Below are 69,496 nucleotides of genomic sequence, written 5' to 3'. Positions count from 1 at the left end.
TAAGGCAGACGAGTGAAGATCCATTTCCACTTTTACAAACGCCAAAGAATCTAAAGAGGAAATGTATAGCAGACTGTGGTCTGACCTCACAGAGGAACATGAACATGCCCATGTGGAGCTGCAGAAGTCTGGTGACACTCAGTGCCCGCCTCTCTGTGCTGCCCAGAGGATCAAACAGCAGCTCTCGACTCAGAGCGCCTTTCCTCTCCTGAGTCCACACATCGATCTCCTCCTGGCAGTACGCAAACGTGCAGTTCTCCCCATACTGGCACTCCTGACGCTCCTGTACCTCTGTGGGACCAGGCAGAGAGAGAATACTCAACAGAATATAAATGTAATGGTGATCAAATGTGTATCTGATAGATTACATATTCCAGCGTTAACTCCCCACGGGAAACATACCCTTACAGAGTACAAAAGCCCCCAGGAAATTGTTCCGTGCAGGCCGGGGCCGAATCCTCTTCCAGGTGGGGTCGTCTGAATTTTTGAGACGACACAGCAGCACATCTCTTTTACAGCGATGTGCTGCCTCTGGCTGATACTTATAGTCCATCACTCGTGGACCTGAGTAGGAGGAAGAAATAGTTAGATACTGATTATTTCAAAAAGAGCAATAAGTGGTCTTCTGTTAACATCTTGTCAGCAACTAAGTTAAAAATTCCCCAAGAAATGTACGGCAATTCATACATTAGACACAGTGATGCTGCAACACCCTACTGTGAACATTCAGAAAATTCAGGACAAAGGACAGCATGTCAAAGGCTGGTAATACAAACCTATTCTGCTGTAACAGGCATGACAGGCCTGCCGAAACTCGTGTGTGGCAGCCAGAGGATTCCTGGAGAGCAGAGACAGGTTGGTCCCTGCTGGACCATTCTGAAAAAGAAGAGTAGAAAGAGATGTGATATAAAAGAAAGACAATGTAAATAAACAACTAAAAAATAAAATGGATTTCTTGTAACAGATATGTGTGTTTTGCTTACTGCATGTGCACTGTGGTTGCGCATTCCAGGAATGAAGCTGTGACACACTCGTCCCCCTGAAGAACACAGACAAGGACACTGATGTCAGACTTCACATTGTATTGTTGCTGACTCACACCGTCTGCTGATGATGCATATCTCAGGTTAAAGCCAGCTCCCTAGAAACTGTGCTCTGGCAGATAAGCAACTTAAAATTAGAGATGGCACGATACCACTTTTTTATGTCCGATACCGATACCGATATCATAAATTTGGATATCTGCCGATACCGATATGAATCCGATATAGTGCTTTTTAATCAACAAAACTGTTTTTTAAAATATCTTGCTGCATTTTGCAAGTCTGCAAGTTCATACTCAAGTTTAAAACAACAACTACACTAAAGCTATTCTGTTATACCTGTATACAAAAAAAATATTTCATAGTTCAGCAATACTGATCAATCTAATAAACTTAGACCTACACCATCCTCCCTATTCTGGTATTTTAAAGAGTACTTAGCGTAAATATTAAGCAACCTAACTAATAGGGTTCCAACTCCCAGCAACAACAAAAATAAATAAATAAAAAATAGGGAACCACCCCTCACACTCCACCTCATGATGCTTAATCGACGTAATCAACCTTAATTTGATGCAGTGTGAAAGAAAATGCACAGAAATCAATTATTTTTCAAGAAATATTAAATAGATTCAACATCTTTCTTCAACAAAATTGCAGACTGCACAGATGGTACCTTCCCAAAGTAAAAAGTACTATAGCTTACTAGGGTATATATATTAGACTTAATAGTCACTATATACAGTAATTGACTTCTATTCATTTTGCATCAAATTAAAACTTTGGGTGTCAGATAATTATTTATTAAAAGCTAGACATTTTAAATGAGAATAAGAAAGAAAAGTATGTCTTTGTGCCCCCTTTTCCCTGTTCATGCCCTATCGGCCCCCCTGGCTAAACTTTGCTAGATCCGCCCCTGCACAGTTACCAGCCGTCAGCTACGTAGAAAAAGATCCTGGTGTAGAAAGTAATATTAAATAAATTCTAACAACAGCTTATCAAACTTAAACGTGCTGCTGTTGTTCAGCCGCTGGTTTCCTCTTTATGGCGCAAAGTGGGCCAAAAACAAACAAGAGAGACGGACTCACGACAGAAAAGCCGATCAGCTGATCATTTAAGCAGTTTCACGATTGAAGTAGCAGCCGGAGAGAGGCAGTCGCTCGTTAAGATTAACGCAGGAATGCTTTACAAACATTCAGAGATGGACTTACACACTTGCTTTACTTCTCTCGGGGATAACTTTGTCGGAGATGAAATGCCAGGTTGCTAGCGAAGCTCCACATGCTATCCAGACCACCGACAGGTCCCGCATGCCACTGCCGCTCTATCACGTGATGCATACTGCTCCGACGTGCTAACGTTCTGAGGTGAGTTACGGCGTGTTGCAAGTTTTGTGAGGTGCTTTCGTGATATTTAATGGATCGGATTACATTTTTTATTTTTCTCCGATATCCGATCCAGTAATTTAGGTCAGTATCGGACCGATACCGATACGTGATATCGGATCGGTCCATCTCTACTTAAAATCATTGTACTGGGTCAAATTTAATTAATGTGCATCCTATTGGTATGGGGTAATATCGTCTATACTGTACTTAAATCACAGTTGGCATGCTTATCGACACACTTTCATTCCTGCAGCTGCACTAAGTCATTTTAAGTGCAAACCATCAGATCCTAAACTGCATAAGCATCCTTATGCACATAAGCATTCCATGTGCAATTTATTTTAAACCCTTAAATGCTTTTTCTTCACAAAAGTTTTTTACTTAGATCAACATGTGTTGTCAAGCAGCAAACCATTCATGAAAACTTTCCCTTTCCGCTCACCAGGGAGAGTGTACTCTGACAATGAGTCGAGTCCCCCAGCGGCGACTCCTGCCTTCCCTTCTCCTTCCATAGACGTCGTGGAAAAGCCTCCCAGTGCGTCCTGCGCCTGGGTGGAGCCCTGGTCCCGCAGCGACGAGTAAGCTTCCAGAGGAGGAATGTCGCTGATTGAAGAGCTAAAAAAGGCTTGGGAAAGCTGGGATGAAGGGGCTGGAAGGCTGGGTGAGTAAGGAGGCCGGAGACCAACTGCTGTGTTGGGCAGGTTTGTGGGAATAGCACCCACTGGAGTCTGGAGGAGACACAGGAATATGCTGAGTTTAGATCATTCCTGGTGAAATAAAAGGGTTAGAAATACTGTCCAGTTTAGTGACAGTGCCAAGTCATATCGTTTTTTCCTGCACTCACCTCACTGACTTTCTTGGGGATGGATTCTAACAAGCTGTCTAGCTCATCCTTAATAACACTACTGCTGCATTCATCCATGTGCTCTGACACCGGGACCGAGTACTGCATGGGAGGCACCTGGCTGCTGGGGCTCTCTGAGAGGTCAGTGCACGAGGTTACCACAGTGGTCGTTGGGTCATCGCTGACTGGAATAGGAGTAGCCAAAGGAGCGGGGATGCACTGTGCGCTGGAGATGTCTGCTGGGGAGGAGAAATAAGAACATAACTGTCAGAAACAAGTGGGGCTGGGGATGAGCAGGTAAGTTCAACATGTGGCAGCCTGACATACCTGGTGCAATGTCACCCAGAGATTCAATTCCATTGGAGGACATCTAAAGAAAAGAGGAACCCATCAGGCTCTCACTCAGCCACTTCATTATATTACAAACTTTACACAGTGACAGCAGCACGTACCTCTCCAGTGGGTGTGGAAGTCTCTCCATGACTGTCACCTTCAGTGGCCGTAGACTCCGTTTGTGGGCTGACGTAGGCCTTACGACCCTTTAGTCCCAGTTTGTTGGCTAGATCCTGAGCCAGATCACTCACCTGTCTGTCCTGGAAGATTAATTATTAAAACAAAAAAAAAGATGCTCAGAATAGGTAAAAGCCATGAAGTTATCATATCAGTAGCACAATATTCACACAGTATTCCATTCCGCTTCAAAATTAAATGATAAGTCTTTGTTTTAAGTGGTGGCATACATTTGGTGCTGTGAGGAGACATTTGGTTCCACATGTGTAAGCCTCTCTGAGTTGTCCCATCTCCCTCAGACAGAGCGCTTTGCGGTACAGAGCCCTGCGACTTCCTTCTGACACACACAGTGCGCTGTCACAGTCCTGAACGCCGCGATCGTACTCCCTCTGAGTCAGAAAAACACAGGAAAAGTTATAACCTATACCTCCACCAAAGGTGATTTAATAAGGTACAATTACATGTAATGATAATTCTACACCAATCTTGAAACTTGTATCTACAGGTTTACTTGAGACTTCACTCTCTACAGATTTCGAGTCTTCCACATGAACACATCTTTAAGTACTTTGGGAGGTAACACATCCATCCCACTCCCATTCTTTCTCACCATCTGGTAGTAGGCAGCAGCCCTGTTGACGTAGAGGCTCTCGAGCAGCTCATGGGGGATGACGAGAGCCTCAGCCTGGGCGTAGCGAGCAACACTGATCCCCTCTCCATACTGCTGGGTCGCTTGATGCCAGTCTCCATCCCGAAAACAAGAATTCCCTTCATCCAGCAAGTTACACACCAACTGAGTGAGAAATGCCTGAAAGGGATGTGTAAGAAGTGGGTAAAATGATTGAATGAGCATTGAAATGAGGAGACATAAACAAAACAAAAAAGACAGGCAATATTAGACAGAAAGAAAAGTAAACGAATGTGGAATAAGAAGAGGAATGCGTAACAGACTGAGGACAAAATTAAAAAATGTCTGAACTCAAGTTTACACCTTGGCCTGGGTAAAATTAGAACAAAATGTGGGTACTGTCATGTGGCAGTCTGCGTGTAAATATTACATAAACAAAATGGTGATAATGAAGCTCCAAAAAAAAGCATAAACCAGATCAACACATACCTCATAACTCTCCGGCTCCGGGAAAGGCAATGAAGACCTATGGATAGGAAAGGAGAGGTGTCAAACATCTACACGTGCAAAATTTATATACTTTAGTATGAAATCACTGGTGGTCTCCAGATATTTCTCTCTTACTGGATAAAGCTCATGGCCTTCTGAATCTCCTCTCTTCGTTTCTGCCGTTCAGGATCCATATCCTAAATGTGAAGACAAGATTGACTTGCACCTATTTTTGTTTTGTTTTTTTCTGAACAACAATGTTTACAGCTTTGACAGCGGCAGCCTAAGCATCGCTCTTTGCTACACATCTGTGTCCCGTCCTACGCCAAGGCCTGGCACTACAACATGCTAGACAAACAGCGGGGTCAGCTCACGGTGAAGCCTGCCATAATTGATGTTAGTGGGGTGAACATTTAGCGTAACCGGGGAATGAGACTCTACGCAAGAAATAACATTAATCGACGTAAAAACTGCGGACATTCTTTAAAGGGGGGCATTTAAACGCCCCGTAGATGTTTTCAACGACAACCAAAACAATGTTGGGACTATGATGAGGATAGCTAACGTTAGCGTGTCATGTGAACGTGTTTCTCAGCTCGTACTGAATGTTGCACCATCAGATAAGAATATATATAAGACATGCAGCTTTAGTCGGGTCAGCTACTAATGCAGTTAACGCTGAAAACCACTACATGAGTGTTTCTACCGATATTTGGGATTAGCCAGTGGACGAAACTAGCTAATTCGGCTACATGCTAATCACTGTAACTTAGCCGTAGTAAAGAGGAGAAAAGCAAAGGGAGCTTTGAAAACTGTTTAATTCCTATAGAAGTCACTCGCATCGTACAGTCTCGTTTACCTAGTTAAGGTGACACACATAAAGGGGCATTGGACGAAAGCAGAGTTACCTAGCTACCGGGTAAGTAAGCTGACTTCATTTACTAGTGGAGCTAAAGCTAACAGCTAAACCCTGTCCAGACAGAGCACGGCAACTCACCGAGTTCAGTTGCTGCGCTTTTCAAAATCACAGATACCTTCATGCAGCGTTGGCGATAACGATGAGAAAAACCAGCCAATTATCAATACATAACCTTGCGCATATTTTTACGTTTAGTGTTCCTGTCATTGGTGTGTGGACGGAGCGACTTTTCCAGCTATTGCTACGGCTGCTGGTAGATACAACTCAACTACTGGCTACCGCTGCTAGCTGTTATGGCCAGTGCAGTATGGCAACAAGTATCCAGACACAAGAGACCTATGACCGCAGGAGGGCAGCAAAAACTGTGTCAAACTGTGTGTGTTGGTAAATTACTACCGTTCCCCTACGATGTTATGTGCAGAAGTCTTGAGCCACCCCTTATATCTTTGCATTTCCTTCCAGGAACTAGATCTTCTTGTAACGAGTAATCAGTGATCCTTCATTCACTGCTTTATCACTCATTTCCAGTTCAGTACTTGCAGCTGACCATTTTCAGAGGAACACTATATTTGTTTGTTAACCCATTTAACACTGACCTGTGAATCATTCAAGCGTACTAAAGGCAACAAACTCAAGAGAAGAGTTAGATTTGTCAACACATAACAGACAATGTAGCAAAGAACCTATTTTAAATTGTACCTTTAGTTACTTTGTTGCTAGCTGAATACGACATATAACTTGTTCTCATTTCTTTAGAGAATTTCTTCTTATTTACTCTTTAAAGAGATAAGAGTAGGTCAGGACTTTTGCATACTACCGTATATAGTTCATGTACCCGGACTTCTTCATCATTAATATTTTAATTTATTAATTACGTGAAGAAGAAAAAAACTTTAGTCTTTATGCACAATTCATTAATAATCAGAATCAGAATCAGAATCAGAATACTTTATTGATCCCTGGGGGAAATTATTTTTTGTTACAGTGCTCCATTTTAAACCAACATTAAGACAAGACAGACAATACACTAACTAAGAATAGTACAATATATACATATATATACATACATACATACATAAGTCACTCATAAATAAATAGTTGGAAAAGAAACATGTGTAGCTGTAGCAGCAAACAGTGTGTTAAGTGGATGCGTTGTACAGGGAGATGGCCACAGGCAGGAATGATTTCCTGTGTCGTTCAGTGGTGCTTTTCGGTAATCTCAGTCTCTCACTGAACGTGCTCCTGTGACTGACCAGCATGTCATGGAGTGGGTGGGAGGTGTTATCCAACATTGTCTTTATCTTGGACAGCATCCGCCTCTCCGACACCACCTTGAGGGAGTCCAGCTCCATCCCCACAACATTGCTGGCCTTACGGATCAGTTTATTAAGTCTGTTGGCATCTGCGACCCTCAGCCTGCTCCCCCAGCATGCAACAGCATAGAGGATCGCACTGGCCACCACAGACTCATAGAAAATCCTCAGCATTTTCTGGCAGATGTTGAAGGACCTCAGTCGCCTCAAAAAATAGAGACGACTCTGGCCCTTCCTGTAAAGTGCTGTGGTGTTTTTAGCCCAGTCCAGTTTATTGTCAATGTGTACTCCAAGGTATTTATAGTCCTCCACAATGTCAACACTGACCCCCTGAATTGAAACAGGGGTCAAGTGTTTCCTGGTCTTCCTGAAGTCCACGATCAGTTCCTTGGTCTTTGCCACGTTGAGCTGCAGATGATTCTGCTCACACCACGTGACAAAGGAGTCGACCACAGCCCGGTACTCTGTCTCATCATCCCTGCTGATGCATCCAACCACCGCAGAGTCATCAGAAAACTTCTGAAGATGGCAGGTCTCTGTGCAGTGGCTGAAGTCTGTGGTGTAGAGGGTGAAGAGGAAGGGGGAGAGGACAGCCCCCTGTGGTGCCCCTGTGTTGCTGATCACCTTGTCAGACACACACTGTGGGAGACGTACATATTGTGGTCTTCCTGTCAGGTAATCAACAATCCAGGACACCAGAGAAGCATCCACCTGCATCGCTGCTAACTTATCACCCAGGAGGGTCGGCCTGATGGTGTTGAAAGCACTGGAAAAGTCAAAAAACATGACCCTCACAGTGCTCGCCGGCTGGTCCAGATGGGTGTAGACACGATTGAGCAGGTAGATGATGGCGTCCTCTGTTCCGAGACGAGGCTGATAAGCGAACTGAAGGGGATCCAGGTGTGGTCTTACTATGGGTCGCAGCTGGTCCAGGATGAGCCTTTCCAGGGTCTTCATGATGTGGGAGGTCAATGCCACGGGCCTGTAATCCTGGGGGCCACTGGGACGTGGCGTCTTTGGTACAGGGACGAGGCATGATGTCTTCCACATCACCGGGACCCTCTGCAGACTCAGACTCAGCATAAACAGTTTATGAAAGACTCCACACAGCTGGGGGGCACAGGTCTTGAGGACAAGGGGACTCACTCCGTCTGGTCCAGCAGACTTGCCTGAGTGAAGTCTCCTCATTTGCATCTCAACCTGGTATTGAGTGAAGGTGATGGGTGGGGGAGGGGTGTCAGGAATCTCACAGGAGGCAACAGCGCCATGTGAAGAGAGAGGCTGGCACAGTGGTGTGGCTCTGGATTCCAGGCTGACTACAGGTGAGGTTGTGGGGGTGGGAGCAGACACTGTGGTGTCGAATCTATTGAAAAACAGAAAAACAAAAAAATAATAATAAGTTGTGCATCTTACAAATTAAGTAAAATGCTACAAATCAAGAAACACAGAAGGAATACACGGGTTTTCCTCTGATATGGGTGACCTGATTGGGTTGGACCAAATATAAAGAACTATATGCGTCAAATTAATAAACACATATCGTCATACATAAAATACATATATATATATTTTTTTTTAATTTCAATACATTTTGGTCTCATGGACTATTTTGTCCAGCATGAGGTCATGCTCGTGATGTCATCACAGCTCATTAAAGGGTTCACCTAGACATTTGGAGTCATTATTTTTGTTCTTAGCTGTCTCTGTCTGTGCGGGCCTTTACATTTTGGCATGAAGGGGACAGAGGTCTGCCTACGTGGGTCACCTTCTTTATCCTGTGAGGAGCTCCCGGGCCTACCGAAAGCTTCTCCACATTGACTCACAAAGCAACCCTATTAGTTATAACGTGAATGAGTCAGGACACCAGCCAATTCCAAAGCCTGTCCTGTGAGTTTTTGAACTTCTTTGTAGAAACAAAGAACATTTTCAGCTATTGTTTACTCTTTCAAATATTGAATTACATTTAATCTTTAACAAGCGTGTTTCCACCACTTGGAAAATAAAAATTGCCTCACCAACTCAATTTTTGTGCCAATATTGGAATTTTGATATAATAACCTGAACGTTTGACTCGTGGAAGGCTTTTTTTCATTGGTAAAAACAATCTTCATTTACTGGTTTAAGCATAGAGAAGAAAAGACAACGCTCAAACTCAAACCGAGGCCTCAAACGGCAGAGACAAGAGGAAAACAGCAGATGGCGATAATACTCAGACGCTGACAAAATCCACGAAGAAAAAAAAATCCAGGCAGCGTGACGTCACGGCATTTAGCAACCGGCGCGCGGAAGAAGCGGCGTGTTGTCGCTTTATTTACCATTTGGTAAGCTTCTCTAGTTTGAAAAGTCGTCTGCGTTTTGAAGACAGTCGTGTGTCTCATAGACAAGATGATTTTCCTCAAACAGACAGAAAAAACACTCAGTTTAGTGTAGTTTAGTTTAGTTTAGTCAGCGTTTATCTTGTTGCGCACTACTACTAGTTAGCACAGAACAGCTAAATAGCTAACTTGGTTGTTGACAGTACTTTTTTGACGTTTCTGTAACGCTGAATGTTCTTAACTCTTACTGAACAGCATTTGGCTTTTTTGTGTCTGCGCTTGCATTTATTCTTATTTATGTTGCTGGATAAGCTTATAAAATGTGTCGCTTTCCCCTTCTCCGTAATTTGTGGATGTTTCTAGAGTCACTATGGCTTCAGATGACATTGCTCAGCTGGCTGATGCTCTCTCTAAGACCCATGTTGGTGATGGAGAGTTGAGCTACAAAGGCCTTGGACTGAAGCTTGACAATGCAGAATCAGGTGAGAATATGTAGCTCTATTTTTTATTTATTTTTGCTGTTATTCCCTTGTGTGTGCTGTAGACATGAAGGTGATCCTTGTTGACTGCTTAAATCTGACAAATTGATCCCTGTGCTTTCAGCGGAGCAGCTGGCCCGAGACATCAAGCAGTACCAGGGTTTGAGAGCTCTACGCCTAGAAGGAAACACTCTGGGAGTTGAAGCTGCCCAAGCCATTGCAAAGGCTCTGGAGAACAAAGACATGCTTCAGGTGCTTTCATAGTTCACCATTTCCCATCATAGTAAAGGATCATTTATCATTAGGATTTGATTGTCAGTAAAAAACCTTTTCAGATTATTTGTCTTAGTAATCTAATATTTCAAGTGCGTTTCAAACTACAACCAGTTTTGTTTAGTTGAAATATTTCATCAAAATTCTTCCATCTTGAATATACAATACTGTTACATTCCAACAGCATTTATACTTTACACTCTCCTGCAGTGTGATACATTCTGTTAACTGTTCCCATTTTTGGTGTCTTTCAGAGATGCTACTGGAGTGACATGTTCACTGGAAGACTACGCTCTGAAATCCCACCAGCCCTGGTGAGAAGCCACTGAGTTACACCCCCAATAAAAGGAAGAATCCATCCTCTTTCATACTCTTGAACTGTTAAATATTCCTTTCATGCATGAATTATGAAAACCTCAATCAGGGTTTTTTAGTATTTTTATTCATCTTTAGGCATGAAAAAAAGGTTTTTGAACTTAATTTTTTTAAACATGTACTTTTCAAAGAGTTTTTTTTTTTTTTTGCATGTCACTGCAATGTGTCACTGGTGGAAGGGTATGAAGTGACACATCAGTGTCCAACGTAGTGGTGGTTTATGTGCAATCAGCACTGACACAAATACAAGAAAACAGCCTTTGAATAGCTGTCCACTGTAGTGACCACTATGCGTGAAAGGGATATCACATCAGTTTTCTGTGTATAAATGTTGATGTTCTTTTACGCTTCCTGAAATTTTCTTGTGTTCATACATGCACAATCTAATGTGCTTTATACTGTTCTGTATTTTTGTCTATTCTTGTGCTTCAGAGGTCCATGGGGAGTGCAATATTGAGTGCAGGGGCCAGGCTGACTGAGCTGGACCTGAGTGATAATGCTTTTGGGCCAGATGGTGTCAAAGGAATCGAGCAGCTGCTTAAGAGCCCCTCCTGCCACACCATGAGGGAGCTAAAGCTCAACAATTGTGGTATGGGGATTGGTGGAGGAAAGGTGAGCTCTCAAACAGCTTTGTCAAATAATATATAGACAAAGACACACATTTATTTATGTTAGTTGCCCATCAATCACACCCTGATTGTCTTGTTTTAAATTTGCTATGGTTGTGTACAGAGGCACAGGCTCAAATTATGTACGTAAATGTTGGCTTTTTAATGTAGTTAACAGATTTTTAAAAATGTAACACTTTATTGTGTATTTGCATTATAGTTCTAACAGCATCCATGTTTGTATGTTTAATATAGATCTTGGCTGAAGCCCTGATTGAGTGCCACAGACAGTCATCGTCTCTTGGAGCTCCACTTAGACTAAGAGTGTTTATAGCAGGGAGGAACCGCCTGGAAAATGAAGGAGCTAGCGCCTTGGCTAAGGCCTTTCAGGTACAAAATACTCCCACCTTGTTCAGTTTTACATTACCGTAAATGTGACGTGTAGTAAATGTAATGATATTATGGACTTTTGATTTGGGAGGAACAAAGACCATTTCTGTTTTATGATGCAGTTTCTTCCTCGCTTTCACAACAGCTGATGGGCAGCCTTGAAGAGATTCACATGCCCCAGAATGGAATAAACTACTCAGGTGTGATGGCGTTAGCTTCAGCCATTCGACATAACCCAGAGCTTCGAGTCCTCAACCTCAATGACAACACTTTCACCAAGAAGGGCTCGCTGCCCATGGCACAGGTGAGATCCTTTTTTTTTTTTTTTTTTCAGCAACTTTCTGTAAGCAGAGAGGACCTTTATCCGGTGTTTGACTGTGTCCCCGAATTCACTTGGCCTTATAGGCTCTGAGGCATCTCAGGAACATCCAAGTGATCAATTTTGGTGACTGTCTGGTCCGTTCTGAGGGAGCTGTCGCCCTCGCTGCAGTCCTGAGAGAAGGACTGCCAATCCTCAAGGTCAGTGTACGATCGCAGCTCAGGACTTGGTTTCCCTTTGTGTCTCTTCCATCTCACAGTGCTCTCTCATGCAACTTTTTTTCCAGGAGCTTAATCTGTCATTTGGTGAGATCACTGAAGCAGCAGCACTAGTGGTGGCTCAGGCTGTTGCAGACAAAGCTGATATGGAGAAATTGGATCTGAACGGTATGCACATTGACCATGAAATGGGTCTTTATGTGTTTGGAGAAAGAAGGTCCAGGTTGATTGAACAATGCTGCAGAAATGTAAAATAAAAAGACATTTTTAGTTTGAAACTGGTTTTGTTTGTGGCTGATAGGTAACTGTCTTGGAGAGGAGGGCTGTGAGGCTTTGAGAGAGGCTATGGAGAACATGAACAAAGGAGACGTGCTCGAGTCACTCAGGTAACGCAGGCTTTAAAAATCCATAATCATTTTTAGTGTTTAACTGCACAAACATGCAAACAATAGATTTAAAACTTTCACTGCTACAGTGATGATGAGGGAGATGAGGGTGATGAAGATGACAGTGGAAACGATGATGATGACGACAATGATGATGATGATGTCAGTGATGACTGCAATGAAGAAAATGAAGAGGGCAGTGAAAACGGCATAACAACAAATGGAAATAGTCCTGTTTCGCCTAACAGTCCTGTAAGTTGAAGCTTTATTAGACGAACAGTTGCTTTCATGTGATTGTTGATCAGTTAGTTACTTCACATAAACTGGGAAATGAAAAGAGTTCTCAGTGATGTCTCGATGTTCGTCCACAGGCGGAGATCACGTCGTTCCTCAGCTGCCCCTCTGCAGAACAGCTTCTCCAGCTGGGACAGTTGAGGACACACCTTCAGCAAGAGGTTACATGTTTTTAAGTAGTCAGTAGTAAGTGTTTGTAGCATGTTGGTGTTGGCGTGTTTTACTTTGCTGGAATGGGTTTAACCTGTTGCTGTCTTCTCACCAGGTCGATGCATCTGAGCCACAGAAAGCTGCTGATGTCATTCTGAAAATCGGTTCCCTATATAGTGAAGATCCGGAGACCAAGGCCGCTGTTCTGGATACTATCGGTGAATAAAGTCACACTTACATTAGACTGATTCTGCTCCTCATTAGTCCCACATTTGCAGGATTCAAAGTTCAAAATAATCCTTATTTGTCTTATATTGGACCTTGGTGCCACCTCTCAGTTCATCAAAAACAAGCTCCTCTTAATTTAAGCCAACTTTCTTCTGATTGGCTGCCCCTCACAAACAAAAGGATTAAACAGCAGGTGGAGCTTTTCTGCTCACAGCTACAGCTGTGTGTCTGAGATGACCATGATTGATTGAGATGACTGCATAAAGAGCCAAAAGTAGGAAAACTGAAGTCTGAGCTTTTAACATACAAGGATCATCAGCACAGACACTGCTGTCATTGTTTGAAACTTTTAATATGAGCAGGCATCATTGGAACAGTTTATATATGACTAATTAATGAGAACAACCAAATTAGGTCCTCTGTCACTTTATAGTCAAACATTGAAATGCAACACAGCACACCCTTTTCAAAGCTTTGGCATGCAGAGATTACTCAAATATAATTGCACTGAGTGGGCTGCTTATTAGTGAGGACGTCAAGGTGCAGTTTCTCTCTTGTGCTGTCCTCTTTTTCATGTGGATAGCTTCTATTCTCTGAGATTCTGACATGCAGTGTGTCACTGCGCTCCACAGATGCAATGTTGAAGAAGCTCCTCTCTGGCTCCACCCTCCAGTCATACTGCTTCCTCTCCACACTGCTGGTCATGATGGGACTACTCAAGGTAAAGCTTCGCTGCAGTGCTTCCTATTATGTAACACTTCACGAGAAACTATAAACACAATATCAGTCATTTATATGCACAGAATAGGTTCAGCAGGGCTCCAAATCTGCTGGCAGAGATTAGACATCCAAATATTTAAGGAACTTCAGCGATCCATAATTCTGTTATATCTCAGAATTTATCTTAAGAGAGCCATAATACTTGATATTTACTAGTACTGTGTGATTGATCCAATACCGAGTAAATACAAGGTAAGTATTGATGATGCTGATACTTTTAACTTGTAAAGGCAGCTTGTGTGGGGAGAGCAGTGTCTCATGAGTTCTGAGATCAATAATCATCAATTTGCAAATTCTGAACACATTTAATGACCACTAAATCACTGAGTTTTACTTTTCAAAATAATTAGTTAATACAACAAAACACACCTTTCAGCTGTTTATGTATTTTAAAACTGGGATTTTTGGAGACCTGGACTTTAAATGTGTCTGTCTCTAAAGCAGTTTTTGGTCGTCTTGTGTTGTTTAAATGTTATATAGGTTATAAATCAAACAGATGTGACAGTCAACACAAAAAGGTTCAGACATTTTTCATTGTGCATGTTTGAGGAATATTTTTTTATATTTTATTATTACTCGAAAAAAGTAATAATAACATGAAGAGGGTTTTATACTGAACCTGGTGGTTAAAAACAAAGTATTGATCCTGTCATGCTAGTATTGATCCAATACCAGCATTGGTATTGCTACTATCTGTATATGGGTCAGTAGGGCTGCTCGATTATGGCAAAAACGATAATCACGATTATTTTCACTGAAATTGAGATCTCGATTATTTGACGATATTTATTTAACAATAACAATGTATTGAATAATGACTTTAAAGATTGTCAAAAAATAATATAAAATAGTGTGCAAATACTGATAACAGTGCAAATGTTTGCAATATAAAAAATAAATGAAAAATGTAAACATCTATGTATAGTGAACTTTGCAGTGTTGCTCTGTGGTGCAGCTACGGCACTGTAGCAAAGTTTACACACTATGTCTACTTGATCCACGTCTGACTCCGCGAACCCATAATGTTTCCACACCACTGAAGGTTTTTTTTTACCTCTCTTTTCAACCAACGGCAGTCACTCTCCTCTCCAAATAACTTCTGCTTAGTAGTGATGTTGGATTCGTGAACGAATCGTTCAATACTCGAGAATCACTTTACTGACTCGTGAATCATGATTCACAAGCCCAACTGACTCACTGACTCATCCCTGTTTCTGTTAGCAAACTAATTCGCTTAGTAGAAATATATCTAGCTTATAATTAAAATTGGGGGGGGGGGGGAAACAGCCAGTTTCCTAACAAAAGCATTTCTGCTCTGAACCCCCTCCTGTGCTGAATCATAGAGCGAGCAAACAAATCACCCCCTCCCTCCTGGCTCACAGCTTCTTCTTGTTCTTTAAGGCGCATTACCGCCCCCTGGCTCACAGCTCAGTGGACATTTAGATGAGAAAATATATATTTAACACATTTAAGGAAAATACTAATAAAATAAAAATAAACAAAATAAATGTTTATTAAGCAATTTTGATTGGAAATTGCTTCATTTTAGAAATGTTTTTGCTGTTTTTTGCTCTATAAAATAGTTGGGGTTTTTTTAGTTTGTTTTTTTAGAATCATTCATCTTAGCAGTGGGCTTTACATGAAAAGAGAAACAAATTAAGTTTGAGTGAAAATGTAAATTTTTTGCACTCTCTGATCAACTGACTCAGTGAATCAAATGACTCAAAAAATCCGATTCACTTTGGTGAGTGACTCATTAAAACTCGATTCAGTAAAAAGAATCAAATTTAACATCACTACTGCTTAGCTTTCCGAGCTTCCCTCGGGTCCTCTTAATCAGCGGTCCCGGGCCGCGAGAGTTGAGGCTCAGGTGTGAAATGTATAGTTTTCAGGGTTTTTATCAGTTTTCAGCATTATTTTGTCATCATTTTTATCGTTTACTCAGTTTTCCTGGGTCTTTTCACGTGTGTTATGAATAAATCTTCTTTTTTTCAGTACCGGTACTAGTTTTATTTTGTTGTATTTATCCGCGACACCTTAAAGGCCGGTCCACGAAAATATTGTCGGGCATAAACCGGTCCGTGGCGCAAAAAAGGTTGGGGACCGCTGCTCTTAATTGTTGTGACACGTGTTTGAAATGCAGAGAGGTGCGCTCAATTTGCCACACGGAGCAGCGCGAGAGTAAAGCACGAGGGAGGGGCTAATAATCGGCTCAGTCATTTTTCATGATCGTTGAAAGCCCAGATCGTAATCGTGATTAAAATTCGATTAATTGAGCAGCCCTATGGGTCAGTCCATCCACCGTTCATTCCCAAAAGATTTGTATTTATTATTTTAACATATTCACATAATTCCTATTAAAAAGCTGATCTTTGCCCTGGAAAATTTTCAGGCAAATCTGTAATGGCCAGGTTGTAAGTTGTTTTTAAATGTGGTGAGCCCTTTCTTTATTGTTTTTACTTCCAGGGAGAGGGGAAGACAAAAAAGGCTTTGCTGGTCCCGGGTCAGCTGCTATGTTTGGAACATGCTGTTCAGCAGGAATACTTCCCTAAGCACGATGCCTCACTGCTTCACATCTTCCTGTCCAGGTAGAACAGTCTTTCATCACCTCGACTTAGTTGAACTTCGTATATCTATTTAAATGTGTGTTAGCCTGTTGCACAAGTGAGACCGCAGCCTCACACGTTCACTTTTTTGTTTGACTCTTTAGGAACGGTGGGGTTCTCAAGTCATGTGGCAGTGCCAGAGAGAGGCTGAGCTCTGCTTTGGAGAGGAGGTGCCAGGATTAACACTGAGCTAACCAACACAGGGGCACACTCTGCACTCACATTCAGTTTTTCACCTTTGAAAAACAAGCAGGGATGGGGTGTTTTTTTTGGTTTTTTTTTGGGGGGGGGGGGTTTCTAGTCAAAGGCCAAGTCCAACCACTGATTTCTGCTCCTGACATTCATATTTTATGAAGGCTTCACAGAGACTGTCCAAGAATGTCTTAATTTTTATTTTTCTACTTGTGCTTGTGACTTATATTTTTATAGAAAATAGATACAAATGCTTTAAAAAAAAGTTCACATCAATCAGACTTGAGCTTAATGTGTTTAAAATGATTAATGACTGTAACCTGAAGTGAAGCGAACATCCTACATTTAGTAATTAATCGAGTTAAAATTTACAAATTAAAAAAAAAAAGACACAAAAAGGAATTTATTTCAGAAACATGCTTTTATATCTGTGGAAATCTCTGGGTTAACATATCATCAGTGTTTCTGAAATCAATTGAGAAATTTGTAGATGAGATCCCACCAGTGTGGCAGGCGCTGATACAACTACTGATTTTTGTGGAAACCTGGTTCAGGAGTACTAAGACAGAAATTGTGATGCCAACATTATTATGATCCATAAGTAAAATAAATAAAAAGGTGTTGTCTTTTTTAATGTATTTGAATAAATTCTTTAAAGGGAAATAAGAGCAACGTTAGGGAGAGTTTGTTTACTCACAGCTGTGATTGTGCTGCTCATAGGGACCAACCCATACTGCAGGATCATCATGATCAGGGACCAGAATCACTTTTATTTGCAGTTTCTTATATGACTTTATGTTGCACAACGTCCTGTGTATTACCTCATATAGCTCTGTGTGTTGGTGGTATGAGAATGGAATATAGCATTTAGATCACCTGTTTGATTGTGCATCTATTCCTTGAGGATAACTTTGGTTTACCTGATTAGTAATTTGTACCAAATGTTCTGTCTTAAATATAGTTCATCTAACAAACCTGACACCCTCTGTGTTTGTCTGAGTGTTTTCACAGTCGTGTCTGCAACAGCCGCCTTTGAACTCATTCTAAGAAAAGTTAATGTTTTGGGGTTTTTTTGAGTGGTGACGTTTATTAGTATCGGTCCTCAGAAAGCATCCATGTTGAATAAAACAGGTGAGATGAATAATGGAGCATCACATCAAAACACGATGAGTTAAACTTAAGGAATATAATCTGTCCAGTTAGGAAGCAGAAACTGTGATGAGTGTAGTTCACCTGCTTTGGTGTAAATAAAAGTGACAACAGGTGCATGAGAGGCAACAGAATAAACCCCCCTCTCACAGATCATTGATCTTATCCCTCCTGACTGATTCTTGCCACTACTGCATGAGACTGTCCCTGCATCGCACTGAGGCTTCACAGAAAGTCCAACTCCAGGATGACATATCCATAGGTGCTATCACAAGAAGGTACAGACTAAAGTGTGGAGGAGATGTGAGGAGCCGTGGATAGGGCTGTAGAATAGCATCAACCTAGCAGCAGGACCAGTGGCTGCTCAAGTGTATGAGGAGTGACAAAATGGTGGCTGCAGATGACAAAATGGTGGCTGCAGTGCTGGATGCCTTATTACTCCTCTGACCTTGTTGTTTGTAAATGTGAAGTCTATATTAACTCAAAGATTCTGTTTTTCTAGGCAATTACAGAGCAGATGTGGTGGCGAAACCTGAATCAGAATGACTTTATCCCCAAGGGGCAGTTAACATACAACAGAGCAGCATGACGTTGAAGAGAAGGACATAAACAGGCAATAAGAGATAATAAATACACAGAATATACAGTATATACACAAATTACACAGTTTTGAAATTAAAGTGACTGAAAGGTGAATAAATAACTGAGTAAAGAGTCGGCAGTATAAAAAGAGTCAGTCCTGCAGGAAATGCAGTGGAGGCGTGGCCCAGAGGGGAGCCTTTGAAATGTGGAGTGAAGAATGTGAGGGGGGTCGTTGATGATTTTGGCTGCCTATCTAAGGCAGTCTTTGGCTGAAAACCTGTGCAAGAGATCTGACGGGCAGTCCAGTGACTTTAGAGCACACTGATGCAGTGACTGGAGTGTTTCCACAGCTGGGGGGGACAGCGTGACTGTCAATTGAGTGTTGAAATAGAGTCCAGAACACACATCCTACAGTGGGGCAAAAAAGTATTTAGTCAGCCACCGATTGTGCAAGTTCCCCCACCTAAAATGATGACAGAGGTCAGTAATTTGCACCAGAGGTACACTTCAACTGTGAGAGACAGAATGTGAAAAAAAAATCCATGAATTCACATGGTAGGATTTGTAAAGAATTTATTCAACAACAAACAACGATGACAAACGCCATCTCCTAATTTACTATATCAACGACTAAATTTATTGTCTGATCACTGGTTGGTCAAACCAGAATCTTTTTTTTTTTTCCCACAAAAATTAAACTGTTGTCCTGCAACCTAGAGAGTCAATTGTCAGCATTGGATAAATTCAGTATTTGATAACAAGTGTCTGTTAAATTCACACTATTTTAACACTAATGAGAGATAACAAGCTGATCTTCATTGCATGAGTGTTTGTGTTATTAGGCAGGTTTAATGCATGTCTGTGGAGCTGCATCTCCAGCAGGGCATGTTCTTAAAGTTGCCTTTCCTACACACTTCTCTGCTATTATTTGATCATTTCTTAACTAATGTGCTATGAGTCCACTGGTCTTTGCATCACACGAGGTGACTTGGACAAGATGATAAACAGACTCACATGCTTAAGATGTTGTCTAATCTTCATGAGCTCTCTTGTGTTTGTGTTAGTAGGGTTAATGCATGTTCTGCTTGTGTGTGTGATTTTGTATAAGTTTCTTTTTTGCAGTGTTTCAGACTCCTTAATTTTCCAACTTAAGCAGTCAGTTTTCTTTTCCCCTGATTTGCTAACCCAAATTTTGATTTCCCACATTAAATAACAGCACTCCTCTGTGTTCTACTTACTCTCACTCTGTTGTCCTCTCTCACTTCAACAGTAAAATGGGTAAAACCGCAAAGAATTCTGGGAACTCGTGGCAAGAGGTACTAGCACACGCAGGCTTTCAATTGAAATCAGTTACACAGCGATAAAAAGAAACACAAAAAATGGCAAGAAGCTGTTGTATTATTAACTGCAATAGCCGGTCACATGACAGCCACGGAAAGCCGACAGGTAAAGAGATCGGTTGTTATCGGATTACGTCGTTGAAGAGAAATTGTTCAGCCATGTTTCCGAAGTAACAAAGAGGCGACTGGATTGCAGCCATTCAAAGATCAAATATAACGTCCCAGAACACTCCAGCTCACAGGTTAGTCTGCTCCAAGCATTTCCACAAAGGTCAGAGTTTTGTAGTAGTTAATGCGTCATTTTTCTTAACATAATTGGTGATATAGGTTACAAGCAAGTCTGGCGCTGAACAGAAATTGTCGCGCTATGCTCCTTTATTTATTGTGCATAAATAGTGAATTGTCCTGACACAATATTGTGTTTCGCTTCTGTTATTATGGTACATTGACAAAAACATACTTTTATTCACAGGATAAAACAGTTGTTTTGTATCACTAATTGCCCAGTGCGATTACAGCATATAATATTATTGTCACTGCTACATTTCTGTACCAGAAATTATTTCCACTACTAATTAATTACCGTTGAGCTCAAAGGTCCTATTAATAAACGGTTAATGAATGTGTGTGTTTATGACGACGATTTGTGAGACTGGTAAACTTATGATACGTACGATGGTCTTTACTTTCTACACGGTGCATTTCAAGGTCCTGCACCCATCCGTCGGTAAACTGTACCTGGGCTTGTTGCAGTGACCTGAAGTTACTAGACTTCAGGAGTGTATGCACTCACTCCAAGAAGTGTATAATTATAAATATGAGCGTGGTGAAAGTTGGACAGCACGCTAAAGGATTTTGTCCCTCTGTGTGCTCGTAAGGGTCTGACCCTTTCACTGGTTTGATTTTTTTCCTCGTATCTTTTCTTTGATTTTTCATCAAGTCTGTCTTTGTACGGACCGGCATTGTTCTCCTTCGTTTTGTACATACCTTTTTGGGGGGCAAAGAAAAAGCAAGAATTTATTGGAACCGAAGAATGAACGTTTTGCGGTGCTGCAAATGCTTGCATTTGATGCAGGTACTTGGATTGTTTTGCCACGAGTTCCCGGCATGCAATGCGCAAAAGTCACGTGGTCTGTCAATCTCTATAGCAGGCAGTTCTCCTTGAGCTTTGTCCTGTGTTCCACTGTCTCTTCTTGCCATTTTCTCCAAAGGTGGCAAATGTCAAACTCCAACAGTCTCCTCAGTTCTCCTCAAACGTTCTTTTCACATGCACAGTGAATTTGCAGCTTGTTGGAAACACAGTGCCATTCATCCGATCAGGCAGGATGATGCTTGATGTTTTTGGTGACCTTGTTAGTCCTCTTGATGACAGGGGCCAGCAGGATGGTGTGGTGGTCTGCTGAGCCGAGAGAGGAGAGGGGTAGGGCTTTAAATGCATCTGGTACAGAGCCATAGCATTTATCCAGAGTCTTCCCCTGACGTGTGCTGCATGAAACATACTGTTGGTATCCTTTAAGCAACTTGTCAGGGGAACAGAGGTTGAAATCACCCAGGATGAATTTGGCAGAGTCTGGTGATAATTGCTCCAGGTTGAACAGAGTTTTGGTGATGTACTCTGTGGCTTTAGTTGCATCAGCTCTGGGGTGGACGTAAACCAAGTTGATGAAAAGCTGTGGGAATTCTCTGGGGAGGTAGTAGGGACGCAGGGAAACAGCCTAGGAGCTCGATGTCTGTAGTGCACAGCTTCTCCCTTACCGGGACTGTAGAGCAACTGCTGCTGTTTACATACAGACACACGCTGCTGCCATGTTGCTTCCCAGTGCGTTCACGGTCTCTGTCCATATGAAGAGGTGGTGAAAAGCCATTCATGTGCAGCGTGCTGTCGTCGTCGCTGTTGTTTAACCACGATTCCGTGAATGCCAGAACAGAGGCAGTTCTGTACTCATGCAGGTGGTTGACACAGGCTTGCAGCTCGTCCAGCGTCCAGACCGCACATTAGCCAGGATAATGGACGGGAGCGCTCGTTGTTTGTGTGTCTCCCTCTTGAGTCTGGCTCTCACCCCACTCTTCTTTAATCTCCTCCTGGTTACCTTGTTATTGTGAGTTTTTCGATTTCCGTGTCCACGGAGTATTTCTTCGGGAAAGTAGTCTGTGGAAGCGGAAAAGCCGGAGGCCTGGGCTGCAGCTGCGGCCACAGCTGGATGAGGGAGTCCCTGTTGTAGGTGAGCGTTGGGGTCATGTCGAGTGTCGAAAACAAGTCTGGGAGGGGAAAGAAAAAACAATTTAGGAAAAGGAACCGGAAGTTAAACAGACTTAACATGAAAACTACACTAATTTGATTTCCTTACAAAGGTTTACAGGCCCAGAGCAAAGCTCCTCCAGTGGAGAAGCACTGATATTGACTAAGAAGTCATGTACCTAACCTTTCTCTTTTCCTCATTCTCCTAATTATGGTGAATTGACACATGGGAAGGACCATACCTCTTAAGGAGGGATTCCAGGTTTACTCTAAAACTATTTGGCGATTTTTCAATATTTTTTTTATGATTTGTGTGATTAACAATTCATGTACAGGTATCAAAACTCTACAGGTGGTACATAATAGATAAGCTTTTGATAAGCCACAAGTAAAGTTCACTGAACAGAATGTAAAATGCTGCTTGATATGGTACACATGGCTTCTGGCCAGTTTTTTCCCCTCTACATAGTCATGTCTTGTGGGCCTGTTGGCAGAGAATGTAATTTGTGCATAATTTGATAAAAAACGTTAACAAACATGTTTCTCTTTCTATTAATTTTTATTTATTTATACTTGTATGTTTTGTCAGTGCCCTTAGGACTATTGGGATGCTGATTCAAAGGTCAGTAAGTCTAAGGCAGATTAAAGCTCCACGTAGGCATTCATTAAGTGATTCCACAACTAACTGTTACTGTAATACTGTACACTTTAATAAAGTGGATGAAACGGGTATACACGAACACAGCACTGCAGGATACTCGATCAGTGGAACCAATTGTGTGCAAAAAGTCAAAAGCCTGCCAGTTAGATTTGTGTTCTCATGAGTAAATATATTAATTTATCTTATGTTGTGAAAGACGTTTTGTGATTGTCATTTTATTTTGGAAAGGATTTTATTTTGGTGATTATGATTACTTCACTTCCTGTTCCTTATGTTCCGAAGCGCGAACTGCTGAAGTAATGTATGCTTTTCCCTCCTGTGTTGCTAACAATCAAAGAAACGGAAAAGTAACCAACCAACCAAGTGTGTGCATTATTAAGAGAACATGGCCGAAGAAGAAGAAAACTCTTCGAGCTCAACACTGCCAAGTATCCTGGAATCATACACGTTACCATCAACAATTTCATTGTGAATGTTACACACTTAAAAAAAAAAAAAAGTTTACGAGCACGAATGATTGCTTTTGGTACCCAGTCATACTTAAGCTTTCCTATGTCTGCACTTCTGTGTGCTATGTGCTTCAAATATTGTGTGTAGTTTTCGTTTTTATAGAGTTGTCAGCCAGGCATCTAACTATGAAACAAATTACAGCACAGGTGTCCTGCAGGCTTTAGATGTGTCCTTGATCCAAGACAGCTGATTCAAATGGCTAAATTACCTCCTCAACATGTCTTGAAGTTCTCCAGAGGCCTGGTAATGAACTGATCACTTGATTCAGGTGTGTTGACCCAGGGTGATATCTAAAACCTGCAGGACACCGGCCCTCGAGGCCTGGAGTTTGACACCCCTGAATTACAGTCTAAAAAATCCCGGGCTTCTCACACAACAACCCAGGTTGACTGCGGACGGGCAGGCACGTCGACGCCCTCTCCTTGAAGTAGTGTTTCTTTATGAGTGTTGCGTAAAGCAGTTTCACCCCGGTTCTTTTTTATTCCTCGGGCATCCAGAGACGGCAATGGACTCAGTCATTTTCACAAAAAACCTTTATTCATCTTCAGTTAGGCATGTATCTTCTAGAAGGGGGATGTGCAAGGCCGGTGTTCCTCTGCAGATTGTAGCCGCTAAACTGGTGGAACTAAATCTTCACCACCACGTCTATACAAGCAGAAAGGGGAGTGAGTGGGTCAGCGCTCAGAGCACAGAAATTTAGCTGGCTTCAAACACACCATTTATTTTCAGGATAAAACACAGTCAGAACCCCAAATACAAGCTAAAATCCCCGTATACAATAAAAATAGTGTTTACAACCCGCTAAAAACCCTGCCGGCAGGAATGATTAAACGCTAAAAACACAAAGCTAAATGAATGTTTTTCCCGATACTAAAAACTCCCCCCCCCCAGGGTCCTAATTCTCCCCGTCCAGCAACACACGGGCAAATTCTCCTGAGCTGAAAGAGACAGGAGAGGAACTCCTCTTCCGGGATGGGGACTCTCGCGCCAGCAGAAGACCAGGGAGGAGGCTCCTATCTCCACCTGACTGTGCGCAATCATGCAGTCCAGCCACTCTCCACCTCCGCGCACGGCCTCCCTCGTAGCTCCGCCCTGAAACAACAGACACGGGCCAGCAACGTTGTCAGCGCAGCCGCTGTTACCCTTCCCCGGCAAAGCTACTCCTAGCGCCCAACAGTGGGGAGAGCGATACTCACAGATGCAGGCAGAGGCGTACCCCTGCCCTACTGTGGATTTCACGCGTCGCCTCCCACGGTCGCTATTCTGTCCGTCGGGACTGGATCGTCGGGTTATGCTGGCCGATCGCCGAATGTCTCACAATTTTCCACTGTGTGACAAGATCTTCACTTCTTTGTTTGTTACAACCAGTTTTATAGAAGCGACCCCATCATAAAACCCCCATGGTATTTTGCAAACTCTGTGTTTGTGTATGTATGCGCAAGCACGCGAGTGCCTGTGTGTGCGTGTACCCGTGTGTCTATGTGAGTGCACGTGAGTGACTGGGTACATGTGTGAGTGCACGTGAGTGCGTGTGGGTTTGTGAGTGTAACAGTTAAAGCACTGTGTGTGTCTGTGACTTCCTGTCGGTCATAAGATCTCACCCAAACTACACCAAATTCTTTTAGAAAACATACAAAACAGAGTTAACAAATTACAAGCACTGAGACACCCACTCTGCATCCACTGGGCCATTGGCCTCTTGTTGTCTTATATTTACAGATAAGCATGTAGAGTCTCCTGCAAACCTACTTCTAAGTTATAACGATGAGCGTTTATTAAAGGTACAAGCACACATCACATTGTAATAATTGTTATCTTGTACTCACATGAGTCAAGCCAAGAATATGGACACAAATCTCTGGGGCGGAAAAAACTCCTCGGACTTCATGAACTGAAGTGGCAAACCGTCCAGGCTTTATGTATATGAGCTACAAGCATACTCTGATGGGCAAAGTTCAGTGGCAAACCATTATACCTACTTAGCTTTGTGCTGGAATTACCCTGGGACAACAGAAATGTGCAGGAATGTTGAGACTCCTCAGTTCCTCTATGCTACGAACATTCGCAGTCATGTCCGTTCTCGAAGAGAAGCAGCGTCAGAGACTTGCCCAGTTTTTGGCTGGAAAGTTTTGGGCTGAACCATTTGTTGTTTGAGGAAGGGGGGGGGGTAACACTATGTAATATATTCGGTTTTAGAATTTATATTCAGTGTTAACTGTAGCTAGGTTCAAAGTCTTAATACCATCTAATATAAATAAACAATACTCTCATATGTACAACCAAGGTGGCACAAGGGATAGCAAGCGATCATTTTAGGGTGCCACCCCTTCCAAGAATATGGGATAAGCGTCACTGAAACCTAGAGGACTCCAACAGTCCCCCAGCTGGTGTTTCTTGAGTTTTACATCTCATCCGAGAAGCTTCTTCAGTGGAAGAAGTGCCATATTTCCTGAGTAAGTTTGTAAAAAGGATTCTATCATTTAATGTTGGGATATAAAAGTAATACACATATTTAAACGACTAATGTGTCCGGGGAAATGCACGGTTAATGACCGATGCCCAGGTGTTCAGTGCTTTATTTTGGTTTTGCATCAAAAAGGAAATTATATTTTTTAATAACGAGCAGACGCAGTTTTTGTTGCATCACTCGAGTGATGCAACAAAAACAAGTATAGGGTATAAAGCGTACAATATAGTCTATAGCACACAGGCAACTGACCAGTTGAAGCAAATGTGTGCGCAACAGCGTGACAAAATGTTACCAGTCCTTTTATTAACTACACAAGTAGTTAATAAAAGGACCCTTACTGGTTAAAGGTGTCATGGGTCTTTTTACCCCTGTTGGGGGAAAACTCTGTAAAAAACCCAGGAGAAATAAAGACACAATGAGACAAAGTTACTTTCTTTATCAAACGTGTACACGGGTGAGCTGCTAAGGACAACTCACACCATGCACAGTGGCTTGGTAATTTTTATAGGAAAGACAGTGAGAACAGGATAAGAAAATACAAAACAAATAAAATAAACAACTCCATATGTGGCGCTAGTCTCGTCAGCAGAGAGCTGGGAGAAGGCTGTGAGAGATAAAACAATCTAAAACAATATGTCCCAAAACAGTATGTCTTTGCTGAGAAAGTCTAAAAAGATTATTCTAAACTAATCTAACCATAGGCAAAGGGCAGACAAGAGGCATCTTTGTACATTTAAAAGAAGGTAAAGAAACATAGAATCATTTTTCCTGTAACATTCCCTCCTGTTTAACTTATTTTAAATGTATACAACAATTGTCTATGAAAATTATTTATTAAGTATCTTAGGCAATTTTTAATTTCCAAAATCTTCAAAATGTCAGCATAGCAGAAATGGCAGTCATTTGGTCTAAAGAATAAAACAAAAGAAAATAATAAAAAGAAAAACATAGTAAATGAAAATCATAGTAAATGAAATAACAAGTGGAATAAACAAGAAAAAATAATAAAACTACAAAAAATAAAGGATAAAAACCTTATATTTTAAAACGAAAACTTAAAAATAAAAGGATGAAAAGTAAAATGAAAACTTTATATTTAAAAATGATGAAAACCTAATATGTAAAATGAAAACTTCAAAAAATACAAGGATGAAAACCTTATACTTAAAATGATGCAAACCTTAAATTGAAAACTTTATATGTAAAATAATGAAAACTTCATATTTAAAATGAAAACTTTATGTTTAAAAGTCAAGACAAAAAAATAAAAGCATGAAAACTTGCATAACCTACTAATGTTTTAATCAGTGCGTGATCACTTGACAAGTCATTTTTAATCACCACGTCATTTATTAGCAGCTAGTACAAGTTCTCCTCTAACAGAATTGCAACGGGATGTTGTTCTTCTTCAGGCACGGCAACATAAGCAGTCATTGTAGTTGTTATCATCTTTGAAATCATTACTCTTAGACATGGCGGTGTAGCTGCTCCAGATGTGTGGTCAGTGACATATTTCTGCAGAATGGTCAAATTCTGCAAAGCTTCATAAATGTCTCCTCCAGTTTCGTATCCATCAGGGATAAAAGTGCAACATGTTTCCCCGATCAGCTTGCAAACTCCTCCTTGTGATGCTGTTAGCAGGTCTAGAGTCAGTCTGTTCTGCAGCACCATCGTTCTGATGGCCTGCTGTTCTCCTGCTAAGACGGTTCCCAGGGTCTTAGTCAAGTTGATGTGTCGTAGCAGAGCATATCGGTTGATTTCCACATGATCCCGCACCTCGGCAACTCCAATGCCGGGGATCAAGCTCTGTAAGAATTTCACTCCTCCTCAGATGCGAAACTCTGGTTCCTTTACTGCTTGGTGCCGTCCGTGCACATCCTGTCTGGTAATGAGTCTTTGTTTGTAGTATCATCCGGTAGCTGTAGTTGGAGCGACAGTTGAGGCTCATCAGTGTCGCGTTACTGGCACAGGTTTCGTTGAGTGAACAGTCCATACACTTCCTCTCGTTCCTTGGTGGGCAGAAAGTGTATATGTATTTGCATAGCAGTCAGTTTTATTATTCAAGTAAGCTGTAGTGTTCATAAACTGCCACCAGAAATTAGTGGCATAGCCATGGGGAAACTTGGTGTACTTTCCTTTGTCATACAGTGTCTGCCTTTTCTCCATATAACGTGACTTGTTGTCCCTCACGGAAGCAAAGATGAGGAGCCCGGCCATGGTCAGGGCCACTGCAGTTGTTAAGAGCCACCACCTCATGACGACGGGACACACCCTCCTGTCGCGAGTAGACCCCCCGGCCAGGAAAGCTGACCCCTCCACCGGGCGAGATCACAACAAGTGGGCGAGCCTGCCGTCAGCTGTGTTTAGATGGCTTCACTTACTGGCTCTGATGGATGCAAGATGGTCGTTCCGCTATTTTGCAAGCTCCAGTTTTTCCTTTGGAGCACTTTGATCAGAACCCAGTCACCGGGCTGTGATCTGCAAGACACTTGATAGACATCATTACATTCTTCGTCATTTACAATCATCTCTTTATTTTCCTACAACTTAGACATACATTTTGCTACTGAAATTGTATCTGCCTTTTTCACTGGGTAGATTTCTGGCCACTTTGAGAATACATCTATAACCACTAGGGTGTATTTTTACCCTTGGCATTCATTTAGCTCAATAAAGTCCATATGGATTGTGTGGTCTCAGGTTTCCCTGAGCATTATATTTTTGACACGTCATGCACGTTCTGACAAATTGTTTTGCTGAGGTTTCAAAATTTACAGTGTAGAATTTACAGTGTAGAAATGAGAGTATTGTGTAGAATTTACAGTGTAGAAATGAGAGTTGACAATACTGGTCAGTCCCCCCGTTGACAAATGCGTACAGCCATGAGTCACTAATGCCGCCATTTTGTGGAGGAATTTTGGCAACACTGGCTTGCCATAACACATCATTAAGTCGTTTGTCAGAACTGCACCGTGTTTTAGCCATTTTGCCTGCTCTGCTGTGCTTGCTGCTTTTTGTTCATTTTTCAACACATCCAGTGGAATCTGATGTGTGTTTACTGCCATCAATGTGATGTTTGCCTGTTGTGCCGCCTATTTTGCTGCTCTGTCAGCAAAATTGTTGCCTGTAGTAATGAAAGAGTCAGTAGGCGTTGTAAGAGGTTGGCATGCTGGTTTGCCAGTTGGTGTAATCATTCCTCTGGTTTTCCAGATTTTTTGCAAAATGATGCACAGCAGAGAAAACATACTGGCTGTCTATATAAATGGTTATTTGTTTATCTTTGTGTATTTCACATGCGCAACAATCTCGTGTGAAGTGACCTTCCTCTCCACGGTTCTAGCAGGCGTTGTCTCTATGTTATCTGCTGTTTCTGCGTGGCTGTCTGCAGCCTTGGTGTTTGTGACTTTGCTTGCCTCTCTGCAAATTAGTGTTTTAGTCTGTTGTCAACAGTCAGCCTTATTTTTAAGTTACAGAATGCTTCTCCCTTTTTTTGTTTTTTGTTTTTTTGTTTGGGAGAATAGATGCAACTCTACATTTTCACTTAAGGCAGTTTCAGATAATTTCTAGTTCTTCAAACAATGCATGGATCTCACACATTTCAAACTTTCAAGTTAGGGTTGTTTCCCATTTATACAAATATATATTTAACTTTGCATTGCTCACAGCTCATAGCTCACAGCTCTAAACCTAGGCATTTTTCAATCATATGCCTAATCACTATGTGTCACTGTGATTCTCAAGTATTGTCACAAGTTCGTTTAAATTCATTTCCAAAACCAACAAAATAATCAAACAAAAACAAAAAACATAAACGTGTCAGGACACAAAAGAAAAAGAAAAAAAAAATGCTGCCAGTCGAACAAGGCAGAAGTCTGCATATGTTGGCTTGTAATAGCATGCAGCTTGTAACATGGTAGACTAATGTGCCTGTGTTAATTCAGCTCCATATTATTGTGTGAAGTTGCACTGGGTTGGGAGTGGTTGTGTGTGTGTCACATTTTTGGTGAGCCAATGGCTGGAATGAGGTTGGACTAATTAGAGGCAGGTGTACTTGATTGCACTGATACACTGGTCTTCTTATAGCCCACACTACAAACACTGCTGTGTCGTTTTGTCTCTCTGTGCAGGTATGTAATGTGATGAAATCAGATATGATTGGGATGGATGGGTTTTGCGCTATGAATTTTATATTAGGTGTGTCGTTTTGTCTCTCTGTGCAGTCCAGGGCCTATTATATGCCACAGCCTAAAGGCAGCAGAGTTCCAGAGGCTTGAGTGACCACTGACTATATGCTTGCAGGGTGGTGGGTCTCCAAGGACAACTTCTAACCCTGTTAAAGGCAACATGTGGAGTGCAACTTGGCTGTGTGGCATAGCTGGCTCTGGCCTTGGGACTGTGTGTTTTTATACAATTCATAAGTGGGACACTGGACTGTTTTATCTTTTATCTCTTGATATATTTTTTGTCAACAAATTATCTTTTAGAATTTTATTGACTGACATCTTTTTGCCCACGACTGAGACGGTTGGTCAGACCTAGAGTCTTTCTTTGGGTGTGTTACAGCAGCTTCTGCTCTAAAAGAAACAAATAAATAAAAAGAAAAGAAAATGTGTAACATGCTCATCAGCTTAGCAGTGTTTACATATTTAATTCAGCTTCTCAATCCTGTAGTTTTAGCTGTTGTCTACAGGGTTTTGCTTATTGGTTGTTATTATAGGTGTGCTCTATATCTCAGCAATGTGTCATTCTAGGATGATAGGTTTCAAGCTGGTCAAGTGCCTCTATGCACTTCATTAGTTTAGTTATTCTCTGTATTGTCTTCATCTCACATGTCATTACACTGAGTTTCAGCAAACCTTAAGCTTGATGCAGACTACTGCTTAACAATTATCCACCTCACATCATAACCGATTAAGGTGCCTCTTCATATTAATATTATGTCATTGTTAATATTATCCTCTTTGTCTTATATAACAGCAATAGCATATTATAATATTTTATTAGTGTGTACCACTATACTACTACTGGGCCAATTTGATAGTTAGGATCATCTTATTCAGCAAACAGATAATTTTGAATTCATCCAATCTGCGGTCACATTTGTTCTCTCTGTTGCATGGCGGACCAGGCAGTTCTATTATAATATATTATTTATATTTTATTTTGTATCCATCAAGGGCTTCAGATGACCTGCAGAATCATCCTTTTCCCAGGGTGGAGACAGTTACCTTCTCACACACTGTCCTTGGCTGAACAGTGACACAGCCTTAATATACCTTATTTATTTTATTAAAATATTTTCGTGTGAATTATTTGCTTTATATTCATTTTATACATTGTGGGCATGGTCATCATGCCAACTGTGTTTCATTGTTAATATCACTTTACAGGTTGTTATCCTTGCTATTATTAATTTCAAATACTCTAAAGATAATTTCTACTGTAATTTTCCCTTTGTTCATCTTTATTTCGTACTTTTTATATTTATATCTACTCAGTGGGGTCTGTTTTCAACCCTTTTAAACTACTACAAAACTACTGTGATCTCTAGTTTTCACCTAATAAGGGATTATTATGTTCTTCCTGATATGGGTGTTGCTGCAGATGCGGCTGCAGGAGTGAGTGATGGTTTACTAAAAGGATTGTGGGAACTGCACAGTGTCTCGTCTTCTGGTTTTACTAAACTGGCAGTTGGATTCTGTTCTCCCGACTGTTTATATTTTGTTTTCTTAAATCTCTCAGTTTACAGACACTGTTTTTGTCCGGCGTCTGGATTTTTCTTTTCTCACCACTGCTCGTCAGCAGGAGTGAGTTTTAATTTCACTTGCTTGATTACCCATCTTATTTATGTATTTACTTATTTTTGTTTAAGTAATATATACACAATACAGCTGCTATCACCTTCGCTGGTATTAGAGACGAGAGTGGTTGCTCACACGCCCTTCTACTTTCGGACTTTTCCAAAAGCGGTGTGAACTTTACGAGACGGAACTCGACCGTTCTCTCAACTCACCAGCACGTCAGTGAACAGCAGTAAAAGAAAAACACAGTAGGAGCGGCTCAGTCTCTTATTGGACCGTGTAAAGTCAGCTTGCTCCGTTAGTTACAACAATACACACACATACATTCACATTCACACTTATTCGCGCGATCGGAACCCTTATCATAAGGGGAGCTGCCAGTCTTTCTGTAGACGAGCTACTTATTCCCTTGACCCAGCTGGGGGAGCTACTCAGAGCTCCAAACCTAACCCACAAGAGTGGGGAGCTTCCAGTCGACGAGCTCCAAGCTACCAGCCGACGAGCTACTTTAAACCCACAGAAGTGGGGAGCTTCCAGTCTCGACGAGCTACTTTCGCTATTTTAAATTCCCTGAATTTAAAATACGATTTTACGCAAGATTGTGTCAGTGTGTCTGTATCTACCTGGTCAGTGTCGCCGGGTCTGGTCCACCTCGATCGGGCCCCACCACCGTGGGTCGCTTTCTAAGAACGTTGGCCAAGACTCGAATTTAACGCCCTTGGTCTTTGACCACACACCTAGTATGTGGGCTGTCGACAGACGAGCAACGTGGACTGGTCACGGAGATGGGACACGATGGAGGCGCTCCGGCTCCGAAGGACCAAGAAATGTTGGGGGAAAACTCTGTAAAAAACCCAGGAGAAATAAAGACACAATGAGACAAAGTTACTTTCTTTATCAAACGTGTACACGGGTGAGCTGCTAAGGACAACTCACACCATGCACAGTGGCTTGGTAATTTTTATAGGAAAGACAGTGAGAACAGGATAAGAAAATACAAAACAAATAAAATAAACAACTCCATATGTGGCGCTAGTCTCGTCAGCAGAGAGCTGGGAGAAGGCTGTGAGAGATAAAACAATCTAAAACAATATGTCCCAAAACAGTATGTCTTTGCTGAGAAAGTCTAAAAAGATTATTCTAAACTAATCTAACCATAGGCAAAGGGCAGACAAGAGGCATCTTTGTACATTTAAAAGAAGGTAAAGAAACATAGAATCATTTTTCCTGTAACAACCCCATTGTAACACATCAACCTGTTAACTCACTCCTCCAGCCTCATTTTCCTTTCTCCCCAACAGCTCTTATGCAGTCTGCCATCGAATCCTCCATTCATCCTTGAATACTTGATCAGCTTTAAATGTCACTGTTAATTTTATCAATTTATTTATCATTACCTTAACACTAATCCACTGTTTAGTTTTCTTACTTTTAGTTCATGGTTTCTACTTGATCTCTCAACTAATCTACTTTGTCTCTGCGTGCGTGCGTTCTCTCAATGAATCTACGGGCATCGAAGAAAAAAGTGGAAGAATGGTCGTAGGTGGGGATTCAAGTTTTCAGTTGATAAAACTAAGACAGTTTTTTTTTTTTTTTTAAACAAGGAAGAGGGTTAATGAGGACATTAAGCTGAAGCTATATGGCACAGGATGAGAAAGAGTGAGGAAATTTATAAGTTTCTGGGGTTGTGGTTTGATGAGAGGTTAACTTGGGGTGCACACGTTCAGGAATTGGTGGATAAGTGTAAAAAAAAAGTTTTGAACATTTTGAGGTGTTTGGTTGGGCTCCAAGAAGAAATTGTACATTATGTTACAGATTTTAATATTAATTAATCAGTGTCAATTTGTCCTGTTGTGAAGAGGGAGTGTTCGCCCAGGGCGCCAAACAGGCTAGGACCGCCACAGACTGGCATAACGTCGGGGCAGCACGAGTACGAGCAATTTTTTTTTTTTTCGGTGCCCGTGATGCCGCCCCCCAAGACGATGCCGCCCCGCGCAACCCCCCGTGTGAAAAACCGCTACAGATTATAATTACGATATTTATTTTAAAACCTAACTGTTTTAAATAAAAATACATTAAGAAACAGATATTAGATTTATATTTCAAAATCCAGATTTTACAGCAGCAAAATTATTGTATCTCCACAGTTTAAACATTTAATAAACTTTCTACTTGCACAGTGTGGATAGTCAAATTGAATCATCATAAATCCATTTTATATTTATATTTATTCCTATTACGTTATTATTATAGAACTAGGAATAACAAAGGAAGTAGTCTGGCTCAGCACCATGATGCAAACTTGTGGCTATAGTATATACAGTATTCTGGAGAAGGTATAAAATGTCACTGTATGTGCATGTGTGTGACTTAGGTATAATCTTTTTGGAAATTATTACTCATGATATAACACTGTACAGAACATACCTCAGGAGAAGAGGAGGAAACCGTTACAAAATGAGCTCTGTGAGGCTGCTAAAGGCAGTAGATCCCTCACCAGCTGGATTAAAAACGGCACAGGTAACAATAACACATACTAGTTTTTGCATTGCAAAAGTATTCAAGTATAAAAACAATAATAAACATACCTGCAATGTTTTGGTTTTATAACATTTTTCTGTCATTACTTCGTTATGGATTAGGTGTGGATAATTAAGCAATAGATTAATGCTATACCAAATTTTGCCTCGTTCTCAGATGGACAGCAAGTGGAGTGTGAAAGCTCAGATGTGGAGATGGAAGAAGGAAGAGAGGCAAAGAGTGAGTCACCAGCCGTGGACACCAGACGGTTAAAAACACTCCATTCAATGTCCCCATTTTCAGAGTGCAACAAATCAGCCACCTGTGTTGAAATTTAAAAATGCCCTTTGTGTTGATTCAAAAATTATTTTTAAAATCACCCTCACCCATATAACTAAATGACAGTTGCTTGCCCCACAGTGTCTAAATTAGATTTTTTTTTTTTTTAAACCTTTGAGAATGACATTCCTTATGATTCCACTGAGAGAATGTAGACACTTGAACTATGAGCCTAAATGTTACACATAAGGATCAAAGAAAAAAAAAAAAAATTCCTCTTTTGAAGCTGGCCCCACACCAACATAAGCCCAGTGACAACATGGAAACTTATCTCGCTGCAACAGCGGCCTCCTCCTCGCCGGTAGCACACAGGCTAGAGAGCCCTGCGTAGCTCTCGTAAATTAGAGTCTTGCTCAGGCCGGAGCTCATTTATTTTTGAGCTGCGCAGAGTCCCTCTGGTAGTTCCACAGCAGTGCAAGAACACCATCTACTGACATAATGAGGTATAACCTCGGGATGGCAACGCATAACAGTGTTAGAATAAGTCACAATAAAACCAAAAAAAAAGCGGGGGGGTGATTTTCATACAAAATTAAACATGTAGCATCTTCCAACCTACTACATAAACAAACAGATACTAACCAGAAACATTGTTTGTGAAGCTGCAACCAGTGAACAACAGTACTCACAAATGCAGGCAGAGGTTCACAGACAACGTGTGTCTGTTGATGACACACGTTGATTCCCACCGGTTGCCTTTTCTGTGGCCGGAATTGGACACCAAGTCGCACCGATCAGCCCGTCTTCACGCAAGCCGTTTCATCTAGCGTCTACATGCTCCTGGAATCTGGGCCTCTCCCTCATTGAGGTGCTGACCCAGCTTTTCTAACAGATCCTTTCAGCAGCTGATAGGCCACATCAGGGCACACCCAACACCTCAACAGGTGCCTGCTATTGACTAATTTGTCCACTGTCCAGTCACTCCATAGTGGATTAAAACAATGTCATACATAAACACTAAAAACATGCATCACAAATATAAAAGTAAAATCATGCAAATAAAATCAGAACCACACATACAAATAAACATTAAAATCAGCATAAAACAGACTATAAAACAAATACAAATTTCCACTGTGTGACAGTAACCAAGCACAGTGTCCAACCTAAAGAATTACTAAACTCTAATCAGCAGTAATTTGTTGGTGTGTTTGCACTTTAAACAATTAATGTTACTGTTTGAAGTATGTAGCAAAACTAAAAGACTGAATGAGTGTTTTCCATGCAGAAGCACCTTCGCCTTACTCGTAGGATTCTGCTGATCAACCTGCTGGTCTTCTGGGTCTCTGCAGTCCAAGCAGCAAAATGCCCACAGGAGTGTTGCTGTGTCCAGCTCAATGTGACCTGTGTCAACAAGAACCTGACCCAGGTTCCTCCTAATGTTGATGAGGTATCTATAAAAATATACACTTACTCATCAGTTTGTTAGATACACCTTGCTAGCAACCGGATACGACCAAGAGGATACAACCGCATCCTCTTCTATCTTCAGAACTGCCTTAATTTGTCATGCATAGATTCAACAAGGTCCTAAAACATTCCTCCCAGATTTTGGTCCGTATTAGCATGATAACATCACACAGCTGCCTGCTGCACATCTAAGATGCAAATCTCCTGTTCCACCACATTCAAAAGATGCTTTATTGGACTGAGATCTGGTGACTGTGGAGAAAATATGAGTACAGTAATTTCAGTGTCATATTCATGGAACATGTTTGAGATGATTTGAGCTCTGTGGTACGCTATCCTGCTGGAAGCAGCCATCAGAAGTTGAATGCACTGTGGTCATAAAGGGATGAAAATGATTAGCAACAACAGTCGGGTAAGCTGTGGAGTTTAAACAATCCTCAAAAATGGGGCTGTTTAAACAATTCTGTTGAACAGGTGTTTATTTCGAGGCAAATACAAATTTTAATACCCCTGTTAAAGAATGATAAGGCTTCGGCTAAACTTCTCAAGCTGTAGTACCTATTAAATACTTATTATTATCCTCTAATATGTAATCTCCTTATAGAGAACAGTCAAACTGGACCTTCAAGGTAATGACATACAGGAACTCCCCACTGGGGCTTTCAGGCACACCCCCTACCTGACTCACCTGTCGCTGCAGCGCTGTAACATCCACAAGGTGAAGGAGGGGGCGTTCCGTGGCCTCGGTCGCCTGGTCTTCCTCAACCTTTCCAACAACAACATTGAGATCCTCTACCAGGTATTCTTAGACTTAAACCACATATATCCCATGATCATTTTCAGTGGTTTTTAAAAACTAAAATTAACTTCAAGAAGTCTACCCAACAATTCTCAGTGCAGTCCTTGGTTTTTTTATGATTCTAGGAGTCATTTGACGGTCTGTCCTCACTAAAGCAGCTTATTATTGACCGTAATCGTGTGAAAGAGATCCAGCCTGGAGCGTTCTCTCAGCTGGGCTCCCTCAACCTGCTCTCCCTCTCACACAATCAGCTGGTTTACATCCCTAATATGGCATTCCAGGTACCCACACTAAACCGTGTGTACAAAATACTTCAAAATGGAAAATTTCAAAGATTTTACAGATATGCACCTGTTGCTGGAGCCTTAAATAAAATGCCAGCTTCCTTTGCTTTCAGGGCCTGCAGAATATCAAGAAGCTTCGTCTTAGTAACAACTGTCTAAACTACCTGGACACTGAAGCCTTTGTCGAACTGGTTAACCTAAGACGTCTGAACCTGTCCAGGAATCCAATCCTCTGCAACCGTTGCCTGCGTCCACTAAGGTACGATGGGCTGTTGTTGGTCATGTACTGACAGCTTCAGGAAACCTCAGGAAAGTGATCAGCACGATTTTCTCCCCCCCCCCCCATTCTGCAGAGAGTGGGCTTTGTGTAACAAAGTGAAGCTGGTGGGGACTTGTGGAGGGCCATCCCATCTTTCAGGTGAGAGACTGAACGCTGTCCACCCTCCTAAGCTGAGATGCCAGAGTGAGGAAGAGGAAGCAGCAGGGATCATACCACGACCCACTGAAGAACTGAACAAGGTCAAGTGTCCTGCACACTGTGTCTGTGAGGTGAGTGCCACTAGTTTTTTGTATATTTATATTTCATTTAATGCCTTCAGTCAGTTCCTTCATCATAATTATGCAAATTCTCATAACCACTGATCAATGGCCATGAGTACCATTCACAGAGAGTTGGGTAATGGCTGCAATCACAGCATTGTAAGATGCCAAAAGATGTAACCTTAGGCGGCCTAAGGTTACATCTGTGCGGCAGTGCCAGAGAGAGGCTGAGCTCTGCTTTGGAGAGGAGGTGCCAGGATTAACACTGACTCAGCTGACACAGGGGCACACTCTGCACTCACATTCAATTTTTCAACTTTGAAAAACAAGCAGGGATGTTTTGGTTTTTTTTTTGGGGGGGGGGGGGGGGGGGGGGTGTTTCTAGTCAAAGGCCAAGTCCAACCACTGATTTCTGCTCCTGACTTTCATTTTCTATGAAGGCTTCACAGAGACTGTCCAAGAATGTCTTAATTTTTATTTTTCTACTTGTGCTTGTGACTTATATTTTATAGAAAATAGATACAGATACTTTAAAAAAGAAAAAAAAACTTCACATCAATCAGACTTGAGTTTAATGTGTTTAAAATGATTAATGACTGTAACCTGAGGTGAAGCGAACATCCTACATTTAGTAATTAACTGAGTTAAAATTTACAAATTAAAAAAAAAAGAAGACACAAAACAGGAATTTATTTCAGAAAGATGCTTTTATATCTGTGGAAATCTCGGTTTACATGTCATCAGTGTTTCTGAAATAAATTGGGAAATTTGTAGAATAGATCCAACCAGTGTGGCAGGCGCTTATTATTGACCACAATCATGTGAAAGAGATCCAGCCTGGAGCGTTCTCTCAGCTGGGCTCCCTCAACCTGCTCTCCCTCTCACACAATCAGCTTGTTTACATCCCTAATATGGCATTCCAGGTACCCACACTGAACCGTGTGTACAAAATACTTTTACAGAGATGCACCTGTTGCTGGAGCCTTAAATAAAATGCCAGCTTCCTTTGCTTTCAGGGCCTGCAGAATATCAAGAAGCTTCGTCTTAGTAACAACTGTCTAAACTACCTGGATACTGAAGCCTTTGTCGAACTGGTTAACCTAAGACGTCTGAACCTGTCCAGGAATCCAATCCTCTGCAACCGTTGCCTGCATCCACTAAGGTACGATGGGCTGTTGTTGGTCATGTACTGACAGCTTCAGGAAACCTCAGGAAAGTGATCAGCATGATTTCCCCCCCCCCCCCTTATTCTGCAGAGTGTGGGCTTTCTTTAACAAAGTGAAGCTGGTGGGGACTTGTGGAGGGCCATCCCATCTTTCAGGTGAGAGACTGAACGCTGTCGACCCTCCTAAGCTGAGATGCCAGAGTGAGGAAGAGGAAGCAGCAGGGATCATGCCATGACCCACTGAAGAACCGAACAAGGTCAAGTGTCCTGCACACTGTGTCTGTGAGGTGAGTGCCACTAGTTTTTTGTATATTTATATTTTGTTTAATGCCTACCATATATTCCAAACTGACTTTAACCTCTTTACCTGCGTTTGCCAATATAGTTACATATATATATAGGATATAGTTGAACACATTGAGGAATACGCTGGATTCTTGATTAGGTTAGAAAATCAATGCCAAGTTTAAGTCTGTAAAAACTACAGCTGATTTGCCGTTTTTCCATGACTTGTGTTTTTAATCTACCAGTTAACAGCCCTCAAGTTCAATGATTGAAAAAGGTTTTAAATTGAGCCAGGTTTGATGTTTTCCTCTACTTTGGATATTAATGTAAGCTACGATGGTTTCAAATTTAACACACATCAGAATGAATCAGTTGTCCTAACTGACTCTTAAGAGGTTCATATTTGATCAGAAGTAAAGAAACAACACTTTTAAAATCCAAGTTAGTGGTCTGACTTTAGCTCCTCTAATGTGTGACTGCCCCCTACTGCCACTATGCATGTAAGACAGCTGCAAGTCAATAATGTAGTTAAATAGGACTGAAGTTTGGACGCTGAGAGATTCTAATATGTGGAAAAAATGTTTTGCATGTGTGAATGTTTATTACAGGAACAAAACCATTTTCCAAAGATGCATCTTTATCTGTTAAGATTAGCTTTAAGGTCATCATATTATACCATAACTAACACTAGTAACTAATTTGGATCTTTTCTCTTTATCTAGATGGATGGAGAAAGTTAATCTGAAGGTGCGAGCCACCTGTGCCAAATGAAGGGTATTTCCTTCTATATAGTGTCGTTTATTTTATTTTTAAGTAATCTTTTGACTTGTATTGTATGCAGCATTTTACTTTTCAAACCATTTATTTGTGTAAATGAGTTTGTAAATAATGTTATTCCTGTTTCTTTGTTTAGATTGTATCGTTAACCTATTTCTTAATGGTAGAGACTAATGAGGTGCATGTGTGTGTAAAATTCTGTACAAAACAAGTAAGATTTTGACAACCGAGGTTGTTTTAAAATGGTACCAGATGGTGCCAGAAAATAAAGTACATTTGTAAGAAATTTGACCAGTCTGCTGATGCTGTCTACATATCACCTTCCTTACCACTCGCTTTACACTACCTCACAGCCAGCAAAGGCCCCCAAAGCAACCAAACCCAAACCGATTGACCTCAACGGTCATCAGCAGGTCAAGATGCTCAAGGCCAAATCCAAAATTTGTGGGAGTCCAAACACAAAGCAGGGTGCAGCAAAGAAAGCTGCTAAAAAGCACAAATGTGTTTAAAATGATTAATGACTGTAACTTGAAGTGAAGTGAACATCCTACATTTAGTAAGTAATTGAGTTAAAATTTACTAAAAAAAAAAAGACAAAAAACTGAATTTATTTCAGAAACATGCTTTTAATCTCGGTTTAATTATCATTAGTGTTTCTGAAATAAATTGGGAAATTTGTAGAAGAGATCCCACCGGTGTGGCAGACGCTGATACAACTACTGATTTTTTGTGAAAACCTGGTTCAGGAGTGCTGAGACAGAAGTTGTGATGCAAACATTATTATAATCTATAAGTAAAATAAATAAAAAGGTGTTGTCTTTTTTTAAATGTATTTGAATAAATTCTTTAAAGGGAAATAAGAGCAACGTTAGGGAGAGTTTGTTTACTCACAGCTGTCATTGTGCTGCTCATAGGGACCAACCCATACTGCAGGATCATCATGATCAGGGACCAGAATAACTTTTATTTGTAGTTTCTTATATGACTTTATGTTGCACAACGTCCTGTGTATTACCTCATATAGCTCTGTGTGTTGGTGGTATTATAAGAATGGAACGTAGCATTTAGATCACCTGTTTGATTGTGCATCTATTCCTTGAGGATTACTTTGGTTTACCTGATTAGTAATTTGTACCATATGTTCTGTCTTAAATATAGTTCATCTAACAAACCCGACACCCTCTGTGTTTGTCTGAGTGTTTTCACAGTCATGTCTGCAACAGCCGCCTTTGAACTCATTCTAAGAAAATGTAATGGGTTTTTTTTGTTTTTTTTTTGAGTGGTGATGTTTATTAGCATCGGTCCTCAGAAAGCATCCATGTTGAATAAAACAGGTGAGATGAATAATGGAGCATCACATCAAAACACAATGAGTTAAACTTAAGGAATACAATCTGTCCAGTTAGGAAGCAGAAACTGTGATGAGTGTAGTTCACCTGCTTTGGTGTAAATAAAAGTGACAACAGGTGCATGAGAGGCAACAGAATAACCCCTCCTCTCACAGATCATTGATCTTATCCCTCCTGACTGATTCTTGCCACTACTGCATGAGACTGTCCCTGCATCGCACTGAGGCTTCACAGAAAGTCCAACTCCAGGATGACATATCCATAGGTGCTATCACAAGAAGGTACAGACTAAAGTGTGGAGGAGATGTGAGGAGCCGTGGATAGGGCTGTAGAATAGCATCAACCTAGCAGCAGGACCAGTGGCTGCTCAAGTGTATGAGGAGTAACAACCCCATAATATCATCTAGCATGACCAGTTTGGCAGTGTGGTAGAGATGGTCTGGGTAGGCATATCCTTGAAGAGAACACAGACCTCGACTTGGTATCCTGACTGCTGTAGGTACCAGAATGAAATCCTCCGACCGCAGCTGCCCCTCTGTGGGTCTTCCTTGGTCTCTTGTGTTCTGGGGGCCTCTGGATGTCTGGAGTTTTGATCTCCTCCATACCTGCTTAATACCATAAAGGACAGGGCTGTGGCTCCCCACACTCCCTAGCAGATCATTACATGGAGAAGCCTTTGGAATGCAAGCATGCTGATCCACACAGGTATGCACACAGGTGTACACATGGGTATTCACAGATGCGGACTACAGCTTTCTTGGCTGCTGCCTCAAAGCACACTGTGCGCTGTCTATCTTGCGTGTTGCACAATATCGTTTATTATTTAGTAACTATTGATATCTACTGCTAGCTAGTTTATTGTGATGGTGCTTTTTTTTTTCTATTATTATGTTGCTCTTTGTTGTTTGCTGTCTCCTCTGTTGTTTTCTCTCCATACAGGTGACCCAGGAGTTTTGTTTTTTTTTGTTATTTTTTTGTTTGTTTGTTTTTCTCTCTCTCCCCCCCCCCCCCCTTCTCACCATCTCTTCTCCCCTTTGGTTTCCTTTCTTTCTCTCCCCCTCTTTCTTTCATTCTTTCCCCCTGTCCTATCCCACAGTCATGTCTGTCCCGTTTGCAACTGAAAATAAAATAAATTCATAATTATAATAAAGGTCAATCAAATGGACCAATATGGCAAGGCCATGATGATCCACTTGGTAAAATAAATCCGCTTGGCATCTTTCTTGGCCTCAAGACAACAATTCTGATGGCTATAGATCCAAACGGGACAAAAAAAAAAAAAAGAAATCCTCCGACCAAATGTGGGTGGAGAATAATTCCCAGCCTCATGTGACCAGTGTTTTTATGCTGTTCCTGAACAACAAAGTCAGCAATGCCATTCACCGATCCTCAAAGACCTCTGGGACATTATGGATCACAGCACCTGACACCAAATTACACAAACTGGTTCATTGATCATCTGATCTAGGTCTGGTTCATCTGAGATCTCACAGATCCATTGTAACCAAAGCAGGAGAAAGGGATTCATAATCATTTATGGCTTCTGATTTTAACTGTGTTACACTGTGATCAGAGTTCTTACATATTTTAATTTTTTTAATGTCACTTTCATTTTTAGTGGTGCATATGAAAGTTAGACTTTAGGCTCTGAGGTGACTGATTCTCCTCACTTTGGGCTGAACTAGTCCTTTAATAAACTCTGAGGCGCAGTGAGCAGACTGCAGCAGTGGGGTTGGAGGTGGAGGTAGCCAAGGAGCAGACGTGAAAGAAGGGGATAGACGGAGTTTGTTTTGGATGGGGCGACAAGCAGGGGAAGAGCGGCGGAGTTCGTGACTGAGGGACCAGTAGCGCTCTGCAGCTGGACGGAACCGCCACGGTGAGTTTGTGCGTAAAGGGGTTTCTTATCATTGAATGTCCGGATTTAAAAGTATTACACACATTCAAACGATTGTAATGGTGTCCGGGCAACACTTAAACAGGCCGGAACGGTTGATACCCGATGCTCAGGTATTTAGTCCTGCATTTTGTTTTGCGTCAAAAAGGAAAGCATCGTCTTTTAATAACGAACTTTAATATTTTTTTGTAATAAGCACTTAACTTGAACAAATGTAACCTGATATCTACACAAATCATATTCAGATTTTTTGTAATGATCGTAGTTTAGGCTAAATCAGTGTCTCGGGGCTGTACAGTGCCTGCTATGTCGCACTGCCCGGTGGACAGGCGTGTATTTTCAGGGGAAACGCATTTTGGCACAGCCGCGGCAGAGAAAGACACTGCGCCTTTGTGCACGGCCGGTGCGGCTGCTCCTCCGTGGTTTGGACCTGTTGATCCCGGGGGAACGAAGACAAACAGCCTGAACTGAGGAAATTCCTTCCTCTCTAGTTTCTGGGCCTCTTTCTGTTCAGGTGGGCACTCGAAAATAATATGGCGTGAATAACTATGAAACTAGCAGTTTAATTCTTTTTAAACGTGTGGTACAGCTTCGTTTCCCTGCTGCTTGAGATGACACCAAGTATTTTCAACCTTTTATACCAATCTTATCATTGACTTCAAGTGCACATAGCAAATAAGTTCATGTATTTGCCGTTTGTGTTGTGCGGTCAATGGTTTCTTTGAGGTCACAGTTTTAACAGAAAAAATTAGCCATAGCATACTGCACGTGTCCACATTTCCAGAGTCCAAACTGTAGAGTGTGGAGCTCTGAAGCTTTTCATGTCCGTTCCTGTGGATCAGCACTGTTGATCCAACATGGGAATGTGGTTTTAAGGCATTCCAGTGAAGACTACGGCAGACCAATCTGACCAAATGGCATTAATCCCCAAAAGTGCAGAAGGATTTTTTTAAACTACCTTCAGCTTTGGAAAGGGAAAAATAACTGAATGACACACAGCTTTTTCTTACGGTGTCCGAATTCAGTGATAATAACATTTTTTAAAAACTTCCTCTGAGAACGACATTCCTTATGATTCTACTAACCAAGGACAGTTTCCAACCTTTTTGCAGGTTAAAAGACTTATTCTTGGTTTAATGAGAATCTATTACAATGACATCTCTTGCATCAATAACACGTTGATGCAAATCTGTCAATAAAAATGTGTTTAAAGTAGCAAGTGTAAAAAACAAAACAAAATACCTCTAAAAGAAGTTGCCCCTGTAACTGATATATTACTACATTAATACATTTTTTTATCCAAATGCATATAAATTAATGTTGAAGCTGCCAACATGAACAGAAAACTGGAAAGCTGTATGCATGAATAAATTTTCTATTACGGTACATCGCCGCTAAAAATAAAAAAAACGAATCAGCGGTAATTTGTTGGCGTACGTGCACCTTAAACATTTAGCATTGCAGTTTGACATGTTATGTGGCCAAACTAAAAGAGTGAATCAGGGTTTTCCCTACAGATGGACCTTCCCGTTACCTTTTGGATTCTGCTGATCAGCTCGCTGGTCCTCTGCGTCCCTGCAGTCCAAGCAGCAAAATGCCCACAGGAGTGTTTCTGCGACCAAATCCAACTCACTGTGACCTGTGTCAACAAGAACCTGACCCAGGTTCCTCCTGCTGTTGATGAGGTATCTATAAACATATACACTTACTGGTCAGTTTGTTAGGTACACCTTGCTAGCACCAGGTCGTATCCGCTCAGATTCAACAAGGTCCTAAAACATTCCTCACAGATTTTGGTTCATATTAGGATGATAGCGTCACACAGCTGCTGCACATTTGTCTGCTGCACATCTAAGAAGTCTAGATGGAAATGATTAGCAACAATACTCAGGTAAGCTGTGGTGTTTAAACAATCCACAAAAATGGGGCTGTTTAAACAATTCTCTGTTGAACAGGTGTTTATTTCCAGGGAAATACAAATTTTAATACCCCTGTTAAAGAATGATAAGGCTTCGGCTAAACTTCCAAAGCTGTGGTACCTTTTAAATACTTATTATTATCCTCTAATATATAATCTGTTTTCCTCATAGATAACAGTGAAACTGGACCTTCGAGGTAATGACATACAGGAACTCCCCACTGGGGCTTTCAGGCACACCCCCTACCTGACTCACCTGTCGCTGCAGCGCTGTAACATCCACAAGGTGAAGGAGGGGGCGTTCCGTGGCCTCGGTCGCCTGGTCTTCCTCAACCTTGCCAACAACAACATTGACATCCTCTACCAGGTATTCTTAGACTTAAACCACATATATCCCATGATCATTTTCAGTGGTTTTTAAAAACTAAAATTAACTTCAAGAAGTCTACCCAACCATTCTCAGTGCAGTCCTTTGTTTTTTTATGATTCTAGGAGTCATTTGACGGTCTGTCCTCACTAAAGCAGCTTATTATTGACCGTAATCGTGTGGAAGAGATCCAGCCTGGAGCGTTCTCTCAGCTGGGCTCCCTCAACCTGCTCTCCCTCTCACACAATCAGCTGGTTTACATCCCTAATATGGCATTCCAGGTACTCACACTAAACCGTGTGTACAAAATACTTCGAAATGGAAAATTTCAAATATTTTACAGAGATGCACGTCTTGTTGGAGCCTTAAATAAAATGCCAGCTTCCTTTGCTTTCAGGGCCTGCAGAATATCAAGTGGCTTCGTCTTAGTTACAACTTTCTAAACTACCTGGATACTGAAGCCTTTGCCGGACTGTTCACACTAACTCGTCTCAGCCTGGATCACAACGAGTTACAGTTTTTCCCCACTGAGACCATGACCAGGTGAAGTGAGAGGCACCATCGCTCAGCATTGGAGCTAAACAGGAATCTCACACTGGATGTAAATCTAGAGAAAAACTAAAATCCAATGTGACAATTATGACATCATAATTAACAGCAAAGTACAGGCCCGCTGGTTGCTTTACACGTACTAGAGAAAAAGTTTAAGAAAGCTTCTTCTGGCATTCTCGACTTCTGAAGCTGAAAAAATGTCACATCTCTTTCTTTTTTAATCATTGATTACGAATAATTAAAAGAGTCCAATTTGTATCACTTAAAAAAATAGAGAATAGAATTGGCAAGGTCTCCAAAGACTCCACCCCACACTTTGAAAACCACTGTCAAAGACTGTACATTAAAGATGGACATAGCCACTGTGAATCACAGTGGGCTTCAACATTTGATATTTTAGGCATTGCAATGTAGGTTTGTTTCTACTGGATGTGATGATCAATAGGTTGAACTGACTGAAAAACGTAGGACACCGCATGAGTTGTCAGTCACAAGGTGGCCACACCCTAAAGCAATGGATCCCATTCTTTATCCAATGTTCCCCGATAGTCTTGTCAGAGTCAAAAAAGCGCTTTCCTTCACTCTTCAACAGATTCTGTGTTCGTGAGTTCTAATGAACTCCCATTCCTTGATTTGTGTTAGCTAACTGTTTCAGTTGTACATAACAATTAACTTACTTCTTTTAAAATGGTAAGCTAATAGTTATGCACCGCCTTGAGCGGACATTCTTGGACCCGCCTCCAAATTGTAACTTTTAGGGGCTTTTTGGGAAACGTTCCCTGAAGGTTACTGTTTGTTAGGTTTAAGCTTTGGATCAATAAAGTAGTCAATTCCTTTGCTTTAGATAACAAGTTCAACTGATTACCTGTTATGTTTTTGCTGTTCTGTTAATGACATCATGTTTACAGAACGTTAAGCTGCTTATCCATACCAGTAGCCATTAATTTATCAGTTACTTTTACTAAGTTATTTTAATTTGTTTGTTTTGTTTTGTTTCTTTAACTGTTTGACCATTATGTATAAATTAATATTATCTTCTGCAGTGCAGACCGTTGACTCATTAGGAAAGCGTTTTTAGGGAGAGATATGTAGAGTCTCCCCCTGCTGGCCATTACAAAGGATGCAGATTTAAGGTTGTTAGGCCTCAAAGGTGAAGCCTAGTGGGTTCACTCTTCAGTATAACAGCGTCTATCCATCATTTATGTGCTATCTATTAACATTTATAAGTTAAGCTGGTTGATATTGCAATTTAAGTTTTTTTTTAATTAGGCTCTCCTATTTCTAGATAGAGAAGAAAATAGAAAATCCCTAGGTTTTAAATAAAGTGATGAGTTGTGTGATATTAATCAGTAGAAAGAACAAAAGGGATTCCATGTTTTGTCAAATCCCTCTCTCACAGACAGTATAGTCCCTTGTCTGACCAAACTTCAACACAATGGACAGAAAGTCATTTGTTAAACTCAGACACCTGATGTCTGTGTTGACAAAGAGTAATAAGAGTAATAATCATTGTTCTTATTCCTGCCTTGTTCTTTTCTGCATCCAGGCTGCCTGAGGTGACTCGTCTCGATCTCAGCTACAACCCCATGACGTACCTGGGGGAGGAAGCTGTGTCCATGCCCAAGCTGACCCACCTCTTCCTGGACCACATGTCCCTGCAGGACCTGGTGAACACAGCTGTTTCAAAATCCCCCAACCTCATCCACCTGGACATCAGCAATAACCAGCTGCGTGTCATCCAGCCCTTCGCCGAAGGCTCGCCAAAGCTGTCCCGTCTAAACCTGGCCGGAAATCCAATCCTCTGCAACTGTTACCTGCGTCCACTCAGGTACGGCGGGTTTTTGTTGCTCTTGTCCTGACAGCTTCAGGAAACCTCAGGGAAGTGATCAGCACTTTGTTCTTCTTTTCTTTTTCCCCCCCTATTCTGCAGAGAGTGGGCTATCTATAACAAAGTGAAGCTGATGGGAACTTGTGGAGGGCCATCCCATCTTTCAGGTGACAGCCTGGATGCTGTCCACCCTTCTGAGCTGAGATGCCAGAGTCAGGAAGACATCATAAAAGAGGAAGAAGCAGCCAGGATCATGCCACGACCCACTGAAGAACCGAACAAGGTCAAGTGTCCTGCCAACTGTGTCTGTGAGGTGAGTGTCACTACTTTTTTGAATATTTATATTTCATTTAATGCCTACCATATTTTCCAAGCTGACTTTAACCTCTTTACCTGCATTTGCCAATGATAGTAGGATGTAGTTGAACACATTGAGAAATATGCTGGATTCTTGCTTAGGTTAGAAAATCAATGCCACCTTTAAGTCTGTAAAACTAGCGTTTGATTTGCCTTTTTCCCCCATGTTTGTGTTTTTAATCTACCAGTTAACAGCCCTCAAGTTCATTGATTGAAAAAGGGCTTTTTGCAGGAGGTCTCCTCTCTCCATGAACTCACTCTGCAGGTGGGGGAGATATACAGTGCAAAAGTATTCGGCCTCCTCGAACTTTTCCACATTTTGTCACATTACAGCCACAAACATGAATCAGTTTTATTGGAATTCCACGTGAAAGACCAATACAAAGTGGTGCACACGTGAGAAGTGGAACGAAAATCATACATGATTCCAAACATTTTTTACAAATAAATAACTGAAAAGTGGGGTGTGCATAATTATTCAGCCCCCTGAGTCAATACTTTGTAGAACCACCTTTTGCTGCAATTACAGCTGCCAGTCTTTTAGGGTATGTCTCTACCAGCTTTGCACATCTAGAGACTGAAATTCTTGCCCATTCTTCTTTGCAAAACAGCTCCAGCTCAGTCAGATTAGATGGACAGTGTTTGTGAACAGCAGTTTTCAGATCTTTTTATGTTTAGGGTCGTTGTCCTGCTGGAAGGTGAACCTCCGCCCCAGTCTCAAGTCTTTTGCAGAATCCAAGAGGTTTTCTTCCAAGATTGCCCTGTATTTGGCTCCATCCATCTTCCCATCAACTCTGACCAGCTTCCCTGTCCCTGCTGAAGAGAAGCAGCCCCAGAGCATGATGCTGCCACCACCATATCTGACAGTGGGGATGGTGTGTTCAGAGTGATGTGCAGTGTTAGTTTTCTGCCACACAGAGCGTTTTGCATTTTGGCCAAAAAGTTCCATTTTGGTCTCATCTGACCAGAGCACCTTCTTCCACATGTTTGCTGTGTCCCCCACATGGCTTGTGGCAAACTGCAAACGGGACTTCTTCTGGTTTTCTGTTAACAATGGCTTTCTTCTTGCCACTCTTCCATAAAGACCAACTTTGTGCAGTGCACCACTAATAGTTGTCCTATGGACAGATTCCCCCACCTGAGCTGTAGATCTCTGCAGCTCGTCCAGAGTCACCATGGGCCTCTTGGCTGCATTTCTGATCAGCGCTCTCCTTGTTCGGCCTGTGAGTTTAGGTGGACGGCCTTGTCTTTGTAGGTTTACAGTTGTGCCATACTCCTTCCATTTCTGAATGATGGCTTGAACAGTGCTCCGTGGGATGTTCAAGGCTTGGGAAATCTTTTTGTAGCCTAAGCCTGCTTTAAATTTCTCAATAACTTTATCCCTGACCTGTCTGGTGTGTTCTTTGTCCTTCACGGGTGCTCACACACACAAACTACACCCTTTTTGGCTCCTACCTCAAATCACACTGTGCACGGTCGATCTTATGTGCTGCACAATAATATTCAATATTTAGTATTTACTGTTATTTACTGTTAGTTTATCGCGATGATGTTGTTTATTATATTGCTCTCTTTTTTTTTTGCTTGTTTTCTCTTTTTTCTTTCTCAACAGGTGATCCAGGTGATTGAAATATGTATTTTTCTGTCTGTTTGTTTTGTTGGTTTTTGTTTTTTGCCCTTTATCACCGTTCCTCTTCCCCTACCTCTCTTTCTTTCTCCCTTTTCTTTCCCCCAATCATGTTTGCTTCGTGTGTAGCAAGTGAAAATAAAATAAAATTTTACTTTGGCTATTAATTTAAGCTAAGATGGTTCTTTGCTGGCTGAAGCTTCAAATTTAACACACATCAGAATGAATCGGTCCTTCTAACTCTTAAGAGTTTCGTATTTGATCAGGAGTAAAGAAACAACACTTTTAAAATCCAAGTTACTGTTCTGATTGTAGTTAATCTTTTTATATTAATTTAAGAAGCTGGACAGTTTCATACAAACACACTTTCATAGCGTCAGGAGAGGGACGTGCAAGGTTGAAGTGCTGGTGAGCTCTAAATTTCCTTTACCTACCTGTCTACAGGCAGAGACACACCACTCTTCATGTGAGAACCGTGGTCACACTAAAGTGCCTCGCGGTTTCTCTGCCAGCACACGTCTCCTGGACCTGCGTGGCAACAACTTCCACTACATTCCCAGCAACAGCTTCCCCGGTGTCACCCAGGTTGTGTCCTTGCACCTGCAGCGCTGCAAAATTGTGGATGTAGAGGGAGGTGCTTTCAATGGGATGAAGGGACTGATATACCTGTACCTGTCTGAGAATGAGCTTACCTCCCTGAGCCCAGATGCCTTCAAAGGTCTTTCACTGGCAACGCTACATTTAGAGTAGATGGTCAGACAAGATCCAAACTCACTTGCTTTTTTTCTTTAAGGTCTCCCTAAGCTGACTTACCTCCATTTGGAAAAGAACCGCTTTACCAGTTTCCCCAAAGGTGTCTTCAAACTGGTGCCCAGTCTGCTTGCACTTCATCTGGAGAACAACTCCATCACTAAGCTGGAGCCAGGTATCATGACGGGGGCTGAGGGTTTGAGAGCTCTCTATCTCACCGGGAATGCCATTGTGCATGTGTCGCCCAGGGCTCTTTACCAGGCAAATGACTTGGACATGCTTCACCTGGGAGGGAATAAGCTCAAGGAGGTGCCCACTGAGGCACTGAGCAAGGCTGGGAATCTCCGAGACCTCAGGCTGTCCAGAAATTCAATTCGTTGGATCGGATCGAATGCTTTCAAACCTCTGGGGAGGTCACTTAAAGAGCTGTACCTCAATAACATGGGACTGGAGAAGGTGAGCGGGCTTTGTGCACTCTACAAACGTTTTCATATGTAATGTAGATTTTTTTCAAACCGATGTGATTGCTTTTGCTGCAGATGTCGCAGAGCGCCCTGGCAGGACTGGGTCCTGGGTTGAGGAGTCTTTTCTTGGAGGGCAACCAGCTGGAGGAGGTCCCTGACTTCCACCCACTCACCGCTTTGGAGGTCATCAATCTCGCTGACAATCCTCTAATGTGTGACTGCCCCCTACTGCCACTGCGCATGTAAGACAGCTGCAAGTCAATAATGTAGTTAAATAGGACTGGGGTTTGGACGGTGAGAGATTCTAGTATGCGAAAATGTGTGAATGTTGGTCATTATGGGAACAAAACCATTTCCAAAGACGCATCTTTGTCTGTTAAGATTAGCTTTAAGGTTCACATATTATACCGTTTGGCTCAATAACATTAAATAACTAACAATAGTAACTAATTTGGATCTTTTCTTTTTATCTAGGTGGATTGAGAAAGTTAACCTGAAGGTGCGAGCCACCTGTGCCAATCCACCTGAATTGCGGGGTCGGAGGGTCAAGGATGTCCACGGGTTCAAAGCCTGTCCTGGTGGAGAGAGTCTTCCCTCTGCCCCTGCTGTCACCTCAAAGCCAGCAAAGGCCCCCAAGGCAACCAAACCCAAACCGATGCACCTCAGCGGCCATCGGCAGGTCAAGATGCTCAAGGTCAAATCCAAAATTCGAGGGAGTCCAAACACAAAACAGGGTGCAGCAAAGAAAGCTGCTGAAAGCACAAAGAGACGCAGCATGCCCTGAAACTCCCACCTTTCGGCGTTGCATCCATTCTGGCGTTCTGTGCTGACGTTTTAAAGTCAGGGCTTCAATGCAAACATCAGCACAGCGCAGAACCAAAGTTTTGAGGTTAAACACTGAACTGAACGGTCCCAGCTGCACTAATCATTCTTGCTGTCTTAGCACAATGTTGAACAACAGTATAAATTCTTTGTACGGTTGGATTAGTAAGCTATATCATGTTGGGCTTTAACTTTTATCACCTTAAAAGTGCTACAGTCAGGTATTTGCACAGTACTAGTAGTTTTGCCACAGTACATTTTCAATCAAGCAATTAAGATTTAAACTTTGATTTAAGGAGTTTATGTTAAAATTGTAAAAATTAACTGGACAAACTAACATCATTTTTAACATAAGGATTGTTTTTAGTACTTGGATGAATATATGTAGCATTTGGCTGATTCTGAACAGAGTATGGGCCTGTATACTCCACATATCATTCTCCTACTTCTGTCAGTGGTCACGTCATCAATAAACACAAGCGACCGCTGCCTGGTTTCCACTGGCAGCCACGTTCATGCCCATACCATCACACTGCCTCCACCATGTTTGACACAGGATGTATTCTTCAGATCATGAGCTATTTCTCTAATTCTCCATACTCTTCCCTTCCTATCATTCTGGTACAAGTTAATCTGTCATATTATGCATATGCACTCTTCTCCAGCAGTCTAATCCAGGGGTGTCAAACTCCAGGCCTTGAAAGCCGGTGTCCTGCAGGTTTTAGATGTATCCTTGATCCAAGACAGCTGATTCAAATGGCTAAATTACCTCCTCAATGTGTCTTGAAGTTCTCCAGAGGCCTGGTCATGAACTAATTATTTGATTCAGGTGTGTTGACCCAGGGTGAGATCTAAAACCTGCAGGACATCGGCCCTCGAGTTCCCCACCCCTGGTCTAATCTGTTCTTGCTTTTGACAAATTATTTGGACAGCATTTTGTATTTTTATTCGTGAGGATATCTGTTGATGGTAGAAGGATTCTTGGCTAGGCTAGATGTTATGAAGTAGTTTTTCCTAACCAGTGAAAGAATTCTCCAATTCTCCTTCAGGTATCTTTCGGTGTTGCTGAGGTGGCCAGTAAAGACATTGTTTTTAGGAATGTACCCGATTGTTGTTTTGGCCTTTTATATTTAATAGTACATGTATGATGGAAAATAAGAAAAAAAAAAGAATAAAGCATTGCTTTACCGAGCCTGCAGTTGAGGGTAGTTAACCTTCACTGTAGGCTCACAACATACTCAAAGTTGAAAATCAAATCACATTTAGATAATATATTTTTAAAAATACTGCAATTGACTGTATATTTACAAAAGGATCTATCTGGATATAAAACATAAAAAAAAAAACTTCATTACAACCCAGGAAAACTTTCAGAGTCAAAATCTTTTTGATAAAGTCTTTTTATTTATTTGTTTAATTCTTTTTTCATTGGAGTGATTCAGCTATATTGGTTCTTTTATTCTCTATGATTCATCCATGGTACTGTCGTCTTCTTGGCTCAACTCCTCTTTGTCCATTCTTTCATTTTCACTCTGATCAGTGTTGCTATCACCGGTACACCGGTCTTCAAGTGATGCATCGTCTTCGGCCACGTCTTTAGTTTTACTTTGCTCCGTCTTCTCCTGTTCTACATTATCCAAGCTGCTTTGCCCTCCCTCTTCTTGTTTGATTATGCACACAGAGTCTTGCTGAAAGTTGTCCGGTGGCCTAATGGGGGTCTCCGTTTCCATTTCCTCCACTTTCACCTTCACTGCAACGACTATTAAGACAAGTAAGTCAGCAAATTTACCAAAATGGGCAACTAGCATGCAAATGAGGAAAAAGTGACTCATTTGAGAATTGTCTCTTACTCTCCTGCTCCTCTGGCTCAGTCTTGGGCTGGATGAGTGGCACTTTTGGAGGAGTGCTTTGAGGACTTTCGGTGTGTTGATCAGCACCGTCTTGAGCTTGGTCCTGTGAAAGCCTCTTTTTTGTGTGCTTCTTTTCTACAAAAAGCAAAGAAAAGGAGATCATTCTCATGTGTCAAGTAAGACATTACCGATACAAGACTACATATACTTTTCTGAATAAAACCTACTCTTTCTCCCGAAAGAAAAGCGCCGGCATTTCTTGTTCCGCACCAGCTGCTTTTCAATTAAGTCAGCTAGAAAACAGAATGAAACACCAGTCACTTTGTTTCACACTCAGAAACATCTATGCATCACTCATCAACCAGTCACTTCTGTCTGTGACAGTTTAAGGCTGGAGCTTAGTGAGTGTAGTGAACTGTTGCTGTATTTATAATCAAAATTGAAGTCTAAATGCGGTTAAAGAGCGCCTTTTACGCTAATTTCCAGATTTTCAGACTATTGTTGTGGTACACCACTAGAGGAGTTAGCGTTATTCATAGCCCAAAATAGCTTTGGCGCAGATGTGTCGAGGATATGTGCTTTCTGTGTGACATCACACAGATCCAAGATGAGAAAAAAACTGAAATGCAGCATTTAGAGGCGTCTCAAGCCAAGCTTTTGGCTCATGGGGATTACCTCATCATACTCTGACCTTATCTATTGAAACCTTGGCCATTAATCCCCTTTAATCAGAACGCCTCGGTACTCCTGCATTAACCCACATCACTTCAGTGCTCTACATGTTGATTCAAAACACAGTGTTACAGTCCGCTGTATTTACCGACTCCAGGAGGTGACTGGAGCTGGTAGCCCATGAGCTCACACCAGCCAACTGGGTAGATGTCTGGAGACTGGTGGTCAACCCACTGGTCAAACTCATCCTCCCAGCCGTCAAAGTGGATGAGGAGAAGGCGGCCGACACAGCGCTTCACGGTGGCGACGCACAGGAGCCGTGGCTCCATCAGGTCCACGGCCTCCAGCTTCATGTTGGGGGAGAAGCCGTGACCTGGGTAGTCCTGAAAGAAGTGTCATATTTATTAGTGTTTTTACATCAATAGATACATTTGAAAAGAAGCCATCCTGTCCTATTAATTCAACTTATAAAACATGTGATGGCAAGGTCATCCTACAACATCTTACAGCATTGAACAGTCTCACGGGCGCAGCTTTTGCTTTGGTCTCCTCCAGGTACTTTTCCCAGGTGAAGGTCTGAGCATCGTAACCTGCCAGGAAATGCATAAAGCGACAGGAAATATATGGTGAAGCATTTCAGCACCAGCAGACAAGTTAACCTGCAAACTAAGAAACAGAAAAAACATACCTGGGGGTACAGTGAGAGGGATATTGTTCTTTTTACAGAAGTTAATTGGAAGAATGGCGTGAGAGGAAGCATGGTAACAAAACCAGTCTGAGCCATTGTTTGATATGGTGCCATCAATGCCCACCATCAGGTACCCATCAAACAGCACCTGGGAAAAAAAGAGGAGTAGAGTCAGAGAGAGGAAAACCAGCAGTAGAGATACGATCTCTACAATCCACCTGTTAGGTGGAGGAACACACCAACAAGAACCTGCAGCGGGTGGAGAACTGGCTTTTGTAATGCTATGCTGAGCACAACAAGGCTTCAGCAAGAAGTACCAGCTGCAGACCAAGATGAAATCAATTCAAACAGTCCTCTATCAAGGCGCTTTCTATTTTATGGTAAAGACCCTAAAATAATACAGAGAAAACCCCAACTATCAGGAAAGAAGACACGCTGTGGAAGAAAGCAAGATTAATAATTAAATGCAAAGCGCTGTATAAACACAGTGCACGTATGAAGGAGTTAATCCACATGATGAGAGACCCACTAAAGAAGCAGCTGATTATACTGCTGAGTTTACAGAAGATACCCCTGCCATTAGCTCATTTATGAGCTGTTACAGTTACAAGGGCATCTAAATCTCTGGGAAACACCAAACCTAGGTGACAGATGATGAATCACAAACACACATAAACAAAGTCAACAACAGCTACCTCACCTTGTGTACTGTGGCCACACAGATACTTCCCAAGTTGAGCGGGTCAATGGCCTCCAGCTTCATTCCTTCTTCAAAGAAAGTTCCCTCCATGTAGGTGAACCTCAGCTGAGGACAATACATTACATTCATGTGAAACAGTGAAGAGGTAAAGCTTAAACTTGAACTGAAATGAGCATAAGCTTAGTAACGACGATGATTACTTCAGCTATTTTTGAGTTCTGACTCAAACAATCCGCAGCTTTTGGACTTTGGGGGTAAAACATGGAGAAATAAAAAATAAATACATTTAATGAATCCTATGATTTTCTAAACTACACCACAATCAAGTGCAGATTTACTGCTAACCTTATAGTACACTCGACTATGACTTACGTCAGTGTTCATATACTTCCTTACCTTTTTAAAGAGCATGAACGTACTGTCAGAATTGCCCCTCAGACCACTGGAAGACTCCAGATTGTTTGCTATAAAAATAAGAAGGTTTCATATTTTAATCTACAACAAATCTAAGAGGAAAAAGCAAAGTAATCTTCTATCACCAGCACAGTACATGTTACATTTCAGAAAACAGAAATCTTTAAAATCATGTATTTAGTTCAACATCTGTGCAGTTTCATGTCATAAAAACTTTCACTGTGATTACAAATAAAATGATCCACACTGCTAGTGTTACGCTGAGGTCCAGTATCCTTTTCTAAAGTCCGAGTATGTCTCCAAATATTTCTTTCCCCTTAAAGTTGATTAATCCTGTTTTTACTGCTGACTGCTTGGTTTCCTACATCAAAGTTAATTTCCTTTTGCAAGTTTTTGTTCTGTACCACACATCTTCAGCTCCAGTGGAGAACCCGTTTTCATACTTACCAGGCGCTTTGATGTCATGACCCACTTTTTTGGACCAGCCTATCGGATGCAGGAGGGGACTCCATATGTGACACCAGAAGTCTGAGATGATGTTCTCAGGGGTGTCACTTTGGTCCGCGTACACCAGGCGTACACGGCCACCGATGTTGGAGTCCACGATGGCCACGCGTGTCCGGCTCACGTATTTGGAGTCCACCACCTCCACGCGCATGCCCGTCCTGAAAGAGTTCTTCATGCTTTCTGCAAGCTGGAACAAAGAAAAGCGGGAGGGCGGCAGAGTGACAGAAAGTTGCTGATTATGTGCTTAATTCAGTGACTTCTATTTCATTTAATCCATTACACTCTTTATGACATACAGGGCAATTCATAACATCAGGCAGTACCTTCAGGTAGAAATCAACAGGCAGAGTTTGGGCCCCCACCAACCTCTTCATCAGATACTCCTTCCAGTCTGGGATGTCCTGCTTCAGATCTACAGACACGCAAATCATCAAACAAGAAAAGTCTCTTTGTGGTTTATTCCCCTCTTATTTTTCATATTACATGTTACATAAACATTTTAGTCATAGTGTGTGGTCTCAGGGCTTCATTACACAAAGTTTCAGTGATGAAACTTGGAGAGGCATTCTCCTTTTCTGCTCCATCTCACAGGACTTATAGCTCTCTCAATTAATTTCACTTGCAGACTTTAAAAGAGTACAAATGACCTTGTGAAGTCATCACTGGGAACTTTTTCCTATGACTGTGTACACATTAAAGAATCTTTATTTTTGTTATTTTATTGCTATTTTACTGTTTTTTATTGTTGTAATTTTAATATGTTTGTTAGAAACAGGTCATTTTTGTAAATGTGACATTGGGACTACCTGTATAAATAAAAAATATAAAAGTATGACATACAAACAACACATTTAACCTGAAACCGTATAAAAGATAAGATCAATTTCTAGTTGTTAACAACAGAAAATGACACATTTGTCACTTTTTATTACTTTAGATTTTTAGGATGTTTTCTGCTGCTCTTTTACCTCTACTAAGTTTTATATCATCCTCCATTTACATTTCTCTGTCTTTTAACGTCTGTTAAGCTACAGGCAACATGTCTTTCTTCCATTTTATCTGTACTTTATATTTTATTTATCTTTTGATCTGCTAGTAGAAAAGTGCATTACAAAGACTTCTCTTCTTCTTACTGAGAAAATTGCCTTTGTATTTAATTTCCTGCCCATTTGCTGCATCAGTTATTTGTTGTCTTGATTTTGCGATATCACCTTAACTGCAAATCGAACCAGTGAAAATACTCAGACAGAAGCTCTTGTCTGTTAGAGTCATTCATATATTCTCTAATCACAGAGCTGATGATCAGCATTCATTTGTCTGGTCAACGACCACTAGTTCACATTATCACTTCAGATAACTCGCTCACCTGCTCTTATTCTTTTGAGGATTTAAAGAATAAACAAAAACACCTTCACCAAGGTCAACCAATACTGGATGAAGCAGTTGATTTAGGACCAAACAGAGCATAGGCGCCATTTTTAAAAGCAAACTGAATGTGAATCCTAACCTTGTGGGGGTACTAGCAGCTTGCTGGTCATTGCGCACCATCCGATCGGGTTGAGCTCTCCTGAAACGAGGCTGCACCAGAAATCATGGCTGCTGTCATGCTCAAAGCCCTCGTATCTCAACAGGGCTTTGTATCCTGCAGACAAGAAAGGACGAGAGTTACCTGCCAATGTTGCTACTTTACCAAAATATATTTCACTGTGTGGAAGTTAACATCCTGAACTGTTCCAGGCAAAAAATTCTAACTGCTAACCTGGATGAGTTCATGAGACAGATGAGTGAACAACCAAACAGAATCGAGCTCACGCCAAGATCAAACTAATTGGCAGTAATAACTGACCCAACTTAGCCCGTTAATGCAACTTTTACAAATAGCATATCACATTTGGATGCATCTGACGCACCAGTGTCAGATGTTTTCTGCAGACACCGGCTGTTTCATCAGAGGAGAACAGCTATGTTAGACAAATACAGATACAAACACCATTTGTTGAGGCACTTTTCACTCTGGTACAAACCATATTGATACCAATTTATTCCCGGTCTTTGGTACAAATCTGTAGACAAAACTAAACTTCAATGGTCACTGAGACTTAAAATCTGCATGAATAGATTCACTAGTCTGATCTGTTTGGCAGCTTTACCCCAACATGCCTCAACAAAGCCTGGTTCATCACGTGTTCTCTTAGCTTGCACAAAATTTCATAACATTAAGGGTTCATTTACGATCAATTCTCATTGGAGCAGAGCTCCGAACAAATGCTACAGTGATTTAAATTATAGATTCAGTCATCTGAGCAAAAAGGTAAGCTGCTATCACAGCGTTAAACCTGAAATGTGCGCTATATGAGTGCAACAACATAAGCGGTTCACACATTTACTGCTGTAAAGAAGATGATGATCTCTCGGGTCAGTGCAACATTTGGTATTACAAAAATCTACCAAAAGATTTCTTTTTAAGATTTTTAAGTGCTCCAGATATCGTCTCCAGTCTCATAGCACAATTTCTTCTGGTTATGAATATGCTGCACTTTATATTCAGCACCATGAGAAGTACAGCAAACCAAGTTTTAAGCTTTGCAAGAGGCATTAAGATTTGGGTCTAGCCAAGAGACAAATAAAATTCACTAATGAAAAATAAGAAACTAAATGTAACATTAATATATAAAAATGATTTGTGGTTCATTGGGCTGTTAACTGTTGGCAGAAAGATGCACACACCTGCAATCTGGATAACTGTAGCAATCCAGTAGACTTTACTGGGGAGGATGGCATTCGTGTTCAGCACCTCCACTTTCATCCCCATGGTGATGTCATCCCACTGGGCACAAAGGGGAGCCTGTAGGGGGTGAAGCCAGAAAATTCCTTATGGATCATCTGTGTGAAGCTTTTATGTACTACCATCTTATTTTCCAGCATTTTCAAGAGAAACTCAATTTTCTATTGTTTTCTTCTGCTGATGACGGCATGAAAACAGCAATATAATCCTAATAAGCCATTTGAGTTTCCCTTTATTTGATTATTAAGTCAGTTCCCTTAACTGTTAACATCGATGGTAGAACGAGGTTTCCACAAAGGTTAAGAACAATATGTCGCTATGACGATAATTTCTTAGCTGTAAGTCTTTGTAAGAACTGCAGAACAGACTCACGTGTCTGAAGCAGGAGACAGATGCAGCCAGAGACGTTTCTCTCTCCAAGTATGCGGTCCAGTCGAAAGAAGCAACAGCAGCTACGCAATGGAAGGAGACAGAAAATAATTCTCTTTAAGCCACCTTTTTCTGACTGGCTGCCCCTCGTAAACAGAAGGTGGTCGCCAATATTGCATCTTGTGTCGGTTCATTGGCACCAAATTGGAAATCACATGAAATGTGCTGATTGCAGCAGGTTAAACAGGTTGTGTTAAAAAAATAAAATAAAAAATTATTTCATGCAAACAAGCGTGCTCGGTGACTTTACCATCAACTCCGGTGGCTGCTGGAGGAGCTTTGTTCACTTTATTCAGCACAGTAGCTTTTTTCGTTGGGGGCTTTCCCTAAAGAAGCAAAGAGGGGGAAAAGAAATATTTCTCAGAGCCTCTTATATCCATACAGTTGGCATAAACCGTGAGAGAGCATGGTATAAGTCACAATCAGATAAAAAAAACAAAAAAAAAAAAACACTCTGCCTACACTATGCCTCTAATGGCACGCAGAGGTGCTGTCTGTCAGCAAAACTATGCAAAGATTAATTTCATGAGGTTTGGACAAGGATGGATCATGAATTCCAATGAATATTGAGATCACCCTTTGTAACTCAAAACTTCGTACAGGCCTTTACAGAGGATCTGCTCTCCAGGTACCCTTCTCTTCGTCAGTATGAAAGTGAAGACAAGGCTATGCAGCAGCTTTTGAATGGGACATAATGGTCATTTCCAGTTCTGTATTTTTTATTCTTTGGCATCACTAGAGTGGTAATTAAAGAATTCCTTATTTATCTTATTCTAGGGCCTTTGCACATTCATTGTCTAAAAAAAACAAAACAACCTCTCTTCTTAACAACAACTGCTTTAAAGCCACTTTTCTCTGATTGGTTGCCCTTTACAAACAGAAGGTTTGAACGATATGTGGGTGTGGCATCTTCTTCTGCAGAGCCAAGAGAAGAAAAACAACGTCCGGAAACGAGGGCCTTAAGCCTGGGCTGAGAGCCCTGGCATGTGGGGTTTCAGTACAAATGTCCTGCCTCACCTGTCTCTGCAGCCATATATTCGTAGGGTGGTCTTCCTCTGAATAGTGGGCATGTGTGAACTGCGCGGGGACGGCGGTGGGCTTGAGAAGCCGGCCCCGGCGGCTCGGTAGGTTCTGCACGTCGTAGTAGTCGTCCGGCTGAAAATGCTTCTGGCACACGAAGAGTTTGCCGAGGACGTAACGGGGGGTCCTTGGGTCCATGTTCAGGGTAAAGAGCCATTGTCTCAGCTTCTCCTGGTCGCTAAGTGGAAACCGATGAAAGACGATGTTTGGCCTTTTTATGGTTAAGCAGGTCTCGACGCAACACTTGTGAACCATTTCAGTTTTTAGGAAACAGAGAGGTCTGTACCGAGTTAGGAAAGACGGACACAGGCTCACACGTCCCCGCAGAGGTATTTAAGTCCAGCGCGGTCTTCTTCTTCTTCTACTTGTTATTTTTCTGCAGCGCTCACAGGTAAACAGCCTTTTTTGCAAATACTGCCACCTTGTGTTCAATATTACTAACTATGGTGAAATAAATTTGCTGAAAAATGCCTTAAAATTACATTTAATACTTTGCAGGCATCTACTCAGGTCTGTAAAGATGTACAAGATATTTCTGAATGGTTTTTATTTCGCTTTGAGTTTTTGTTTTTCACTTTAGTTTCAGTTAGCTTCCAGAGTGCTACCGCGGTCAGCACTGGGTCTTTTGGGTCACTGTCATGCTGGCAAACCCATCTTCAGTGTTCTGTCTGAGAGAAGGAGGTTCACATCCAAGACCTTACGGTACATGCCCCCATCCATTGCTGACTCAATGCAGTGAAGTCGCCCTGTATTCCTTGCAGAAAACCAGGCCCAAAGCACAACAAATCCACTTCAGTGCTTGACTGCGGGGATGGTGTGACCATTCATTTCTTTGGAAATTCAGCAGGGGATCAGATAATCTATCTAGATAACTATAGCGCCAAAATCCCAAATAAAAAAATAAACATTTCATACTTTCAGCTTTTAAAATGAGTGAATTTTTTGCAATTGATTTCAGTAATTTTCAATAATTCATAGATTTGTGACATTGAAAGTAGCGTGCTGAAGCCGTTCATGGATTCACTACAGGATTTCAGATAATCCCACACCTGTCTGAGCTGCTGAGCAACACACTCACGAATGGAAAAACTAGTACATCTCTTTGCCCAATCCGGTGACACTGACTGTGTCAAACTCCCAAAATGGATTATTGAATAAGGCAAGGCAGCTAATTCAAACTGCCCTTCTGGTGGTCCCCAGTGTTCAAAAATACATAAATAAATACATTAGAAAAAGTCAAACTCTTTCTGACCTGCAGACGTGCTAGAATGGATGACTTCTTAGAGTTTGATGAATAAGAACGAGAGCAGGATGTACTGCAGAAGCGCTTAGTCTTTGAATAGAAGTTGTTGATATTCCCGGTTGTTCCACACATCTCACAAACCACTGTGAAAAAAAAGCAATCAAAAAAGTTTTTGTTTAATGTAAAACATTATGAACATTGTTAATAGTGCAGGTGCACCTCACCTGGTCGCTCGTTTAGCACCTTTAACCCTCCTCCTGTCAGATGTCGTTCTTTACCTCTTTCATTAGCATCCTCATGCTCTTTGGGTGCCATTTCATTGTATCCAGCCTATGAAGGAAAAAAAACAAACATCCCACCTGTAAACAGTAGGTGTAAGCCCCCCCAACAGTCCAAAATAATTGCTACTCACACTAATGGTTTGCTCTCTTGGTTCAGCTGAAATGGTCCTGTGTTGGATAGAAGGCAGGCAGCTACCGCAGCCCGCGCCATTGCAGGAAGGACAGTGCGGACGGACAAACACTGTAGGAGCAGCTCCCGGCCTCAGCTTCAGAGGCCCCGCTGCCAGTCTGGGTTCAAAGTACTCCTTGCCAAAATGCTCATTGCAAAGGTAAGAATTGGGTGTGGCAACCCACTGCATGCGGGTGCGCTGGACCTGCTTCTCCCATTTCCGAAACTCTTCAGGGTCCTTGGGGAATTTAAACAGGGTTACGCCATCTTCGGTAGTTTTTCCACATCCATAAGCCACGCAGTGGTAAGGCATCATCGGAGCTTACACCATGAGCGCCTTTCATGGATCCTTTCTTCTTCTCAGTTGTGCTGTTTTGTTCTCTGAGCTGTGCAAAGAAAAGAAATAATTGTATCTTCCAACCGGCAGTTGGCTTTCTAATTTTCACACACAACCATCTCTAGGGTTTACGAGAATGGTCCAAACAAGACAAAATATCCAGTGAGCAGCAGTTCTCTAGGTAAAAATTCTTCTCTGACCCCAGGGGTCAAAGAAAAATTCCCAGAGTGCTATAACCTGGAAATTTTGCAACCAAGGTATGCTGATCATCGCTAAGATGGCACAACCTACCTAAATATTGCTGCTGACCATTTCCACCCCACTGAACAAAGTTTACACATCCTTTGGTCACTGCTTCCAGCAGGATTACAAACCATGTCACAAAACTCAAATCACCTTAAACTGGTTTCTTGAACATGACAATGGGTTCACTGTACTCAAATGGCCTCCGTAATCACAAACCTGCAGTAACTGTGGCGCCATCATGTCAATATGGACCAAAATCTCTGATAAATGTTTCCAGCATTATGAAGAATAAAGGCACTTCTGAAGGCAAAAGAGGGTCCAACCCACTACTAGCAAGGTGTACCTAACAAAGTGGCCGGAGAGTGTGTATTGGCTCTATTTGCCTCATTATAATATTCTCTACATTGAAAAACCTACATTAAAATGACAGGAAGCTTCGCACTTTATTTTATCTGTAATGTCGACATAATGTTTAACAAACACAAGACAGTGAAACATGACAAACAGAAGTTTGTCTTGAAAAGGCGGCCCTTTCGTCATCGTTATTATTATTTCTAATATCGCCGTTAAAGCACAGTTACAGCTGACTGCTTCATAAGTTGAGTCAAAACGTAAACAATGTAACTACTGTACACCAAAGCTAAGTGATAACAATGCTAAAAGTACTTGTGTGCAGTTATGAAGCTGCACTTTGCTCGTCATGACTTCAAACGTGTACTTACAGGAGGTTAGTGACTGCTGGCACTCAGTAAAATGTCTCTTAGGTGTACAAACTGATTTTGGTATCAAATGTTAATGTATCTTCATAGCTGCCCAGTACTGTAATGTGGTCGCTCACATTTAGCGTCATCTACTTACGCGTGTGCAAGGAATTCTGGGAGTTGATGTTTTTACGACAATTGGAAAAAAGTCGCTCTCCTAGTCACAAATAAGTCATTTTACAGGCATTCAGGTGTTTGCTGGAAAAAAATAGCCTTCTGTCGGTCTATGAAAAAGAAGTTTGCGGACACCTTGCTATTCAATTATTATTAATCTTAGGCCTTTGCGCAGTGTAGAAAAATAAATAAACATAACCAATAATGAGGCAAAATATACAAACAAATATTAAGTAAAATATGTTTTGTAATTTAGATTACTTAAAGCAACCGCTGCTGGGGTCAGCACTGACAACAAATGGCAGTATCTCTATGAGGCAGTCATTTTTGTTGTCTCTTAACATGCGAGATTTGTTATGCTCCCCTGCAACTCCTAATGGCTTTGCAGTGGCAGTGTAGACTTTGGGCGTTGCCCGGGCTTAATTGCTAGTTATGAAAAAAGTTACTGACAAGGTGTGGATAAAGGCAGACTTCACGAAGGATGCTGTAATGCTCTCCTGCTTGCAAGTTTCAGCTTTGAATGTGTAATGATTAAAAATATCCCTGTGTTTCTGAAAAACAAACAAACAAAAAACTCTGGTGTCAGTCTTGATTTTGTGTTGAGTTAGTATTGCTGGGACATAACAGCTTAAAAGTTGATTGGTGAAATTCCTTGACTTCGAGTTGTGTTGCTCCTAAGTAGTGCTGATAGACAGCAAAAAGTATTTTTTGTCTACTGTACTTAGCCATATTTTTGCAAGAACTGCTTAACTAACTAAAGAGAAATGCTGGTCAGCACCTTAGAATGGAAGATCCATCTGTGTTTCTCAGAGCTGAAACATCTCATCATCAGCTTTTTGGAGAAGCACCCTCAGAATCATTCCCCGCGGTGACTGCTCCAAAAGCAACCACTGCTAAACTAAATCAATAAGAAAAATAAAACTCAGAGGAATGGATGTTAGACCATTTGAATGTGATTTGGCAGTAGCTGCTGTGTCTTCATGAGAAGAAGAGTAGATGAAGTGATGGTATTCACATGTGTGGTTCCCAAAAAGAAGTACGGAGGAAGAAGCGGGATCGTGCGGTGCACCTTTACTGGTGACACCTTTTAATTAAGCGAAACTAGTGTGAAGCAAACTGAGACAATGCCAAGAATGTGTAGTTTCTATTAAAGTCAGTTTGAATATATATTAAAATATATTATATAATAATATTTGTATTTATATATATTAAAATACAAATATTACTATTAAAGAGTGACACACATTTACTTCAATCATAATAAACACACAAACAAAATCAAATATATAATGTTTTGTTTCCTAATCTTGAAACTGTCTTCATCAAATGTATTCAGTTAGGGATGTCTTGACAGCAGTTACAGGTACAGCTGCTCTGACACTGATGCTAGATTTAAGTTTTGTGAGGCTTGGAAATATTTAAAATTTCAAATTAAAATTATTTAAATTAATTTGCTTGTATTTACTTATAATTTTGACAGCTGAGAAGTTTTGTTAAACCACATTAAAGCAAAGTCGTGTTAAAAAATAAAGTTTGCTTAGGATTGTATGCAGTCCTGTGAAAAACTAAGTATACCGATACTGCTAATACAGAAATTAACAGGATAAGTAGCAGTTAGGTTTTGCTAATCAACTTCTCAGAAGTGGATGTTGCAGCAAAAAAACAGAGAAACAGCAAAAAATCCCAAGAGCCTCAACAGGCCTCTATAGCATGCTAAATTATAAAGTTTGTTACAGTACAATTAGAAAAACCCTTATTTGGAAGGATTGCCTGCTCTCTAAAAACACATGGCAGCAAGGGTTAGGTTTGCAAAGTTGCATCTGACCAAACCACACAACTCCTGGGACAATGTCTTTGGAACAGACAAGACCAAAATAGAGATATTTGGTCATAATGCACAGAACCATGTTTGACCAAAACTAATCTCAGCATATCAGCACAAACACCTCACACCAGCTGTCAAACATGGGGTGATGATTTAGGCTTATTTTGCAGCCACCAGGACCTGGGCACCTCACAATCACTGAGTCAACCATGAACTCCTCAGTGTACCAAAGTATTCTAGAGTCAAACGTGAGGCCATCTGTGCGACGGCCAGCTTGGCTTGGCTCAAATCGGGTCATGTAACATCACAACGATCCCAAGCACTCCAGCAAATCTACAACAAGAATCAAAGTATTGGAGTGACCGAGTCAAAGGCCAGACTTCAGCCTGACTGTTGCAGAGCAAGTGAGAGAAGAGTGAGCCAAAAATGATTCTGTAACGATGTGAGAAACTGACAAAGTCATACAGAAAGCGAGCATTTCATGTTATTGCTGCTAAAGGTGGCTTTACAAACTGCTGAATCATGAGATGCACTTAATTTTTCACAGAGTGCTGGGAAAATGTTCTATTTCACAAAGGACTGTTTGAGAAAAGAATAAAATTAAATATTTGGAGCAAAGATTTAGAAACGGATATTGCAGCAGAGGACTGAAAATTGTGTTGCAACTCAAACAGTGAATTCACACCTCAGATTAACACACTGTAACTGGTAAATGCAAACATCTATGTAAGTCTTGCAGAGTCTAACCACAATAAAATGACTAAATGCACAAAGACCAAATGTTACACTCTGGATTAGACAAATGATGCCACACCTTCTAGTAGAAAGAACAAACACAAGGAGGTATGAGCAATATCTGAAAAGGTTGAGGGAGCTTTCTTGAGCTTTGTGATCGGTATGTAAGGAAATCAAATTTGTTGTCTAATTATTGTTAAAGAACGAAGAAATCATTAAAAAGTGCAACATTCTGTAATTTTCTTAACAGCTACTATATTTTCTATAGTTGGTATCATCTGCTGAGCGGCATGTCACTGGGGAATTCTTCTTAAAGGACACAATGCAAGTCGTGCAGTGTGTTGACAGTTTTATTTTGGAACAGGATGGTTTGGAAGCTACATCTAAAAAAAGACCAGTGAATTTGGTGACCCTGTGACCTGATCGGGCTAATGAACAATTTGTTTATACTTGATACCAACTGAATGTAATTGGAGGAAAATTTTGGACTTTATTGACTTTTCCACAGAATATTAAACAAGATCTAATCACGTTTTGGTGCACTAATGTAAGTGTACTCAAATTGCTGCTCAGACTTGGTACTTTACCGTACTGTAGTGCCTGTTGTTTTGCTTCATTTTTGATGTGCAATATTATAATCTTTTAATCCCAAACAAAATTTAGGTAATTAAATGTGTAAGATAGCTAACATTAACAGATGGTGATGCCACTAGTTTTGCAGTTATATGAAAAATGATAGAATGACCACACTTGGAGAATATTCATCAGATTTTTGTTGTTGTCGTTTTGCTTTGGGGGCTTTTTAGCAAACAGGCAAACCACAGATCTCAAACGAAACTATTTTTTAATAGCTGAACATACTGACTACATTCTATAACTTGCTTTTTCTTACTTTTTACCTATCATATATGTATACTGCATATTTTGAAAGAACTTTTCTTTTCTTTGCATGGCCACATAGCAAAGAAACAAAGACGACTGATTCTGATCGAACAAACTTAAAATGGCACATTCTGGAATTGCAGAAGAACATTTCAGCTATCAGAACATCTGGCTTACTGTTACCCACACTCTGAGAAATCGCAGGTGTAGTAAAAGTGCATTTCTTTCTTAGTGTGTGCAATTACCAAACACTAGTCATTACTGGACCCTAAAGGTAAGGTAAAACTACTTCCTGAATATGGAATAAATGCACTAATTTTTACCCTTTTTCATATTATTCTTTTTCATAATTACGTGAACCTTTTTGAGGTACAAAAAGATGGTAAGTGGCTTGGTCCTTATATAGCACTCTAAGTGCTTTATACATACCTCATTCACTGCAGCACTTTTTTTGCACCTAAGTGCTTTCTAGCAAACATTCACACACATTCATGCTGTGATGAACGAATCACAGAGCACCTTTGGGTTCAGTATCTTGCCCGAGAGTACCTAAGTATGCAGGCTGGAGACTGGAGCAGCCAGGGATCGACTCACCAACCTTCCAATTAGTAGATGACCAGCTGAGCAATATATAAAGCATAAACCATATAAAGTCTCCAGGTTTACAAAGTACATCTTTACACCATTTCTTCAAGGCATAACATTATGAAACTATCTATGCTTAGTACGATTGAAAAAGAAATTGGGAAAAGTTGTAATTTTACTCTTAGATTTTAAGGACTGGCCTATCTTAAGCTGTTTGGAAAGCCTTCAATGCATTATGATAAGTTTCATTGGACAGTCTATTGCATCAGCATGATGGTGCAGTGGTTAGAGGAGTTGCCTCACAGGAAGAAGGTTTTGGTTTCAAAGCCAAACCTTCCTGGAGTTTTCTGCTCCCTGAGGCTGCTGTTTTTTTGTTTTGTTTTCATCAAAGAGATTTAAAGATCCATCCTATGTTAACTACTGTTTCTAAACATATTATAAACAAAAAAAAAATCTCATCAACTGATATTAAAGACTGGTTCATGTGTATTGTTCATCCTTAGCTCATTGACAAACCATTCTAAGCAGGCCTGGATAGGCAGGGGACCTTGTTAACACTTATCTGTTAGTCTTTAATCTTGTTATTTGATGTTCTGTTTGGTTGCCATAGTTGGTTGTTGTTACTTTTAATTTTTGTAATTATTTCTGCCTGCATTTGAGTCTTCAATTTAGATTATAATTGAATACCACAACCAACAAAATGAAGCCTTTGGACAGCAGCAAGTGGCTCTTTCCTTCTTAAAGGTGACTATTGATCTTAAGCCATAGCTCACTCCTGAGTATGGGCTGGTCTTTAGGGAAACTCCTCTGGACATGTAAACCATAAAAACAAAAAGTGTCACCAGTAAAGTTGTACCACACCTTCCTAGTTCCTCCTTAACTTTGGTCCTTCCTGCTAGCTGGTTGTAGGCTTGCTGCGCAACCAGGTGATCACTCACTTGCTACAATGGCTGCCACATGTTTTCCAGAGCCCACTTCCTCTAGCTCTTCAAAAGGGAAGCATGGTCCTTGCTAATTCCCTTTCTCCTTATCACTTATCAACCTAGTCGCCACCACTCTGTGCAACCAGAGTCATCCTGCCTGGCCAGCTTGAATACACACACTACATTGCCAAAAGAATTTGCTTGTCTGCCTTCACATGCATATGAACTTGAGTGACATCCCATTCCTAATCCGTGGCATTTAATGTGATATTGGCACAACCTTTGCAGCTATAATAACTTCAACTCTTCTGGGAAGACATTCTACAAGAGTGTGTTTATGGGAATTTGTGAACATTCTTGCAGAAAGCACATACATTTGTGAAGTCAGACACTGATGTTCGACAAAAGGCCTGGCTCGCAGTCTATGCTCTAATTCATCCCAACGTTGTTCTATTGAGTTGTAGTCAGGATTCCACACCAGACTAGCTCATCCATGTCTTTATTGGCCTTTCTTGGTGCACTGGTGTGCAGTGATGTTGGGACAGGAAGGAGCCATCCCAAATATGCTCCCACATGGTTGTCCAAAATAACTTGGTGTGTTGAAGCATTAACAATAATTTTCAGGGGGACTAAGGGGCTGAGGCCGGTTTCTGAAAAACAACCCCACACCATAATCCCCCTCCACCAAGCTTTGGATGTGGCACTGTACAGTCCCACAAGTACC

General features: G+C 41.3%; 5 protein-coding genes and 1 long non-coding RNA gene across 12 annotated transcripts in view; 3 read left to right on the top strand and 3 right to left on the bottom strand.

The window, feature by feature from the left end:
* The window catches only part of zc3h7bb (zinc finger CCCH-type containing 7Bb), an 11,910-nt gene extending 5,794 nt beyond the window's left edge, over window positions 1-6,116 (bottom strand). The window contains exons 1-13 of one of the 2 annotated variants that reach the window (XM_026177198.2): window positions 5,900-6,116; window positions 5,038-5,099; window positions 4,903-4,939; window positions 4,396-4,593; window positions 4,016-4,174; window positions 3,728-3,868; window positions 3,603-3,645; window positions 3,276-3,514; window positions 2,874-3,159; window positions 984-1,039; window positions 777-876; window positions 403-564; window positions 86-291 (exon numbers count right to left, since the gene is read on the bottom strand). In XM_026177198.2, coding sequence (XP_026032983.1) covers window positions 86-291; window positions 403-564; window positions 777-876; window positions 984-1,039; window positions 2,874-3,159; window positions 3,276-3,514; window positions 3,603-3,645; window positions 3,728-3,868; window positions 4,016-4,174; window positions 4,396-4,593; window positions 4,903-4,939; window positions 5,038-5,096 — 1,686 coding nt within the window. In that variant the 5' untranslated portion in view covers window positions 5,097-5,099; window positions 5,900-6,116. The remainder of the gene's footprint in view (window positions 1-85; window positions 292-402; window positions 565-776; window positions 877-983; window positions 1,040-2,873; window positions 3,160-3,275; window positions 3,515-3,602; window positions 3,646-3,727; window positions 3,869-4,015; window positions 4,175-4,395; window positions 4,594-4,902; window positions 4,940-5,037; window positions 5,100-5,899) is intronic. The other variant, XM_026177200.2, reaches the window with a different exon arrangement.
* Window positions 5,803-16,807, top strand: rangap1b (Ran GTPase activating protein 1b). 2 transcript variants are annotated; one of them, XM_026177206.2, is made up of 16 exons: window positions 5,803-5,821; window positions 9,813-9,931; window positions 10,053-10,180; window positions 10,456-10,515; window positions 11,009-11,188; window positions 11,440-11,574; window positions 11,720-11,878; window positions 11,980-12,093; window positions 12,180-12,279; window positions 12,413-12,497; window positions 12,587-12,749; window positions 12,869-12,952; window positions 13,057-13,159; window positions 13,802-13,890; window positions 16,416-16,537; window positions 16,660-16,807. In XM_026177206.2, the coding sequence occupies exons 2-16, from the start codon at window positions 9,820-9,822 to the stop codon at window positions 16,736-16,738; spliced, it is 1,713 nt and encodes a 570-aa protein (XP_026032991.1). In that variant the 5' UTR covers window positions 5,803-5,821; window positions 9,813-9,819; the 3' UTR covers window positions 16,739-16,807. The 2 variants fall into 2 exon arrangements, with proteins under 2 accessions (XP_026032991.1, XP_026032990.1); XM_026177205.2 differs by lacking the exon at window positions 5,803-5,821 and adding an exon at window positions 9,322-9,455.
* Window positions 16,808-23,743: 6,936 nt separating this feature from the next.
* On the bottom strand, window positions 23,744-24,290 carry LOC113027603 (uncharacterized). Its single transcript, XR_013910812.1, has 2 exons — window positions 24,150-24,290; window positions 23,744-23,873 (listed from the first exon to the last, which is right to left on the bottom strand). It is a non-coding gene; the product is annotated as an uncharacterized LOC113027603 (long non-coding RNA).
* An 8,733-nt stretch (window positions 24,291-33,023) lies between these two features.
* Window positions 33,024-39,909, top strand: LOC113028401 (uncharacterized). The gene is made up of 11 exons (XM_080305231.1): window positions 33,024-33,042; window positions 33,920-34,019; window positions 34,197-34,259; window positions 35,587-35,748; window positions 36,373-36,567; window positions 36,693-36,848; window positions 36,965-37,110; window positions 37,205-37,400; window positions 38,408-38,553; window positions 38,648-38,843; window positions 39,564-39,909. Exons 2-10 carry the CDS (start codon window positions 33,957-33,959, stop codon window positions 38,790-38,792), a joined length of 1,272 nt encoding a protein of 423 aa, XP_080161357.1. The 5' UTR covers window positions 33,024-33,042; window positions 33,920-33,956; the 3' UTR covers window positions 38,793-38,843; window positions 39,564-39,909.
* A 2,773-nt stretch (window positions 39,910-42,682) lies between these two features.
* chadlb (chondroadherin-like b) lies at window positions 42,683-52,913 on the top strand. Of its 2 annotated transcripts, XM_026177202.2 has the most exons (12): window positions 42,706-42,843; window positions 43,160-43,375; window positions 44,379-44,546; window positions 44,952-45,146; window positions 45,272-45,427; window positions 45,544-45,689; window positions 47,245-47,526; window positions 47,629-47,839; window positions 49,955-50,228; window positions 50,304-50,716; window positions 50,800-50,966; window positions 51,199-52,913. In XM_026177202.2, the coding sequence occupies exons 3-12, from the start codon at window positions 44,379-44,381 to the stop codon at window positions 51,506-51,508; spliced, it is 2,322 nt and encodes a 773-aa protein (XP_026032987.2). In that variant the 5' UTR covers window positions 42,706-42,843; window positions 43,160-43,375; the 3' UTR covers window positions 51,509-52,913. The 2 variants fall into 2 exon arrangements, with proteins under 2 accessions (XP_026032986.2, XP_026032987.2); XM_026177201.2 differs by lacking the exon at window positions 43,160-43,375 and having other exon boundaries at window positions 42,683-42,843.
* A 17-nt stretch (window positions 52,914-52,930) lies between these two features.
* l3mbtl2 (L3MBTL histone methyl-lysine binding protein 2) lies at window positions 52,931-63,808 on the bottom strand. Of its 4 annotated transcripts, XM_026177195.2 has the most exons (18): window positions 63,670-63,808; window positions 62,327-62,750; window positions 62,139-62,244; window positions 61,924-62,057; window positions 59,842-59,917; window positions 59,535-59,614; window positions 59,105-59,222; window positions 57,885-58,019; window positions 56,701-56,789; window positions 56,318-56,564; window positions 55,853-55,920; window positions 55,457-55,561; window positions 54,757-54,904; window positions 54,576-54,658; window positions 54,217-54,451; window positions 53,624-53,689; window positions 53,397-53,531; window positions 52,931-53,305 (listed from the first exon to the last, which is right to left on the bottom strand). In XM_026177195.2, the coding sequence occupies exons 2-18, from the start codon at window positions 62,678-62,680 to the stop codon at window positions 53,010-53,012; spliced, it is 2,475 nt and encodes an 824-aa protein (XP_026032980.1). In that variant the 5' UTR covers window positions 62,681-62,750; window positions 63,670-63,808; the 3' UTR covers window positions 52,931-53,009. The 4 variants fall into 4 exon arrangements, with proteins under 4 accessions (XP_026032980.1, XP_026032981.1, XP_026032982.1 ...); XM_026177196.2 differs by lacking the exon at window positions 53,624-53,689; XM_026177197.2 differs by lacking the exons at window positions 61,924-62,057; window positions 62,139-62,244; window positions 62,327-62,750; window positions 63,670-63,808 and adding an exon at window positions 60,609-61,044.
* Window positions 63,809-69,496: the final 5,688 nt, after the last annotated feature.

This window comes from Astatotilapia calliptera, chromosome 8 (genome assembly GCF_964374335.1).
Source record: "Astatotilapia calliptera chromosome 8, fAstCal68.1, whole genome shotgun sequence".
NCBI classification, from domain to species: domain Eukaryota; kingdom Metazoa; phylum Chordata; class Actinopteri; order Cichliformes; family Cichlidae; genus Astatotilapia; species Astatotilapia calliptera.
This window is presented reverse-complemented; position numbering and strand designations above follow the sequence as displayed.

Coding starts and splice junctions, on each gene's coding strand:
- rangap1b (XM_026177206.2), top strand. CDS start 9,820: ATGGCTTCAGATGACATTGCTCAGCTGGCTGATGCTCTCTCTAAGACC. Junction 12,498..12,586: donor GACGTGCTCGAGTCACTCAG/GTAACGCAGGCT, acceptor TCACTGCTACAG/TGATGATGAGGGAGATGAGG. Junction 12,953..13,056: donor GGACACACCTTCAGCAAGAG/GTTACATGTTTT, acceptor TCTTCTCACCAG/GTCGATGCATCTGAGCCACA.
- LOC113028401 (XM_080305231.1), top strand. CDS start 33,957: ATGAGCTCTGTGAGGCTGCTAAAGGCAGTAGATCCCTCACCAGCTGGA. Junction 37,111..37,204: donor CGTTGCCTGCGTCCACTAAG/GTACGATGGGCT, acceptor CCCATTCTGCAG/AGAGTGGGCTTTGTGTAACA. Junction 38,554..38,647: donor CGTTGCCTGCATCCACTAAG/GTACGATGGGCT, acceptor CTTATTCTGCAG/AGTGTGGGCTTTCTTTAACA.
- chadlb (XM_026177201.2), top strand. CDS start 44,379: ATGGACCTTCCCGTTACCTTTTGGATTCTGCTGATCAGCTCGCTGGTC. Junction 44,547..44,951: donor TTCCTCCTGCTGTTGATGAG/GTATCTATAAAC, acceptor TTTTCCTCATAG/ATAACAGTGAAACTGGACCT. Junction 45,428..45,543: donor TCCCTAATATGGCATTCCAG/GTACTCACACTA, acceptor CTTTGCTTTCAG/GGCCTGCAGAATATCAAGTG.
- l3mbtl2 (XM_026177195.2), bottom strand. CDS start 62,680: ATGATGCCTTACCACTGCGTGGCTTATGGATGTGGAAAAACTACCGAA. Junction 62,245..62,326: donor CAAGAGAGCAAACCATTAGT/GTGAGTAGCAAT, acceptor TTTCCTTCATAG/GCTGGATACAATGAAATGGC. Junction 55,562..55,852: donor CGTTCATGCTCTTTAAAAAG/GTAAGGAAGTAT, acceptor TATTGTCCTCAG/CTGAGGTTCACCTACATGGA.